Source organism: Benincasa hispida, chromosome 1 (genome assembly GCF_009727055.1).
Source record: "Benincasa hispida cultivar B227 chromosome 1, ASM972705v1, whole genome shotgun sequence".
NCBI classification, from domain to species: Eukaryota; Viridiplantae; Streptophyta; class Magnoliopsida; order Cucurbitales; family Cucurbitaceae; genus Benincasa; species Benincasa hispida.
Window position 1 is genome coordinate 91,856,172 of NC_052349.1, and position 72,089 is coordinate 91,928,260.

The 72,089-nt window shown below is 32.3% G+C and overlaps 5 protein-coding genes across 8 annotated transcripts in view; 2 read left to right on the forward strand and 3 right to left on the reverse strand.

Moving 5' to 3' along the window:
- Positions 1-11,661: 11,661 nt before the first annotated feature.
- Positions 11,662-14,543, reverse strand: LOC120088780. Its single transcript, XM_039046253.1, has 5 exons — positions 14,123-14,543; positions 13,544-13,676; positions 12,484-12,704; positions 12,167-12,340; positions 11,662-12,034 (listed from the first exon to the last, which is right to left on the reverse strand). The coding sequence occupies exons 1-5, from the start codon at positions 14,132-14,134 to the stop codon at positions 11,948-11,950; spliced, it is 627 nt and encodes a 208-aa protein (XP_038902181.1). The 5' UTR covers positions 14,135-14,543; the 3' UTR covers positions 11,662-11,947.
- A 2,630-nt stretch (positions 14,544-17,173) lies between these two features.
- On the reverse strand, positions 17,174-19,691 carry LOC120090621 (U11/U12 small nuclear ribonucleoprotein 25 kDa protein-like). Of its 2 annotated transcripts, none has more exons than XM_039048341.1 (5): positions 19,289-19,691; positions 18,717-18,816; positions 18,445-18,544; positions 18,259-18,347; positions 17,174-17,731 (listed from the first exon to the last, which is right to left on the reverse strand). In XM_039048341.1, exons 1-5 carry the CDS (start codon positions 19,494-19,496, stop codon positions 17,494-17,496), a joined length of 735 nt encoding a protein of 244 aa, XP_038904269.1. In that variant the 5' UTR covers positions 19,497-19,691; the 3' UTR covers positions 17,174-17,493. The 2 variants fall into 2 exon arrangements, with proteins under 2 accessions (XP_038904269.1, XP_038904272.1); XM_039048344.1 differs by having other exon boundaries at positions 17,560-17,720.
- Positions 19,692-28,654: 8,963 nt separating this feature from the next.
- LOC120068787 (DCN1-like protein 4) lies at positions 28,655-32,963 on the forward strand. 2 transcript variants are annotated; one of them, XM_039020511.1, is made up of 10 exons: positions 28,655-28,893; positions 29,655-29,739; positions 30,018-30,092; positions 30,202-30,238; positions 30,747-30,830; positions 30,942-31,002; positions 31,116-31,222; positions 31,682-31,747; positions 32,397-32,559; positions 32,653-32,963. In XM_039020511.1, exons 1-9 carry the CDS (start codon positions 28,812-28,814, stop codon positions 32,490-32,492), a joined length of 693 nt encoding a protein of 230 aa, XP_038876439.1. In that variant the 5' UTR covers positions 28,655-28,811; the 3' UTR covers positions 32,493-32,559; positions 32,653-32,963. The 2 variants fall into 2 exon arrangements, with proteins under 2 accessions (XP_038876439.1, XP_038876378.1); XM_039020450.1 differs by having other exon boundaries at positions 32,397-32,555.
- A 22,512-nt stretch (positions 32,964-55,475) lies between these two features.
- LOC120073160 (deSI-like protein At4g17486) lies at positions 55,476-58,605 on the reverse strand. 2 transcript variants are annotated; one of them, XM_039025828.1, is made up of 4 exons: positions 58,341-58,605; positions 57,271-57,558; positions 55,919-56,233; positions 55,476-55,830 (listed from the first exon to the last, which is right to left on the reverse strand). In XM_039025828.1, exons 1-3 carry the CDS (start codon positions 58,471-58,473, stop codon positions 55,965-55,967), a joined length of 690 nt encoding a protein of 229 aa, XP_038881756.1. In that variant the 5' UTR covers positions 58,474-58,605; the 3' UTR covers positions 55,476-55,830; positions 55,919-55,964. The 2 variants fall into 2 exon arrangements, with proteins under 2 accessions (XP_038881756.1, XP_038881748.1); XM_039025820.1 differs by having other exon boundaries at positions 55,476-56,233.
- An 11,645-nt stretch (positions 58,606-70,250) lies between these two features.
- LOC120088201 overlaps positions 70,251-72,089 on the forward strand; it is a 10,303-nt gene continuing 8,464 nt past the window's right edge. Inside the window, exons 1-3 of the mRNA XM_039045327.1 lie at positions 70,251-70,491; positions 70,854-70,903; positions 71,003-71,055. Of these exons, the coding sequence (XP_038901255.1) occupies positions 70,253-70,491; positions 70,854-70,903; positions 71,003-71,055 (342 nt within the window). The 5' untranslated portion in view covers positions 70,251-70,252. The remainder of the gene's footprint in view (positions 70,492-70,853; positions 70,904-71,002; positions 71,056-72,089) is intronic.

Below are 72,089 nucleotides of genomic sequence, written 5' to 3' on the forward strand. Positions count from 1 at the left end.
AGAACAATCTTTCTTTTATCCCTAAATCAGGTAGGCATGAACTCCGTCTTGCACCTTATGTCCCCAACTATCTATTAGGTCTTACCCCTGAAATGGGAGTTTTATTGAGCCGGCGCTGTTGAGCCAACTCTCACCTATGCAAATCTAAGAATAATCTCGAATAAATAAGAGTTCATAGTTAGCTCAGGATTAAGATCGAGTTACCTACGTCATATAGGCGAAATAATTAGTCTTATACAGTAAACAGCGTTATAAAGTAAGAGTGACTTATTTCTTGGTTCGATCTTATGCAAACTCATTACATAGGACGCCCCCACTCCTCATGTCATAACATGTACGAATTAGAATAACATCGTATGTAGCACTTTACAACTCTTTGTAACAACTACAGAGTAGGCTACATCCAATAGCGTTACCAGAACAAGGTACCCAACCTTATTCATGTACTATAGATCATTTTGACTATTTACTCGAACCTAATCCACTCTCATGTCTCCACATGAAGTTCAAGTACTCATGTAATAGTCATGGGTCTTAGTTTATTGGATTTAGACTTTCACACAATTTATAAAATCAATAATAAGTTTATTGATTATAGAAAACGTTTATCATTTTATAAACTGCGAGTTTTATGATATAAAACCCAAAAATACTCCCAATTGGACTAAAACTCTAATGGATCAATATATACAAATATATTCAATGTTGAGTTTACATGGAGAGAATAAAATGTACAAATACAATAAACTAGGGCATTACAATACCCATAAATTCTCCCACTTGCCCTAGTGATACAAAACTTGTAGTCCTAGTACTACTAGGTGACCCTCGAACACTTTAGCCGAGACGGCCTTTGTTGCTAGGTCAGCTAAATTGTCTTGGAAGCCATCTGGGTGACGATTACGTCTTCTCTATGTACAATCTCCCTAATGAGATGGTACTTTTTCTCGATATGCTTTCTTCTTTTATGGCTTCGTGATTCCTTTGAATTTGCAACTGCTCCGCTGTTGTCACAATAGAAAGTGACAGACAGGTGCATATTAGGAACTATTTCCAGATCTGTCAGGAACTTTCTGAGCCATACTGCTTCTTTTGCTACTTTACTTGCAGCTACATACTCAGCTTCCATCGTGGAGTCAGAATACAACTCTGTTTGATGCTTTTCCACCAACTGCTCCTCCGTTTAGAGTGAATATTGACCCTGAAGTTGATTTCCTCTAATCAATATCGATCTGAAAGTCAGAATCAATGTATCCAGTAAGGATCATATCCTTATCACCATACACGAGCATATAATCTCTCGTTCTTCAAAGATACTTGAAAATGTTTTTAACAGCAGTCCAATGATCATGTCCAGGATTGGACTAAAATCTGCTGACTATTCCTACGACATAGCATATACCGGGACGAGTACACAACATTGCATACACTAAACTCCCTATTGTTGATGCATATAGAATTTGATTCATCTCCTCAACCTCTTGAGGTGTCTTAGGACTCTGTTCCTTAGACAGGTGAATTCCATGTCTGAAAGGTAAAAATCATTTCTTGGAATTTTGCATTTTATACCTAGACAATATCTTGTCTATATAAGATGCTTGAGATAATGCTAATGTTATATTCTTGCGATTCCGAACTATTTGGATTCCAAGAAAATATTGTGCTTCTCCCAAATCTTTCATTTGGAATTGTGAAGCCAACCATCTCTTAACGTCGGCTAGATATTCTACCTCATTCCCAATTAGTAGAATATCATCAACATACAACACTAGAAAAATGACAATTTTGTTAACGATTTTTTTGTATACACAGGGTTCGTCAACATTTTGTTTAAAGCCATAAGATTTGATCGGAATGTCAAATCTCATATTCTAGGATCTAGAATCTTATTTCAATCCATAAATGGATCAATTAAGTTTGCAAACCTTTTGCTCTTGACCCTACTGTATAAATCCTTCTAGTTGAGATATATAGATACTCTCTTCAAGATAGCCATTCAGAAAAGTTGTCTTGACATTCATTTGCCATATTTCATAATCATAAAATGTGGCTATGGAAAAAAGTATTCTAATTGACTTTATCATGATAACTGGAGAGAAGGTTTCTTCATAATCTACCCCCTCTCTTTGCGAAACCCTTTTTGCCACATGTCTAGCTCTGTAGGTAGATCCATTTGCAACCGATGGGTTTTACCCCTTCAGGTTGATCTGCAAGATCCCAAACATAATTAAAATACATAGATTCCATTTCAAGGTCTATAGCTTTAATCCATTGGTCTTTATCCACTTCATTCATTGCTTAGTTAAAAGACAATGGATCCTTTAAACCATCATCTGGTATGATGACTTGAGTTTCAGTTAAACCCACATACCAGTCAGGCTGTTGCACAACCCTCCCACTACGACGAGGCATTCTCAACTCTTGAGATGGATCTGAAGTCCCAGTTTCATCAACAACTCTTGTTGATAGACCTGCTCTATCAACAACTCTTGTTGAAGGACCTGTTTTATCAACAACTCTTGTTGATACATTTGTCGTTATTCTGGCCATTTCTTCTATTACTAGCTTACTACGAGGTTGATGATTCTTTACATAATCTTCCTCCAGGAAGGCTACATTTGTCGATACAAATACCATATCTTCCTGAGAATCATAAAAGAAACCACCTTTTGTTTCTTTTGGGTAGCCTACAAATAGGCATACTTTTGAACGATGTTCCAACTTTTTAAGATTTTGTACCAACACATGTGTTGGACAACCCCAAATCCTGAAGTGATGTAAATTTCCTTTACATCCTATCTAGAGCTTGTAAGGTATTTTAGAAACACTTTTCGAGGGAACTATGTTCAAAATATACACCGTTGTCTCAACTGCATATTCCCAAAAAGAATTTGGTAACTAAGCGTAACTCATCATGGAACGAACCATGTCAACAAGGTTCTGTTTCTCCTTTCTGCCACACCATTTTGCTGAGGTATGCCAGGGGCTGTAAGTTAAGACCGAATTCCATGTTATATCCAATAGTTCTGGAATTCTAAGTTCATATACTCACCACCTCGATCCGATCGAAGCATTTTAAATTTTTTACCTAATTGATTTTCAACCTCAGCCTTATACTCTTTGTACTTTTAAAAAGTTTCAGACTTTTTGTGCATTAGGTAAATATACCCATACCTGTTTTAATCATCTATAAAACTGATGAAATATTCATACCCTCCTCTTCCTCTAACATTTAGAGGCCCACAAGAATCTGAGTGAATCAGCTCTAGGGGTTCTTTGGCTTTAAGACCTTTTCCAGAAAAATATCTTTTTGTCATTTTACCCTCGAGACCGAACTCACATGGTGGTAATGAACTGGCTTCCAATTTATTTAGATGACTACTCTTAACCAATCTCTAAATCCTGTTGGGGTTTATGTGGTCCAGTCAAGTGCCAAAGATAGGCATTTGGAGAAATCTTCTTTTCGTATGAGTCCTAATAGTTTTAAACATCTCTATATTCAATACGGCTTTGACCTCAGTTGGTTTAACACATACAAGTTATTTTCTACTTTTACAGAGAAAATCTGTTTACTTCCTATATTGATGAATACTTCATCATTTTCGAAATAAACTTTATAATTTTGTTCTAGCAAACAAGAGATAGATATTAGATTCCTTTTCATAGAAGGAATATAATATATATTTTTCAAATAAATGTACTTATCTCCTATAAATAACTTCATATCTCCCACTGCTTTGGCTGAAACAACCTCCCCGGTCCCTACCTTAAAGATTGTTTCACCTTCTATCAACTGTCTCCAGGAACTTGTTTTTTGTGGGATAGAACAAACATGATTAGCGGCACCTGAATCAATTATCCAGATTTTATCGTTTTTCACTAAACATGCTTCGATAACAAGTAAATCATATTTATCTTGTTGTTCGAATTATGCATTCTCATCTGCATAAATTCAAAATTTTAGATGAGCTGGGAGATAGAAGACAATCCTATGTTAAAGCTCTTTTGGTGTAATCAACAGCTAGTAATTTGTTTGTTGATTTTATTTTATTGTTAATAATATCAGAAGTGAGTATTCTAGAAGAATTCGACATGCTGATAAAATTCAAACAATTTCTAATTAGAAAATTTTAACTAAATCCAAAATCAAGTTTTAACAAAAAGTAATAATGTACCCATAACCATTATTTATTTGTAACGATATTTTAGTGAGTCAGAATATGTGCTACCGAAGGCCAGTTAGATACTTCTTCACTAAAGCAAACAATTTTGACTAAATACTATCTCTGGAATAACTATTATTCCTATTGTCTTTGGAATAACTCTTATTCCTATAGTCGTTTAGTTATCGTTTTCGGTCAAGATCTTTATTAACAATTTAGTAATTCTTGTAAGTGTGACCCGCCATTTTCATACCTTATAGGACGGTATGAATTTGCTTCCGAAATAGAAGACAATATCCAAAACGAAACTATAAGACCCTATTCATTTTACTGAAGCCTGGGTTGTTCCGAATCGTATGTTACAACCCTCCGAGGGAATAGTCGTCAATAAACAACTAGCAAAATGCCGCTTAAAGCTAACCAGCAGGCGCAACATAGGAATCTCACGGTTCAGACTAATGGAGAAGACCGTAGGATATATTGACACATATTCTTCACCCACTTACTATGAACTACTTCCTCTGTTTACCTTGATATTGACTCATACAAAACACTTTTCAGTATGGAGGTCACTCCTAGGTTGACATGAAGCGCCATATGAATTTCACGGTGCAAACTATGTGGAGACTTGGCAGTTGAAATCTATATATCGAATAATTGACTTATGTTTGAACAAGTTCCTCTTATTTACCGAAATCTAGATTAAAGCTAAAAAATACTTTCCATATGGAGGTCACTCCAAGGTGACATGAAGTACCGTTTAAATCTGGATTGTGAACTCTTGGAGACATGAGAGCTAAAAATAACGTATCGTATATGTTATTAATCTCCCACTAAAATTTTCTGATAACTCTATCATATAGAAGTTATTAAATGCCACTGAAGTGTTCTATTGGGTAGATTTATACTTAGGTTCTTTTCGGCTAATAAAACAACCCTAAGTCTATGTAGTTTATCCAAGTATAACTCTTATAATTGGATTTTAACCTACGATGTTTAGATGGTAAACTATTTTATTACCTCACATCACTCACATATGCTCATAAAACTGGTTACCAACGCTCAATAATTCAGTCATAATCCCCAGGTAGGAGGTGTTTCGTAAACTGTCAACTTAAGTATCCTCAGCCTTAGACAGGATTATATATCGGTTGAGTTTGTAACCTAAGTTTTATAAGTTTTAACTATTAAAACAGGTGGTCAACCTACGTGAGAATGCAGCTATTGTTTATGGATTTTAAATGTCTAACCCAATTTTATAACAACTTATAAAACTTTAGACATTTTAAACATTCATAACATACATACATGCATTCAATATTTAATATAACACTTATATTAAATACAAGAAACCCTAACATACATACTATATATTATAACAAATTATAACATACTTTCAATGCATGTAACATGTTTCCTATAGTGGGATTTTAAATCTAAATGGCTTACTGTATGCACATACAAGATTTATTTAATTATAACATACATTAAATGCATAAATAATTAAACACAAACTGATATGATTTTAGTTTTGGAATAAACAAGCAAACAGATGTCTAACTATTACAAACAGCTTCAAAACCGTCTTTAAACCGTTAGAACCGCTCCAAACCGAACCCAAGCATCTTGAACCGGACTGGATGAGTCTGAACCGCACCAGCCAAAAACCCTTTGAGGCTGAACCGGATTGGACCTTGAGAAAACCGGTCGAATCGACTACGAACTTCATATGGAGACATGAGAGTGGATCAGGTTCGAGTAAATAGTCAAAATGATCAATAGTACATGAATAAGATTGGGTACCTTGTTTTGGTAACACTATTGGATGTGGCCTACTCTGTAGTTATTACAAAGAGTTGTAAAGTGTTACATACGATGTGATCCTAATTCATACATGTTATGACATGAGGAGTGGGGGCATCCTATACAATGAGTTTGCATAAGATCGGACTAAGAAATAAGTAACTCTTACTTTATAACGCTATTTACTGTAAAAGACTGACTATTTCACCTAGATGACCTAGGTAACTCGATCTTAATCCTGAGCTAACTATGAACTTCTATTTATTCGGGATTATCCTTAAATTTGCATAGGTAAGGGTTGGCTCAACAGCGCCGGCTCAATAACACTCCCATTTCAGGGGTAAGACCTAATAGATAGCTGGGGACATGGGATGCAAGGCGAAGTTCACGCCTACCCGATTTAGGAATAGGAGAAAGGTTGTTCCCTCAAGTACTGAATCCAACTCTTGAACAAGGGGCCTCACCCTCTCACTGGGTTGAAAGAGTTTTGTTTAGTGATTGGATCACAAACCAGTTGGTCATTAGAGGATCAGTAGGAACTTGAGGAATAAGATGTAATCTCAGGGGTAAAACAGATATTTGACACAACCGTTATTACGAACAACCTGTGAAGGGGCAACTTGCTGATTATGGTTAAATCATGTGGACATAATATATCTACAGTGAGGGGAATGCAACTATGGGCTTTAGTGGAGTGACCCATTACTAACGAATGGGGATTAATTTGGTCTAATGAGTTTAGCCAATTAATCTTGGATCGTTGGAGCACATGATCTGTAGGTCCGCCTGCAAGGTCCCACTAGCTCATAATGGACTAGCTCTAGAATAGCGTGATAAGTCAATTTGAAAAGTTCAAATTAGAATTAAGGGAATTAGTAATTATATGAGATATAATTACGTGTTTAATTTGAGAATTAAATGAAATAGGAGAATTTATATTTAAATATGATTTAAATATATAAAGATGGAAGTGTGTAAATACTAATTTAATATTTGATATTAAATTAATTAGTTTTATCTAAAAATTAATTTATGAAATCAATTTTATTTTTCAATTTTTAAAATCAAAATAGATTTTGGAAAAATCAAGTTTTGATTTTGAGATAAAATTGAAAAATTGGAAAAATAATACACAAATGGAAAAACATGTTTTTCCATTATCCATCTTCTACTTGCTCACACAAATGTCATCACTATTGCCTTGTGTTACTCCAAGCATGAGCTGCAACTCATGCAACTCTCTTCCCTGCATGATGATCTGCAATATATTAAAGAGTTGGGAGTGAATTTCGGACATGCAATCAAGAGAGAATTTTAGAGAAAATTCGTGTTGAAGAAAGTGTTCTTCAACCAAATTGTTGTTGTGAGAAATTCTCCTTAATCCCTTGATTCAAGCTTGTTTTGAGTCCCACAACTCAATCTAAAACACCAAGAGAATAGTGGGGAAGATCTTGAGGTGGTCTGCAACAAGATTAGGAGAAGATTGCAACTGGAGATCGAGCTTTGAAGAGGTTCTACAAAGGTATGTCATGAAACTCACTTGTTTTCTACAAGAGCGTGCTTTACATTTTGCCAAAATTAATGAATTAAAGTGCTTAAACGATCCTTGTTGCTTCTACTGTTACTAATACTTTCCTACAATTTATAATATCAATAATAAGTTTATTAATTATGGAAAATGTTTATCATTTTACAAACTGCGAGTTTTATGACATAAAACCCAACAGAATGGACACCCATTAAAGAGCCAAAAAATTCTTCAATCTAACGAATTATTATGTGATGTTTGCTCTCAAGAAAAAATAATAATTATATCATCACTGGTTAAAGTGGGAACTGAATTACCTGCATTTTTAGAACGAATTCATAGTGATATATATGAGTCTATTAACCCACCAAATGAACCATTTAAAATATTTTAATGTATTAATAAATGTTTCCAATAGATGGTCATATGTGTGCTTATTATCAAGTCGAAACTCTGCATTTGCAAGATTACTTGCTCAAATAATTAAATTGAGGGCATAATTTTCTTATTAAAATATTAAAACCATTCGTCTTGATAATGTTGGTGAATTTACATCCTAAGCTTTTGATCATTATTGTATGTCAATTGAGATAAGTGTTAAACGCCTTGTAGATCATGTTCGTACACAAAATGTTTTCGCATAATCATTTATAAAACGTTTGCAATTAATTGTTAAGTCATTGCTTATGAGAGCTAAGCTTCCTACATCTTTATGGGGTCTTGCTATTTTGCATGTTGCATCACTTGTACATATTAGGCCAGTAGCTTATAGTAATCACCATCAAAATTAGCTTATGGCCATGAGCCAAATATTTCCCATATGATAATTTTTTTTTATGCGCAGTATTTGTTCCAATTACCCTACCACAATGGATGTGCAGTATACGAAACAAATTTTTCAACATTAGGGGGAGGAATTAAGAAGTTGGAAAAATAAATTACATGGAATGCATCATTGTTGTCTCATTTAGATCCCCATACAAATCCATGTGAACTTAAAATTTAGAAAATAATTCATTTGTAAAATATAGCACATCAATTACCATATGCATTTATAGATGCTAAGAAAGTAACTAAATCACATATATCAACTGCAGATGTTCCATCGAAAATTGATATCCTAACACAACAAGATGTTGCTTATGAGTCTGGGACACACCAGAATCATGGTAGACCAATAGGTTCTAAGGATAAAAAAATTCTCAAAAAGAAAATTAATCAATAATAAAAAAAATTAAAAAAACTTGATTGAGGATGTAAATATCTCTAGAAAACTCCTGCAATTACTGATAATAAGATTAGTAAAGAAGGTGAATACCTAAAGATAATAATGAGATTTCAATCAAATATGTCATGACAGGAAAAAGATGAAATCGAACTAATGTAATTATTGACAACATTTTTTTCATATAATGTTGCTTTTGATATTATATCTGAAAATGAGGATCCTGAACCTAAACTTATTTAAGAATGTCGACATAAAAAAATTGGCTTAAGTGAAAAGAAGCGATAGAGGCAGAATTAAACTCACTTTCAAAATGTCAGGTTTTTGGATCAGTAGGTCAAATACCAGAAGGTGTCAAACATGTGCGATACAAATGGGTATTTGTGAAAAAAGAAATGAAAATAATAAGGTCGTAAGATATCAAGCAAGACTAGTTGCACAAGGTTTTTCACAAAGACCTGATATTGATTATGGAGACATATTTTCCAATGATGGATGCAATACACTAAGATTTTTAGTTGGTCTAACTGTATATGAAAGTTTGGATATGCATATTATGGATGTTGTCACGACATATTTATATGGATCTCTTGATAATAACATTTATATTAAAATCCCAAAAGGATTTACGATATCTGGAACATATAAATCAAGTCCTTGGAAATTGTATTTAATGAAGTTAAAGAGATCACTATATGGATTAAAACAATTAGGACGGATGTGGTACAATCGTCTGAGTGGATATTTGTTGAAAGAAATATATTAAAATAATCTAATATCTTCATATGTTTTTATAAAGAAATCACCGTCCAGATTTACTATTATAATTGTATATGTTGATTATTTAAATATAATTGGAATTCATGGAGAGCTTTCAAAGACAATAGAATATCTTTAAAATAATTTTAAAACAAAATTTTGTCTTGGTGAGCATTTAGCAGATGGGATATTTGTTCATTAGTCAACTTATACAGAAAAATTTTGAAAAGGTTCTGTATGGACAAAGTACATCCATTGAACATTCAAATGGAAGTTTATTCACTAGATGTGAAAAAAGATATATTTCGACCTCGAGATGATAATGAAGAATTTCTTGGTCCTAAAGTACCATATCTTAGTGCATTTTATGCATTTATGTATCTTGCTAATAATACAAGACCAGATATTGCATTTTCAATAAATTTATTAGCTAGATACAGTTCTTCCCCAACGAAAAGACATTGGAATGGAGTTAAGCATATACTCCGTTATCGCCGAGGAACAATGGATATAAGTTTGTTTTGTTCAAATAAATCAAATTTTGATCTAGTTTATTATGCGGATTATGGATATTTATCTGATCCACACAAAGTTAGGTTTCAAACAGGTTATCTATTCACATGTACAGGAACTTCTATATCATGAACAGACCATAACGACCATTTCCATAAATCATGCTAAAATTCATGCAATTCAGGAGGAGGTTAGTAGCATGTGTATGGTTAAGATCAATAACTCAATATATTTGTGGAACATATGGCTTGTCTTTTAGTAAAAATCTTTCAACGATTTTATACAAATACAGTATAGCATGTATATCCCAAGTCAAAAGATGATATATTAAAGGAGATAGAACAAAACATATTTCGTCCAAGCTTTTCTATGATCATGATCTTGAAGAAAATGACGACATCACTATACAACAAATTTGTTCGAATGATAACCTGTACGCAACATTGAAGCAATGTTTTTATGAGAGGAGCAAATATATTGCATTCTTCTAGTTGGAGAAATTTCATATTTTCATAATTTACTTTTACTTTCCTATTTTTATTTTTGTTATTTATTTATGGTTTTTTTCAAAGGTATGTAATAAATCAAAATATTTATAAATATAGCAAAATTTCAATATCTATCTTAGACCACGATAGACTATTGTCTGTAAATATTCCTTAATATTCGGGTGGTCCTACTTCGTCGTTTTCCTCCTCCTCATATATATATATATATATATATATATATATTATATATATATATATATATATATATATTATCGGGACGAAACCGAGGATGGTGAATACATTCCCCTATCCTATTTAATCAACAGGTGAAAATTCTCCCCACGCTCCCTCTCTCATTCCCCATCCAATCAAGGATTACTTGCCTTGTTCGGAACCCCACCGAAAAAATGAATATCTCCACATTGAACAAATTCATAATTCTCATGTTATAACTATAACGATAACAGTAACAATATTAGGATAATTTTCCAACGTAATTGAATTAAACATCATCTACTTGCCAATCCATTTGCATTTTTTATTACATACTCAAAAGTAGACTCCCAAATATCCATACGGATATAAAATTATTCGAATAAACAACATCAAGTATAATCAAATGGGGCTCACTTTTTAAATTACCATTGATTTTTCCTAACAAGGGTGGCCTAATTTCCCTTCCATTACAATTGACCGTAATCGGAGCCTGAATAGAGGAGGAATTCCTTGGGGGCAGCTCACCAACCATCAAGCAAGCTAAATGATCCCTTGATTTTGTACTGAGTACGCTAAAAATAAAATATTCTTATAACAAGAAATAGAAATCCCAGTGCTCACATATTATATAGCATAAAAAGCGCTTATAATCGTTCCTTCTTCAGACAAGCCATTTGAACCATTGAAGTTCAAATTAAAAGACACTTCCCCCAAAAACCTATGAAAAACAATACAAGGCATACATAAGGACGCCAAAATTTTCAAGCTGTGCACAATATGACACCAAACCAATGTCCAAAGCAAATCCTGGACAACAAAACTGCATGCCATTTTGCCTTCTTTACTTCGAACAGAATAAATGAGGAAACATAATAACCCTAATTATGCTGCTCGAACTAGTCTCTGTGTTTTCATTTTAAATTGCTCTGCAAATGGGTTTATAAACAAATATGACATAATTTCATCTGCTAGAAATCATCAAGTTGAATAAAAGACTTTATTGAAAGCTATGAGGGAAACAATAGAAGTTCACAACATCGCTGTGGTTGCAGTCGAACCATTCAAGGTTCACGATATGACCAAACTCAAACTAAGCAAACACGCTGATTAGCACACAGTACCTCTATTCATAGGAAACTGAAACGGTAATGAACATGCTCCATTCCTCCCTGCTCTCCCTTTCCTCCTCTCACTCACGCTCTAATTTAGATCTTTCTGCAAGCAATAATTTAGATTTTTACATTCTTGTTTGCTAGAAGACATCAGGATGGAAGCGCCCTGGAATCGAGCTGCTTTGTTGAGCTTGCTTCAAATGCATTGTCAATGCATAATTGTTTATCTGTTACCAAACCCACAGGATTTTTTTCAACTGATCAGAAAAAGTTGCATCAACAGAACATATTTAAGAACATAAAACAGATGTGTTGGTAATGGGGAGATACTTAGAAACGTTCTACATTTATATTCTCACCTCTAAGGTTCTGAGCTGCTCCTGATATTGAGCTACCAGCTGTTTAAGGTGCTGCAACTCTAGATTTTTATCCTCAAATTCCTTCTGACGCTCATGTTGTATGGCAACTGCTCGCTTAAGAATTGTATTTTCTCGTAGAAGTACTTCAATTTGTTCCTTCAGTTGCATATTTTCCTAAGTGACAGTGAAAAGAATATAAGTTTACAAACCCAAACCAATTCTAACTGCTTAAATGCTCCAAAAATATACAGTATCCCAAAATTGTCCCCCAAGCATGTGGAATTTTTTTTGAACTGTGGGCATTAAAATTAAATTACCTTGTGAAAATTTTGTGCAGCATCAACACCAGCACGTGCACTAATTGAGTTCTCTAAAGCCTCTAATGCTCTTGCTGCACGAGTCTTAGCATCAGCTACCGTGGTAGCGTTCATCATTTCCACAACAAACAAGTCAATCCATTTTCTACCATCAAGAGAAACGCTGCTTGGTACTGAAGAATTCTCAGAAGCAGCAGCCTCTCCATCGTTAGCAAATGAACCTGAGAATTTTTTAAAAACGTGCACTGAATAATTGATCTTTACAGAAAAGAACTAAGCTAAAAACTCAAGGCTAACAACAAAAGGTTAAGAACAGTGCTTTCAGCAGAAAATGCATGATAAGTTCAACATTTATATCAAAGTTTTACAAAGATAGTGCGCTTTTTATATATATAAATATAAATAAGAAACAGAAATGTATATTCATCTAAAGAACCAGAAAGAACAGATTACAATAGATAGTGCTAAAAGGCATAGAAATAAATGTCCAAACTGGAAAAAAGAAACAAATTACAGGGGCAGTACAGCATCAAAGACAAAAGGATCAAAGAAGATTATAATTTCTCATCCAGCTTTGTATCCAGAAATTCAAAGTTAAGGTTTTTTTCCCCCCAACTGTTTATGCATATGTACCAGCCAATTCAATTTGGTAAACATAAGCCTATCGAGCCAAACTACAAACAGGAGGGTAGATAGCAAATCATTGAGTCTCTTACACGAGAAAAGAATACAACAGATTCTAATATAATAATGCATAGAACTCTGAATGAGAACTCTGTTTCTTGTTTTTCAAATATCAATCAAAACTTAAACCCTCCTCAAACGTGCACAAGGCAAGGGTATAATTAGGATTCCAAACTAGGGGCAGCCATTAGCGGGACCCATTGGATCTCTTCCATGAAATAAGCATGCATCAAATTCTTTTTTTTTTTTTTTTAACATGGAATTTAGTCTTGAATATGATGGATTCATCATCCCAATATAATAAAAATCATGAACAAACAGAAACAAAGAAACTAAATATGAAGCATCCCCTTCATTACTTAGCATTCTGTGATACCTTGATCCAAATTTGTCTCTGGTTCTGCAGTAGCAACAGGATTCTCAACAGCAGACCCCAAACACAGGTCACTCAGACTTCTGATGGCAGCATCCAAGTCGTTGCCACATTCTTCAAGGGCTCTCACAAGAAGCTGAAAGGCAAAATCAAAGCATGATAAAGAAAACCTTGGGGGAAAAACAAACCTGAAAATTTAATTTTATAATATATATGGAGCAATTATGTAACAAGACACCGAAAGAGATGCATTACAAATCAAAACTGAATAGAACCACTCCAATTTCAAGCCGCAACTAAGTCAAATTACTTGATATATCAACTTTCAGAAGCATATTCAACTATAATATACAAGAAGAAAAAGTAACAAGATTCCCTTAAGGTCTACAATTTTTGTAAAACGTTCCGCGTCGATACAGATTATAATGCCATCCTATCAAGAAATATCATATTACACAGAAGCAGGAACTAAACAAGGCAGAAAAAAAAAAAAAAAAGAACAATGAGCATCCAACGGAGTACGACAGGTTTCTCAAAATAAAACCAAAGTGATCTAAAAAGGAAAAGGAAGAGAAAAGAGACCTGATGGTCCATGTGGGAAACAAATGGTGGAGGTGATCAATATGAGAGGGGCAGCGAATCTAATAGGAGAAGTAGAAGTGGAGAGCAGCGGAGGCGCTTGGCAATGGGAGGCGAAGCGGGAGTTCTTCAAAGAAGGATCTCTTGGTACCGCACACCACAGCAGACATGGTCTCCGGGTTGTCGCTTGCAGAAGCTAATCCCTAAAACGGCCTTCGTCCCCGGAGCAAACACCAAATTCAAATCCGATGGAAATCCGAGACGACGAAGAGAAAGGGGAAAAAGGTTAGGGTTTAGAGAGATTGCTTGGGAAAGAGGAGGACGAAGAAGAAGAAGATTTTGATTTCTTTGGGGTTAGGTTTTTTCAATTCTCTGCTTTCCCCTTTCCTAAGGCAATTTAACAAACAGCAGCGTTTACATACGATTTTAAAGGATTTATATAATAATAAGAGAGAATGAAATATCAAACGGCGGGGTATGCCCTTCTTGTAATATTTATACAAACTATTTTTATTTGAGTGCGAAATAATAAACACGGTAGTAAATAAGAAAATAGATAATAAGTGAAAAATAGTAAATAATATCGTATTAAATAAGATTTTGAAATAGTATTTATTATATTTAATTGTAGATTATAAATAGTTGTAAATATCACTATTATAAAATATAGAGTTGGTTATAATAACTCACTCCACTGACTTAAAATTGTGCTTAAATACCCTTTAAGGACATTTTGCGCGTAGATGAGTTGAGTTGGGTTGATAATTATTATAAGAGGAGAGTAATTGAGAGAATTGATGTGAATAACGAGATGAGAAATGTGAATTAACACGAATAATGAGATAATAGACTTTCTTAATAATTAGTGAATCAAACGGTGGGTGGGTTTCTTTTTACTCACCCAACCCAACCCAATTTGGGAGGTTAAACGCCCCCTTAATGACAACAACAAAAAAAAAAATACCAATTTTTAGTCCAATTTGATTGGATATATCCATTTTTTTACTTCAATTTTTCAGTTTTATTTTCTATTCCTTGTTTTTTCCTTAGAAAAAAAAGTCCTTTTTGGTCTATAGGTTTTAATTAAAGTTTTCATTTGATTCTTAGGTTTCACATTTAGTCTTTAAATTTTGAATTTGGTTTTAATTTAATTCTTAAGGGGGCGTTTAGGGCAAAGAGTTGGTTATTATATTCTTTTATTATAGTTAGATTATAATAGTTTGTGTTTGGGATGTAGATTATTTTAGTTTGAATTATAATAGTATCTATTTGAGGTATAAACTATTTTAGTTTAATAATGAAATAGTAAACATTGCAGCAAATAATAAAAGAATGGTGAATGTAAAATAATAAAAAAATGTAGCAAATAGAAAATACTATAGCAAATTGGGGTTTTGAAATAGTGTTGACTATAGCTATTATAGTCTTAAGATCTTACCCCAAACACCCCCTAAATTTCAAAAAGTTTAAAATGCTCCTATCATTTATCTATACCTTATCATCTTCCTCTTCCATTTCATTTCCCTCCCATACTTCAATCTATGACATATCACTTCTCTATTTTATCTATTTTTCTTCTTTCCTCTCACTCTCCTTGTTAACTGTTTGACTTTTTGTTTATCTTATTAAAAAAAATTGTCCCATTCTATTAAGGTATATATAGATTATTAGTAGTTGGGTGTTCATTGATGGCCAAATGCGGTTTTTTTTTTTATTTGGATATTTATCGTTTTGGTGAGGTTTTAAGAGAAGATTTTTATTTTGATTGTGGGATTTTATGTTAACCTTAAGTTCTGGTTTATTTTATTGCGAGAGATTTGGTATAAGAATTTGAGAAATGAGAGTTATATATATGGGGAAAAAAAGAAAAGATAATTATCTAGTTTGTTTTAAAAATTGGTTGTGTTCAAACTCAAGAAAACTTCAAACAATTGAACATTATACCTATCAGTGAGAGCATTTCTAAACTTTTTTTTGTTTTATAAGATTGGGAATATCAATGCAAATTTAAAAGTTCATACTAACAGTAAGAATATTACCGAAACTTTTAAAATTTCAATGGTATTTTTGAAACAATTGAAGTTGGATGGATATTTTTAAAATAAAATACTAATAATTTCCATCTAAAAACAGTAATATTTTTAAAAATTCAAGGATATTTTTTTTACACAAAATACAAGATTTGGAGGCATTTTGCATATTGCAGCCTGTATAATAAAATGAAAGCATCTATCTACACAAGCATTATAATTCCCAAATTGTCCATGAAAATCCTCATTCATTTCTTCCGGAAAAGAGAGCTAAAGGGATAAATATATTGAGAGAGAGGGGGGGGGGGGGGGGGGGGGAGGGATATAGTATTAAAATTTTGAAGTGATTCTTCATTGAATGAATTTCAGTTTACAAAATATAGAGGAACTTCAAGCTTTAACAAGAATAACTTATTGTGTTGAACAAATTAAACCATCACATCAAGAAGGCTAACATATGTAAAATTCCGACCAAATTAATTTCATTTGCTAAACTATTAAGTCTAAGAAGAAATTACATGAAAAGAAACCAAAACATGACATCGTGAATTTGCCAACAAAGTCTTTCACTCAGTAGATTCAATTTGTAGTATGATAATGAAACATACATACTTCTGTCTTCTTCATTTTGAAGCCTCAGAACCAAATACACTTATTCTAAAAAAACTTATGGACTAAAATGGTAACTAGAATCTTAACATATTTAACCTTAGCACAACTCAACTGGATTACAATATAAATCATTAACACCGTTCCTAATCCCTAAACCCTATAGCTTCCACAAATGTTATTAAGAAAAATCTTTAAGACATTTTCGTTCTACAAAATCTTTGAAATATCAATCCAAGAAAACAAGTAGACAACATGAGATAATTCATCAAATTAGTTACTATAAAGCTTATTACATATTTAAATCACTGTTCACACTGTCTATTACTTTTAGAAGAAAAAAAAAAAAGACCAACTTCAATTGTTTTTTAAAACATAGTCCTCCATGAAAACAAACCAAATGCAAGAAAAAAAATATTCAAACAAATAGTAGGCAAAACAAGTATTTACTTAAAGTTTTTGTTCCAAACCAAGGAAATTTTTAAGTTCAGTGCTACCACAGAAGATGGAAAGAGAAGTGAAGTAAAAGAACTTTTTACAGAACTATCCAACAATAAATCGAGGCTGATATTTACATTCAGAGTCAATCTTCCCTCTATTTCCTTAGTCCCAGGCCTACTCGAATCTAACTACTTGTCATGTTCATAAATCAAATTGTAGAGTTTTAATCCCTGCACTTCCTAGCTAAGTTCATACCTTGCAGCTCGTGTTGTTCTTCCATGTCCATTTCCAGTGTCAAGTAATGCGAAAACCAGAGGAAGGCCTATTCCTGCCTTCTGATGCACTCTTACGAAAACCCCATATCCTGGAATATAATACCCGTCCTCTGAAGAAATTTGCTAGCTGAAATCCAGCTCTACCCATAGAAACAACCTCCTCTTGATTTGAACCGCCCCTGTGAACTTGATAATTCTCGAGATCATCTTGACCAGCTGGTTGATTCTCTTCAACAGATTTTGATTCTGGCGAGAGACTTTTATGGAAAGTATAAGTTTACTATCTTATAGAACAGTGCAAGAATATACCATCGACTGTTCATTGCAGAAAGAACATGTTGAGAAATTTTCCTTCATATTGAACTATGTTGTCCTGTTACTAAATAAATGTTAAGTCTAGACTAATCTAATAGTGAGAAATGCAACAGAGATGATAACTCCCCTTCTGACACTGTATAATAAAAACAATGGAAATTTCATTCTGGGATTTTTTTTTTTTTTTTTTTTTTTTTAATTTTTTTTTTGGAATAATCTAGAAAGTAATATATATGTTGACTCCCCTCTCCAAACCTAGGGGAGGCTCGCAAAATCATACAGTTTGCATAATTTGTAGACTGCCACTTGCTCAATGGGACTTCAAACAAGGCATCAAATTGAAGAATTGTGTTCAGAAAAGAGAATGGTATTTGCCCGTGCAATATTTATGCATGTTCTAGTGCAGCCATTAAAAAAACAACTTAGAAATCACCATATGCTACAGCAGCCATAAGAAATAACAACTTACGACAGCATTGTTTTGCAAGAAACACTTTGGTTCTTCCCATCTCTCTTCACCGGTAAACAATTGATAGACATATGCCTAAGAAACTGAAGCTGCATATGACAACAGGGAAAAACATTAAAAGCTAGAAAGCAGAGCCAGCATTTGATTCAATGAACAAGCAAGAGAGACATCACAAAATTCGCACACCTGATCACCATCTTTAATCCCAAAAACTCTAATGCATGTCTTGTCATCAATAAGCTTTTCGCCTTCATAACATAAGCAGAAATGTCCCCAGATAAGTGACCTAACAGCATATACATCCAGTAACAGTTAATGTGGTGGAAAATAGACAAATCAACACTCATGTAAAACCCAATAAAATTACAAAACTAAAGGAACAAAAACAAAATCATCAGCGATAAAATTAGTCATAAGTCTCATAACATGGTTAATAATACTAGTATACTACCAAGTACCATGTAATCTTGCAATGTTCACTCCCCCCGGGTGAATCAAAAACTTCCTCTATCGCTCGTTTAAGATCTGCGACTGTAGCATTGCGTGATACACGAATACCTGGAAAGCCAAACCATGTTTAATTTGTGGTTAAGACTGCAATTATATTCCTGCAATATAAAGAACAAGTAGGTTCAAATTAAATATTTGGTTATTTTCACACTACCACACATGATCTCCACATCTATAATTAAAGCAGGAGAAAAATGCCACAAAATAAAGAATCGCGACATGTAAACATATTGTTGTTGCATTTTCCTTAACCATAGTCGCCACAAGCCACAACACTTCAATTAACTACTCTTTTTAAAACGGCTTTTCCCGCTACAGTGTTCTCAAGAAAGCACTCCATTACATTCTCTAAAGCACTTGCCAGTTTCCATCCATCTTTAATCTTTCATCTTTCATCTTCCATTTTCCATCTCAACCACCAGCAAACCGACAGAAACTTCATTGAAGACAGATTCTCTTCTCACGTCTTACAAGAAGTAAAAGAAGAAAAAGAAAATGTAAAAAACGGGGAAGGAATCACCAAATACAGAACCGTCGAGCTTCAAGACGAAGAGATCGATGAGATCCTGTCGAGGAAGCAAACGATAAGGCCTCCGGCTGAGAGCGCGAAAATCAGCATCAATGTCGAGCGTAGGCGGCGGAGCCAAACACCGGTAATCAACGAAGCGGCTGAAACGCCATAAGTTACCGATCTTAGTCCTCTCTGAGTGAGTAGAAATGGTTGGCATTGTAGGAGTGTGAAGCAGAGGATTTAGGGTTTGGAATTTGGAATGGGAAAGAAGAGAGGGAACAAAAAAAAGGAGGAATTTAGGGGAAGTTTGTTTTGTTGGTTTGGTTCTTCTGACTACTGAGCTTTGAAATGGAGAGGAGAGGACCGTTACGAATTACATGGAAGGAGGTATATTTATCTATGGACTCGCGCTAAGAATTCTACTTTTCAAATCTGTTCATGGTAACCAAGGTTTAAAATATTCACGTGAAGCCAAACATCTACATCTTCATTTTACAAAATGTCCATAAAATGTAGATATAAATATATATAAAAAAAATAATAAATTAGTAACCTTTCATGATTTTTAAATAAGTTAACATGTATATTATTTATATTAGCATATTTTGTTACTTATTTTTATGGTTTGTGGATTTTTCTATGATATAATAGAAATATCGATTCATCCGTTATGTTAATGTTGAATTCATGAAAATGTAAAATCAGCGATGAAAATATTGACATGTTGACTAAAGTTTAATATTATGATTGTAACTTGTAATTTTAACCCTCTGAATTTTGAGCATGGTATCAACTCAAATCCTGAACCAATGGTTGTATCAATTCAAACTCTTAACTTTTGTGAGTGTATCAACTAACACTTTTTTTCATACTTAGTTTAAAAAATATTATGTGAAACATATAATTGTTTCAATTAGACTTTGAAATAGTTATAAGTGAATCAATTTAGACTCTTTATTAGAATTACATTTGAAAATCATGCATTAAATTTTTATATATGTGTACTTCTTCAAATATTGGATTGATCAAATGTATTATTGGAATTTATGCATGAACAATTTTCAAAGGAAATCTTAATTGTGAATTTGAATTGATTCACTCATTAAAGTTATGAATTTAATTGATAAAATTATAAGTCTCACACGATATTTATCCAAATGGAACATAAATCATGGCGTAGATTGATACACTTATTGTTGGGTTTTATGTCCTAAAACATGTGGTATGTAAACAATAGAACTTATCCTGAAAATTCAATAAAGGTGTTATTGAATAGATCTATTGCTTGATAGAAATAGAAATCCAATAAACTTGAAAGTCCTTTAACTATTGAATGAGTACTTGAATTTTATGTGGAGATATAAAGGTGGATTAGGTTCGAGTAAATAGTCAAAATGATCTACAGCATATGAATAAGGTTAGGTACCTTATTTTGGTAACACTATTGGATACAGTCTGCCCTGTAGTTGTTACAAGGAGTTGTAAAGTGCTACAAACAAAGTGATCCTAATTCGTTCATGTTTGACATAAAGAGTGGGGGTGTCGTTGTGCAAAAGGGTTTATACAAGATCGGACCACAAAATTAGTCACTCTTACTTTATAATGTTGTTTACTGTTTAAGACCGACTATTTCAAAGCGATGACCTAGGTAACTTTACCTTAATCCTGAGCTAACTATGAACTCTTGTTTATTCGGGATTACCCTTAGATTTGCATAGGTGAGGGTTAGCTTAACAACGCCGACTCAATAAGACTCTCATTTTCAGGGATAAGAGTGGATAGATAGCTGGGGACATAAGGTGCAATATGGAATTCACTCCTACCCCCTTTAGGGATAGCAGAGAGGTCGTTCGTGCTAATTTTAGGTCTTGAATAAGGGGTCTCACCCTCTCATTGGCCCGAGAGGGACTCAGTTTTATTGATTGGATCACAAAACAATTGTTCATTAGGGGATCAGTGGACTTAAGGAACAACAGGTAATTTCGGGGGTAAAACAGAGATTCGATCCAGCCGTTATTATGAACAACCTGTGAAGGGTTGACTTACTAATCATGGTTATATCAAGTGGACATAATATATTTACAGGGGAGTTCAACTATGGGCTTTAGTGGAGTGACTTATTAGTTAACGAATGAGGGTTAGATTGGTCTAATGAGTTTAGCCGATTAATCTCGGATCGTTGGAGCTCATGATCTGTAGGTCCACGAGGTCCCCCTACTAGCTCGAAAATGGATTAGCTGTAGTGTGATAAGTTAATTTGAAAGGTTCAAATTAGAATCAAATGGAATTGGAGAAAATATATTTAAATATGATTTAAATATATGAAGATGAATTTGCGTAAAAATTAATTTAATATTGGATATTAAATTAATTAAAATTATTTAAATTGTTTAAATAATTATTTATTAACTCTATTAGAAAATTAATTTGTAAAATTAATAAATTTTGATTTTAGAAATAAAATATGATATTAAAATCAAAATTAAATTTTGGAAATTTAAATTGGTTTTTCATCTTCATCTTCAAAAGTAGCTCACAATGAAACCCATTTCTTTAATCTTCATTAACTCGAGCTGCATCTCATGCAACAAATCTTTTTACATGATAGTCTGCAATATATTGAAGAGATTGGAGTGAAGTTGTGTTGATGCAACCGAATGAATTTTTCTAAAAAATTCGTATTGAAAAAGGTGTTCTTCAAATGGATTGTTGCAGTGAGCTTTCTCCAAATTCCCTTTGATTCCAGCTTATTTTGAGTCTCATAACTCAATCTAGAGAATAATAGGGAAGATCTTGTGGTGGTATGCACAAAGATTTGGAGGAATTAGCAGTTGGAAATCAAGATTTCAAAGGTTCTTCAAAGGTATGTTCTTGAAACCCATTAAACTAAGCATGTTTCTTTTCTGCCAAAATTAATGAATTAGAGTGCTTATTGATCCTGTTCGCTTCAGCTGCGTGCTGGTGCCTCTCCAACACTTATGATTTATATTGATACAATTATTAGTTCAAATGTTAAATTGTTACCATCTCCAAAGTTTAGTAGTGTAAATTGGTACTATTAACTATTTAAAAAATAATTTCATTTATTGGTTAATTGGTCAATTTATTCATGAAATGAGTTGGATTGATATTAGTTGCAAAATAATTCTATTAGATATAATAAGTACCTTGTGTGATAATTGAGAAATCATATGGCTCAAATCTTTAGTATTCTTCTGTTTATTGTCTATGTTTACTATTTAGGTCTAATATCGTCAACCATTGTTACTAAAAAATGAGAGAGAAACCTCATTGAGAATGAATCAATATTTTCTTTACATCTTTAAAAAAAATCATAAATGATAAAAAAAAAAATAATAAAATGACACTACTATAAATATAATGTGAAAAAAAAAAAGGTAAACTAAACACGTAAAATGTCTTTTTTTAACTAATTTAAATACTTTTAATTTTTTTAAAAAAATATCTATTGACATCGATGTTTTATCGATATTCCCATCTATACTTTCGTATAATTAAGACATTAACCTTTTTTAAAGCAGACATTTACATTTTATTGGCATTAACATCTTAAAAGAATATTTATTATTATTATTACTGTTAACCTTCATGTTACCTAAGTTTTAGATATTGTAAAACTTTCAAATTAATTTTTTTTTAAAATAAATTAAATTTTATAAATGAGAGGAAGATACATTTATATTAGTCTTAGCCAAGAACGTAAGCCATAAGAGGAAGTTGAATCAACAAATAAGGAAGCCAAGATTATACTAACATTTTAAATTAGAAAATCTTGACATGGTACAATGGATATATATATGTATAATATAATATAATATAATAATAAAAAAATATAACTAAATTAAAAATAACTAAAATTATAATGGTATGGAAATATGAATAGAAATAAAAAAATACAATTTTATGGAAATAGGAAATAAATAAGATTTTATTTTTATTCTCATGAATGTGCATCCTTTTAAGATCCACCATGATAGAAAAGTCGGCATCCGCAGCGGAAATAAGAATCAATTTTACTCTAATTGCCCAAATTAAATATGCAACCCAAAAGAATTAATTAGGGTTATTTTGAAATAATCCTTTGAAGCTCCCGAAACTCGTCTATCTCTGCTCGAACACGAACCGGACAACCACTAGAGCTGACCTACTATCTTCTGGACTCAGAACTGGGTTGTGGGACCCGATGGATGAAGAACTCGAGAGAGAGAAAAAGAGATGGAAATAGTATAGTGAAATGGGTTTGGTTTTTTTTTTTCCAGCTCGATTTTAAAAACTAATTTTGCAAATTTCCAAAAGTCTTTAATCCAAAAACACAAGCCCATAGAAAAGGGCCATGCGAAATTGCATAAAAAAAACTTCACAAAATCCCAACACCTAGAATCCACCATCTAATTGGGCTTAATGTCTACACTATAAGCCAACACCTATCTCACTATTTTTTTAATTGAATTATCCAACAAAAGTTTGGATTTTCCCTCTAACTTTAGTCAAAGGGCAAAATAGTCATTTAGTCAAAGTTTTTGACTTTTTATGATTTTTTCTGTGTTGATTAATTTTGACCTCCCAAGCATGAATCCGCATTCATTTTCTCAAAATTCAAATCACATTTGAATATAAGGTCGGTCAAAGTTTGACTTTTCAAAGTCAAAAGTCAACTCTTTGACTTTTTACGTCTTTGACCATTTCCATTATTTTCGAGCTTCTGAATATGAACGTATTCATATTCTTGATATTTAAATCACATTTAAATATTAAAGTTGTATCTCTAAACTAAAAAATCGACCACTATATCACATATACTTGTCAGTTTCTCTCTCTTCACATAGTTTGAACAATTCGAATTATTCTATCATACTGTTCTAAGTTTATTCCATATAAGCTAGTAGGGGAACCTAATGAACCTATAGATCATAGGCTCCAACGATCCGAGATTAGCTGTCTAAACTCTTTAGACAGAGCTAATCAACATTCGTTAACTAACGGGTCATTCCACTATAGTCCTGTAGTTGCACTCTCCTCACTATAGATATATTTGTGTCCATTTGATATAACCATGATTAGTAAGTTAATCCTTCACAGGTTGTTCGTAATCTCAGCTGGGTCATAAAAACCGTTTAACCCCCGAGACTACATCTTATTCCTTAAGTTCCACTGATCCTCTAATGAACAATTGATTTAAGGTCCAACCTATAAACCGAACCCCTCTCGGGTCAATTAGAGGGTGGGGCCCTTTGTTCAAGACCTGGATTCAGTAATAAAGGGAATAACCTATCTACTATCCCTATAACGGGTAGGAGTGAATTTCATCTTGCACCTATGTTCCCAGCTATCCACCTGGTCTTACCCCTGAAATGGGAGGCTTATTGGGCCAGCGATAATGAGTTGACCTCACCTATGTAGATCTAAGGATAATTCCGAGTGAACAGGAGTTCATAGTTAGCTCAGGATTAAGATTAAGTTACCTAGATCATCAATTAATGAAATAGTTAGTTTTATACATTAAACGACATTTAGAACGTAAAAGTGACTATTTCATGATTCAGTCTTATGTAAACTCTTTACTAGGATGTCTTCATATGAACGGTTTAGGATCACATCGTTTGTACTAACTACAAAATGGGCCGCATCCATAGTGTCCCCAGAATAAGGCGTCCAACCTTATTCATATACTATAAACCATTTTGGCTATATATATTTGAACTTGATCCACAGTTATGTCAATATATAAAGTTCAAACTTAAACTTAATAGCCTCGGAACCTTAGTTTGTTGGATTCATGAATATAGAATTTAAATTTACTAAAGATTTTCAATAATAGCTCTATTGAACAAGAATATGATATTACAAACTACGAGTAGGACATAAAATCCAACACACCAAATGTCATTATTTATAGGCAAAGTGACAAGTAGGACTTAGACTTACATGGACACTAAACATGAATTATTACAAGACAAATAGACAACATGAAAAATGACATTTGGCTTTTAGGACACTAAGCATTGACCATTTATTTTTATGATATTTATAATACTCCCCCATAGATGTCCATATATATATGAAATATGTCTCGTTAAAACCTTACTAGGAAAAACCTAATGAAAAAAAAAAACCTAAGTGAAGGAAAAAAGTACATATTTCATGTAATACATACTCCTAAAATAATACAATATATTTACTCTCCTCACGAAAACATCACTTACGATCTCTAAGTAGCCGCATTTTAATGTTATGCACCAATTTTTCAAAAGTTGCAGTTGGTAATGCCTTTATAAATAAGTCTGTTAGGTTATCATTCAAACAAATTTGTTGTACAGCGATGTCACCATTTTATTCAAGATCATGAGTGTAGAAAAGCTTCGGTGAAATATGTTTTGATCTATCTCCTTTAATATATCATCTGATTTGGGCTATGCAAGCTGTGTTGTCTTCATATAATATTGTTGAAAGATTTTAATTAGAAGACAAGCTACAGATGGGAAATATTTGGCTCATGGCCATAAGCTAATTGTAATGACGAATACTTATGATAAACTATTGGCCTAATGTGTACATGTGACGTTGCATGCAAAATAGCATGTCCCCATACAAATATATGAAGCTTAGTTCTTATAAGCAATGGTCTAGCACTTAATTGCAAACGTTTTATGAATGATTATGCTAAACCATTTTGTGTATGAACATGAGTTATAAGATGTTCGACACTTATCTCAATTGACATACAATAATTATCAAAAACGTGGGATGTAAATTCACCAGCATTATCAAGATAAACGATCTTAATTGTATAATCAGAAAATTATCCTCTTAACTTAATTATTTGAGCAAGTAATCTTGCAAATGCAATATTTTGACTTTGATTATAATCACACGTGTAACCATGATGAGTATATTAATACCATAAAATATTTAAATGGTCTACTTAGTGGGTTAATAGGTCTACATCTATCATCATGAATTCGTTATAAAAATGTAAGGGATTCAATTCCCAATTTAGATAGTGATGGTCTATTTATCAATTTTCATTGAGAGTAAGCATCACATGATAATGCATTATATTGAAGAATTTTTTGGCTCTTCAATGGGTGTCCATTTGAATTCTCAATAATTCTTCTCATCATTATACACCCCTGGATAACCTAATATGTCATGCCAAATTGTAAATATAATCTAGAAGATAAGGCATGCAACTCTTTCGATATACGTTTTTTATACGAGGCAATAAATATGATACAAATCTACTCCATATTATTCTTTCTATCAGTCTTAATATGATAATCATTGTAACGTATATCTTTAAAACTAAGTAGATTTCTCTTTGATTGACTAGATAACAATGCATTATCAATTGTAAATTTTGTTCCTTTAGGCAAAATAATACTTGCTCTTCCAAAACCTTCAATTAGATTTGCAGAACCTGATATCGTATTGACTCTTGCTTCCACCATTGTCAGTTTGGAGAAATATTTTTTACTTGTAAGTATTGTATATGTAGTTGCACTATCGGTCAGATATAGATCTTCTTTACTCATTTTTTAGTCACTCAATACATGAAAATTATCTAGGTTTCTTCATTAAAAGAAAATAATTACAATAAGAAAAAACACCACCTATAATATACAAAATTTAATATCAACCAAGGAAAAAAAATGAAAATAAAATAAACAGATAACATTAATACTAAATATTCTCAAAATCAAAAGAAACGCTTGTTACGCCATCAATTGTGCCAATTTTCTCTTAAGGAGATTTGAAAAAATGTGTCATATCCAAATCTATTATATTGGATGAGTAAAATATCTCATTATCTTGGTATGCAAAATTTGCTTCCACATTTTCCTCTTTTTCCTTCACGGAGGCTTGATAGAGATCAACTAAGTGTTTTGACGTACGACAGATATGTGACCACTGCCCAGTCATTCTACATCGGAAGCATTTATTTTCAACACTTTTTGAACTCTTATATTGTGGAGTTTTTCCTTTGTGATCATCATTTTGTGTGGTTCTTTTGAAATTTGAATGTCAAAAGGACCACCACGAAAGTAATAGTTATTTCTTCCTCTACGTTGGTCATGACCTCAACCTTGACCACGGTTATTAACATTCACAATATTTACTTCAAGGAATGGTGTTGGTCCAGTTGGTCAAGATTCATGATTTTTTCATTAATAACTTATTATTTTGTTCAGCCACGAGAAGACATGAAATTAGTTTAGAATACTGTTTAAAACCTTTCTTTCGATGTTGCTACTGCATGAGTATATTTGAAATGTAGAAAAATGTCCTCTAACATATTGGATTAAAATTTTGGAGTCTTAAATGCGTCCATTAACGACGAGCTTTAGGAAGAAAAATTATTTTCCAATGATCACATTTTTATGGCACCTAGGTGTATTTTGGCATCAAACACTAATGACAAATAATTATTACCATTAATACCAAATGTTACAAATTCTAATTTTATAATATTTTCATAGTAACAATATTACAAAATATTATATTTATATTAGAAGAGAGAAAAATCAACCTACCTTTAGAACCTACATTTAGCAAGGAAAATGATAAGAGCTTGTGCTGATAACGTTTATGAACTTAAGGAGCACAACAGAAACACGAATGTCAATAAAATATAACATTAAAATACAATAAATTAAATATGAAATAAATAAAAAAACAAAAGTAAATAAAATAAAAACATGGATTTCTCCACTTTCTCATTTTTTTTTTTGGATTTTGTCCAATGTGTATATTCCAAGACCCACAAAATACACTTTGAAACCTAGTTTTGGCACATATACATCTTTTAAAACCTGTTTTATATATGGTACACAGAAAAATTAATTTTCTCAAATGCAAGGGGTGTTTTTTTTAGAATATCGGAATAAAAGTGTTTATTTTCTTTCTTTTTTTTTTTTTTAAAAAAATGTGTTTCGTGAGATTTTCTACTTTTAACTTCTATGAGGACACATTTTTATCTTTGTCTTAACTTTGCTATTTTTTTGAAAAGTTTTATTGTATTGAAATATATATTTTTTAAAATAGAAATAATATTCAAGAAGAAATCTACATTAAAAATTAGAATGAAAAAACAGTCGGCGATCTCTCTAATTGAAACCAAATTAAATCAAAATTTTATTTTAATTTTTCTTAGAAAAAAAATCCCATAAAAGATTAAAAGTATCAATGATTTATTATTTTAGGAATATTTTCCTTTTTCTTTAGTTGAATTTATTATTTTTGGAATACTTGAAAGAGATAGAAATCAGGAAGGAAGATAAAATGTAGTGATCAAAATAAAAATAAAAAATTTTAAAGTTGTAATTGTAAACCTACATTATATATATAATTTGAGAAAATCAATGAAAAGGAAATTAGAAAGACGAAAGGCTAAAGTTCTGCTATTCTCCAATTTGCTGCGACAAAAAATCAATCTTCTTCTTTGCGTTCTCTTCTTATCTCCTCCATCGCAATCCAATTGCTCAAGAACAAGAAGAACAATAAGAAGAAGAAGATGCGGCGCTCTGCTACAAGAAAAACCGGTCAACCCAATTCAACTTCCGTTAATTCTTCCGCCGTCGATCTCTTTCGCTCCGGTATTTGATCTTTCTTTTTCTTTTTCTCCACAATTTGAATCCATCTACTTGTACTTCTCGCCATGGAAATCGATGATCGTGTTTTGTATATATCGTGGTTAATTCTTTGCTCTGTGGTCATGGACATGGTTTATCTTTGATTAATTACTCCCATGATGCCTTTTTCTGAGGAGATTTTTGTGTTTTCGATGTTATGTGCGCATCTTGTTATGTTGATGATTTAGTTAGTCTTTACATGGAGTGAGATTTTAGTAGGATGAATAACTCTAGTATTTAAGCTAAAATTGTGTTTACAGCTATGAAATTTGGGAATTTCAAGGTTATATTACAGATTGTTTTGTACATGTACTTGAGTACCTGTTAGAGCTAATCCAAGATGACGTGGAGTGAGTTAAAGGTTTCATTGGAAAGTGAGAGTTGTTGAGTTGGAAATTGAAAGCAGGAGAATCTGAACATCCAAACTACTTTTATTCATTGTTATGAGATTTTTTTTCCACATTTAATTGAGTAATGAACTTTGTTGGGTGGTCTACTGGCTGTTCTTAAGCAAAATTATGTGGTTGATGGCTTTCTCAGTTATATCGTTATAATTATCATGCCCATGTTGAAGTGTACTTTTTTTGTTCTTATGAGGTGATTTATTTGAAAGTATTTGATTTTTTTAGATTTCTTCTACCATTGGAAGTACTTTTTTTTAGATTTTTTAGCTGAAAAATAGAGGTTCTCAATTCTTATGAACTAAAGATTCTCAATTTATTCAGCCTCAAGTAGAGCAAGCTCAAAAGAGTTGGAACGAATTGATAGCCTATTTTACTCATATGCCAATGCCTCTTCTGGTTTGATCGAGTAAGTCAACTTTGGTCAATCAATTGAAATATCTCGTTTTTCAGCTTTGCTATTTAACTTTGCGTTGTACCATATACATGCATACATACATATATATATATATATATATTTAATTCAGTATTATACTGTTTGAATTCCTAGCAACGTTCAAATAACAAGCTTCCATCCATGTTCTTTTAATGATCAAGGAGGCTGTTCTCCTTATCTTTAAGGAGACTTCTGAATACTTGTATGAATAAGTTCTGTGTCGTATGTAGTACTGACTACTTCTTCAACAGTCCAGAAGGAATTGAAAGTCTTTGTTCAGACATGGAAGTGAATCACACTGATGTTAGGATCTTGATGCTTGCTTGGTAAGTTGTACTTGGAATCTATTAAAAGCTCTTTGTTTTTTTTGTTTTTTTGTTTTTTTTTTGGGTTTATGTGATCTCATTGCCTGGGAACTAATGTTGCACATACCAGGAAAATGAAATCTGAAAAGCAAGGATATTTTAACCTGGTAAGAATATTTACAATCTTCTGGGTCTTAGAATATTATAAATTATACATCATATCTTCTTTCTAGTATTGCTGACCTTTTATTTACCACAACATGCATCACATCATTTAATCCTATTTTCTAACCAGTATAGTAATCTATGAAGACTATATTTAATTTTATCCAAGAGATGAGTCTTTGTTAACTCCTTTGGAGCGGGGTTCTAGCACCCTTTCTTGGGTAGTTTCATACTATCAAGGAAATTGTTTCTTACCAGTACCAGCTTATAAGGAAAATCGAAATCCTGTCATTTATATTCTCAGCTTTAATTTAGAAAATTTGGTTGCCAAGATCTATGTGTTGTTTATACATTTTATGTTACTTTCTTGTCTATTTTTCTCGTAGTTTCTTCATGTTGATTTCCCATCTTATTATTTATTCTAATTGCATTGTGAAGACAAGATGAAGCATTTAGTCCCTCCTTAGTAAATTCATTTGATGGAACGTTAACCTGTTGCATATTTGATAGGAAGAATGGCGCACAGGCCTCAAATCCCTGAGGGCTGACACTGTTAGTAAATTAAAGAAGGCGCTACCAGATCTCGAGAAAGAGGTACAATACTTGTCTTGTTAGAGTTTCCAAACAATTTAGTAGATATCGTTAGTGCATTGCTTAATTTTGCGCATAAAATTTTTAATTACCGATTCCTCATATTTTGAGAAGGTAAGGAGGCCGTCAAACTTTGTGGACTTCTATTCTTATGCATTTCGGTATTGTTTAACAGGTAATCAAATAATGTTTATTGTACTTTTACTCTTGAAGTTTGCTTTATTTTCTTCTACCCTGTATTGTAATTGGATTTTTACATTCTCTTTATTCCGTTAATATTTTTCTCAGAGGAGAAGCAAAAGAGTATTGACATAGAGAGTATATGCGAGTTATTGGATCTTGTTTTAGGGTCTCAGTTTCATCCCCAAGTCGATGCTTTTGTTGAATACTTGAAGGTGAGTGCCGCCTCGTGTTTTTTCGTCTTCTAATTTGCCACATTTATCCACAGGCATGGTTTATTTGGCTCTGCAGTTAACTCCAGCCCTGTATTAAACTACTTCTAGGTGTTTAATAGTAGCACCAGCACTTAGACTAAGAGAGTTACATTCTTGAGTGCAGCCTCTCTCTAGCTTACTGAAGGGTGCACACTGCCCAGTGTTGATAATTGGACTTAACCATATTATTACTGGTAGTCATAGCTGTAGCCACCTAGTTAACCTGCTTTCTCATGAGAACCTTAGGAGTTAGGACAGGTTGGTGATTCTGTGAAAGATGTGTTCCAGAGTAACGAATTTTCTTGCGTAGGATTTTAATTTTTTGCATTATTGACCGATTAATCCCATATTTGCTGTCTTCCCCCTCATCATCAAGAAGGTAGAATGAAAATTTCTTATTTGCTCATATTATGTATGCAGATACAAAGTGACTATAAGGTTATTAACATGGATCAATGGATGGGCTTCTTTCGATTTTGCAATGAGGTACTTTCTTTCTCTCCCAATGCACATTAACATGACACGTTTCATTACATTTGCTTGCATCTATCTCACTACCGGTGGAATACAGTTAGAAAAATTGAGAGGAAAATAGTTTTGGAATATACCATGAACATGCTTTGAATTTTACAAGTCATTGCCAATTCAATGATCTTCTCATCCGTTGAATTGAATAAAACAAATATGATCTTATGATTGATAACTATGTGATTTTTTAAAATTAAGCTTATAAACGTTAATTTTATCAAAAGTTCTATATATTGTTACCCTTTTTCTACCAATGTTTTTCAAAATCCAAATTTAACTAGGCATCTTTTTTTAAGAAGGATGGAAACCATAATTGAAAATTTGGGAGGAAACGAGCTTAAATTTCAAGAACAGAAAAGTAAAATGAATAAATTTCAAGAACCTGTAGATATGGAAAATAAATAAATTTCTAATTGAAAAAAATCTAAGAAAAAAAAAAGATCCACCTTATACCATAACTCCCCTAGTATAGAAAATCAGTGAAGGGGAAGTGTGATATGATGCAACAATAACTTCTCTATCCACCTCAAATTAGTGTGTTTGTATCATCAGCATATGGCATTAATGTCCTCAATTCAGCTTGTGACACTTGATGATCATTACGCAGATAAGTTTTTCCGACCTGAGCAATTACGACTCGGAGCTTGCTTGGCCATTGATCCTCGACAATTTTGTTGAATGGTTGCAAGCAAAACAGAATTAAAAAAAAAACCTGATGTGTTCCATCATGCAATGTATTTTGATGATATACGCCACAGTTGTTGAAGCAAGTACCCTATGTTCTCTTACCGCTTCAGATTCAATATATATATATATTTCTTCGTCCTTTCTAACCAGCTTTATGAACATTTTTGTTTCTGCAGGCTCACCATCGATTACACGTTTGCATAGCAGCAGTATTTTCAACTATATCTTCTTTCCCCCCCCCCCTTTTTTTACTCTTTTTTAACTTCTCTTTGAAATCAGTGGTCATTCCCATTATGTTCAAATTATCATTTCAAACATTCATGGATTATTCTTCTGCTAATTTATTGAAGTTTCTTCCTGTATTTTTGTGGCCTCCATTCTTCATCATGTTACTTTAGCTATTCAATTGATATTGACTCACTATTTTGACAGACTTTTTATCCATGAAATGAAACAGCAGCTCAAGCTGAAATTTGCCCGACAGCAAGAATTTGGGAATACTTTTATTGGCTTTTTTGAATTCTTGTCCCCAGGAAAAAAAAAAAAAGGAACAAAAATGAGTTATTATTGAGAAATGAGAATTATTATTGAGAAATGAGAATGACTAAAGTTACAGAAGTTCAAATGCGTTTGTAACCTTCTATTGTTGTATGAAAAACAAAATTGATTTATTACTTTTTTAGTATAATTACCATAGGATGGGATTGAACTTCTAACCTCTACAGAGAAAGTTCATGCTAATTATTACGGAGTTAAGCTCACTTTGATAACAAAATTGATATGATAATGTTTTCTTAACCTTACAATAATTATCAAATCATAATATTATGTTCAGTAAATTATAATTCTCTAAGGTTTTACCTTTTGTGTTTATTTGGTTTTTGAGTTTTAACTTTATTACTTCGTTTTTTAATTTTTTATGAGCAAATTGCAAAAGAAATCCGTAAAGTTTTGTGGTAGTTGTAATTATACTCTCAAATTTTCAGTTGTAAAAATTGAGTCATCAAAACTTATATGTGTCAATAGTCGACTCTCCAATTTATATAAGTGTAGAAATTGTAACTATTGTATAAGTTTGAAGATTGATTTTTTATCATTTGAGGGTCTAAGTTCTACGATTAATATATGTTTGATGGTCCATTTTTAACAATTATATAAGTTTGAGGGTTCAATTTTTATAATTGAAAGTTTGAGAGTGTAATTGTAACTACTACGATATTTTAGGGGTGTTTTTGCAATTTGTCCTTTAAAATTTTTTTTGTTAAAGTATCATTTTGGTTGATGTATTTTGGGAGATACACTTTTATTGTACGTTAGGCTCCCAATAATTTCAAATGTAGTTGCTAGGTTATTGTTGTTTTTTTAAAAAAAGATGATTATTATATGTTAGCATTTTCAATCATCATGGGTTGGCCTAATGGTAGTGAGAACACAAAAAAAGATCAAATGACTATAAGTTCAATTCATGGTTGCCACCTATTTAGGGTTTAATATCCTATGAATTTTCTTGACATTCAAGTGTTGTAGGTTCAGGTGAGTTGTCTCGTGAGATAAATCAATAAATATATAAAAGAACCTAAAGCCTATTTGATAGAGAATCTAGATTTTGTTTTATGTTTTCATATTCACTAAAATCATAAATATGTGTTTATTAGACAACTCGAATTCTGTTTCTAAAAACTATTCTCGGATTCTATAATCCAAACAGTGCAAATTCTGAAAAATAAAACTTTTATGTTTTCATTGTAATCAGAATTTGAATTTTAAATTGTAAAATGCAGAATTATATTAAATAAAGATAGGAATATTTAGAAATACAATATGTCATATTATAAATTCAATTACTTTTTAAAAATATAATGTATATTATGTAATGTATTATAAATTATACAATATTATCAAATAATAATTATATAAATATTTATAATATAAGTCATATAAATAAATTAATAATAGTTTATTGTAAACTAAATATTATTGGGTAAATACAATTAAACTAGTTTTATGATATATGATTATATAGTATCAAACACATTGCTTTTGTTGATCATTGTTAGCTTCAAAAAAAAAAAAAAAAAAAAAAAAAAAAATACACACACATTTCAAACTATTGTTTAAATTAAAAATCTAATTTTTGAATCATATATATGAAACATGAAATACAATTCTATTTTCATAGAATCATTTATTTTCAAATTCTCTATCAAACAGGTCGTACTATAATAATATTAGTTAATAACATAGTATTATATGTATTACATATTTTGCAATATTTGACTTTTGGTTTGCTAAATTTGCAATCAACTCTACATACAATTATCTTTATTTTAGAGAAAAAAAAAACTTTACAATTATCTTAAATTGAGCAAATGATAATATTTTTTATGTAAGAGTTAACATTCAACATACAGAAGCGATTATGATTCTAAGCTCTCTAACTACATCAATTTTAGTGGATCAGCATGCATGTTCATGATTATTTTAAGAATTTAGAATTAGAGTGAACAACCTGAAAAATCTCTTTAATATTTCAATCTACTACGAATTTTTTCTTGCAAATTTATTGTAGACAACCACAAAGACTTCTCCACTATTTTCTTGATCTTATATTAAGTAGTGGAACTTGAGATGGATTGAAGGTCAGACTTGGAGTTAGAGAGTTTTAAGTTTTCTAGAAAAATTTTACAGAAAACTCAACTAAAATCCCTCTTGCTATTTGATTTGCATAAACCTTTTAAATAAATTAAACATAACTATTTATATAGAAAATCTTGTCCACTTTGGAGTTGCAATTAGGTGTACATCTTAGTGGGTTTGTCCCATTTTTCTTTTCAAAATCATTTGTTAATTTAAAATTAATTTAAATTAAAACTAATTCTGAAATCTACTTATTTATAACAATTAAATTATTTTAATATAAATTAAATTAATTTAATAAAAAAATTAATTTTACAATTTGAATTTAATAAGTTCATTATAATATAATTAATTTAAAAAGAATAAATAAACAATTAATTAAACAATTTAATTCATTAATAATTTAATATCAAATATTAAATTAATAATACACCTAATTCGAACATGAATCCTTATTCATGTATTAATATTCAAATCAGATTTAAATATTTTCAACTCCCAGATCCATTTAAAACGGTAATCATTTCGAATATAATAGTCCATAGCCTAAATCAAATTTGAACATTTCAAATTCTCTTAATATGCTATTCTAAGGTTTAATCCACTTACAAGTTAATAGAGGGACATAATAAACCTACAGATCATGAACTCCAACGATATGAGATTAGTTGGTTAAACTAAACCAAATCAATCAATATTTGTTAATTGCCCAGACACTCCACTATAGCTCAGTAGTTACACTCTCCTCATTGTAGATATATTTCTGTCCACTTGTTTTAACTATAATCAATAAGTCGATCATTCACAAGTTGTTCGTATTTACAGCTAGGCCAAAATTACGTTTTACCCTTGTAATACATTTTGTACCTTAAGTCTCCACTGATCCTCTAATGAATAATTGGTTTATGGTCCTACCAATAAACCGAGTCCATTTCAGCTATAGAGAGGGCGAGGCTCCTTTGTTCTAGACCAGGAGTCAGTGCTTAAGGGAATAACCTATATGCTAACCTTAAGATGGGTAAGAGCAAATTCATCTTGCAGTACTATGTCCCCAACTCTCTATCTGGTCTTACCCCTAAAATGGGAGGCCTATTGAGCGATGGTATTGAATCAATTGAAAGAAATTTTCAAAAAAGATCCTTTGAGCGGAAGCAAAGAACAACCTAAATTCCATTTTTCATTGAATATAAGTTTTACAGTAAATAAGAACAAGATATGCATTTTCTTAAAATTACAGCATGCTTTAAATAAAATACGTAGGTTTCAGAAATCCTTACCTTTGAAGAACCCTTTCTTCAAGAACTCCCTCGTACAAGCCACGAACAGAACTTCTCCATGTGAATTTCCTTCTTCAAGAACGGACACCACCACTTGAGAACCCTCTGTACTCTCTTGGGATAAAGGATTCAAGCAAAAGTTGTGGGCTTTGCTTGAATCCTTGGAAGAGGGAAAGAGATGGAGAGGAGGAGAGGGAAGAGAAAAACTTTTATTCTCTGTAAACTTTTTTTTAGAGAACTTTTCTCCCAAAGCCAGTTGAGGAAGAAGATGAAAAAAATCTCCAACTACCTTATTCACAACCCACGTAAAAACATTGAGAGAATAAGGGGAGGGAGTTGTAACTCATTCCCTTTAATTAATTTCAATTAAATTGATATTGAACAATATATATATACTATATGTTAGATCAAATATAACATATAGCTTATAATTTATATTGCATCAAATACAACATAAACTATATATTTTATTTTCTTTCAATAATACATGACATTTAATATAAATCTCATTTATATTAAATTCACTTATATGAATCTCATCCATATAATTGATATTTGGATCATATCCAAATATTTAATTTCTCTCAATATAAATCATATTTATATTTAATTACATGAGTCACATTTATATAATTGGTATTTGAATCATATTCAAATTTCTCTCATATTACCTTAATTATAATGTATCAAACACATTATATTAATTATATCACATATATAATCAATTCAATTAATTATATCATATATAATTAATTCCCTAAATTAATTTGAACACTTTAAATTAATCCAAGATTAATTCTCAATTAAACCCTTTTGAGCTATAGAGAGGACCTTATGGACCTATAGATTGAAGTTCCAATGGTACTCGAATAATTAATTAAACTCTTTAATTAAATTACTCATCATCCGTTAACTACCGGCCACTCCATTAAAAATTGACAGTTGCACTCTTCGCACTACAAATAAATTTCTATATCCATTGAATATAACCAATCAAAAGTGCGATGACTCTTCACAAATTGCTGGTAAGTACAGTTGGGCCAAAATACCGTTTTTCCCATATAGTTACATCTAACTTCTTAAGTACCATTGATCCCTCTAATGACTAATAAGTCATAGTCCAATTATGACCAAGTCCCTCTCGGGCCAGGAGAGGGTGTGGCCAATATGTTCAAGACCCCGAATCAGCCCTTAAGAGAGCAATCTATCTACTTGCTCCTGCTTCGAGAAAGAAGTGAATTCTGTCTTATGTAGTTGTGTTCCTAGCTCCCCAGTCAGACGAATCCCCAAAATGGTAGGCTTGTTGAGTTGGCAAGCTGGCCACTCTCACCCATACAAATCAAAGGATCGCCTTCATGAGCAGGAGTTCACAACTCACTCAGGATTCACGTCATATCACCTATGATCATCCTAGTGAAATGTAAGTCTCTATTATTAACGGTGTTATATAAAGAGACTAATCATTTCGTGGTTTGATCTTATACAAACTCTTTGTATAAAATACCTCCACTCACATGTCTCCACATGAATGATCAGGATCAGATCATTTGTAACACTTATAAAGCAGGCCATATCCGTAGCACTAGGATAAGGTACCCAGTCTTATCCATCTACTACATGCCGTTTAGGCTATTATTTAAATAAGATCCATTTGCATGCCTCTACATAGTTGTTTAAATTACATGACATAACCTCATATCTTAGTTTATTGAATTAATTATATGCTGATAAAATAACACTTATTTTATTAACAACAATATGTTTATACAAAGTTTACAAACTACGAGATTACAAGAAGATTTAGGACACCAATTCCAACAACTCCCACTTACGCAAATTAAAGGATAATTTTGAATAAATAGGAGTTCATAGTTAGCTTAATATTGAGATTGAGTTACCTTAGGTCATCAAATTGAAATAGTCAGTTTTGATAGTAAACGGTCGTTATAAAAAAAGTGACTATTTCGTGGTCAGGTCTTATGCAAACATCTTTTGCATAGGATGCCTCCACTCGCATGTCTCCACATAAATGACTTTAGGATCATATCATTTGTATCAATATAAAAAGCGGGTCATATCAATATAAAAAGCGGGTCGTATCCATAGTATCCCCAGGATAAGGTACCCAATCTTATATATATATACTTATTGACCATTTTGGCTATATACTAAAACTTGATCCTTTTTTATGCTTTTTACATAAAGTTTAAGTATTCATGTTATAACCATGAGTTCATTAGTTTATTGGATTTAGGAATTTACAAAGGCAATTTACAAATTCATTAACAACTTTATTGAAAAAACCTCAATAACATCTTTATTGTGAATAAAATATGTTTAATGTTTACAACCTACGATTTTAGGACATTTTCCAACAAACTCCCACTTGGACTAAAACTCTAGTGGGTTTAAAGGTATACAAATATACAATGTTGAGTATGAGAGAATAAATACAATAAACTATGGCATATATTTATCCATTAATTCTCCCACTTGCCCTAGATTTAATAAGCTCGTAATCCTAGTTCGACTAGGACCCTCGAACACTTTAGCCGTGAAGGCCTTTATAAATGGATCAGCTAAATTGTCTTTTAAGGTTATCTGCGTGATGATCACGTCTCCTCGGTTACTATCTCCCTAATGAGATAGTACTTACGCTCGATGTGCTTTCCGCGTTTATGGCTTCTTGGTTCTTTTGAGTTGGCAACTACTCTACTATTATCACAATAGAGGGTGATTGACAGATGCATATTTAGAACCACTTCCAAATCTGTCAATAACTTTCTAAGCCATACTGCTTCTTTGGCTGCTTCACATGCAATTATATATTCTGCTTCCATGGTGGAGTCAGCAACACAACTCTGCTTTATACTCCTTCATGCTATAATTCTTTCGTTCAGAGTGAATATTGATCTGAAAGTAGATTTCCTAGAATCCACGGTATGAAAATCAGAACTAGTGTATCTAGTAGTAATCAAATCCTTAATGCCATACACGAGCATATAGTCCCTTGTTCTCTGAAGATACTTGAGGATGTTCTTGACGAAAGTCCACTGACTATATCCAGGATTGGACTGAAACCTGCTGACTATTCCAATCGCAAAGCATATGTCTGGACGTGTACACAACATGACATACATCAAACTCCCGACTGCTGATGCATAAGGAATTCTTTTCATATCTTCAACTTCGTGAGGTGTCTTAGGACATTGTTCCTTAAACGGAGGAATTTCATGTCTAAAAGGTAACAAACCTCTTTTGCAATTTTACATTTTATATCTAGACAACATTTTGTCTATATAATATGCTTGAGATAGTGCTAACGTTTTGTTCTTGCGATTCCGAACTATTTGGATTTCAAAAATATACTATGCATCTCCTAAATCTTTCATTTGAAGTTGTGACACTAGCTATCTCTTGACGTCAGTAAGGAATTCTACCTCATTTCCAATGAGTAAGATATCATCAACATATAGTACTAGAAAAACTACAGTTCTGTTGATAATTTTCTTGTAAACATAAGGTTTGTCAACATTCTGTTCAAAGCCATAAGATTTAATCACAGTGTCAAATCTTATATTCCAAGATCGGGATGCTTGCTTTAACCCATAAATGGATCTATTAAGCTTACAAACCTTTTGCTCTTAACCCTGTTTAATGAACTCTTCTGGTTGAGACATGTAGATACTTTCTTCAAGATAGCCATTCAGAAAGGTTTTCTTGACATCTATTTGTTATATTTCATAATCATAAAAGGTGACAATTGGTAAAAGTATTCTAATAAACTTGATCATGACAAAAGAAGATAAGGTTTCTTTATAGTCTACCCCTTTTCTCTGGGTAAATGCTTTTGCCACGAGTCTAGCTTTGTAGGTTTGTACCTTACCAATTTGGTCTCATTTTCTTTTGTAGATCCACTTACAACCAATAGGTTTTACCCCATTTGGTTGATCTACAAGTTCCCAAGCTGAATTGAAATACATAGACTCCGTTTTAAGGTCCATGACTTGTATTCATTGGTCTCTATCTACATACTCCATTGCCTGTTTAAAGGTTAATAGATCGTTCAAGCTGTCATTAGGTATGACGACATGAGTTTCTGTTATTAGTGGATCCTCCAAGCCATCATTAGTTATGACGACCTGAGTTTCTTAAACCCATGTATCGATCAGGCTGTTGAACAACTCTCCCACTATATCAAGGCATTCTCAATTATTGAGAAGGATGTGACGGACTAATTTCATCAACAACTTTTGTTGAAGGACCAGCCTGATCAACAACTTTTGTTGATTTATCTGTAGTTTCTCTGAACATCTCATTTAATATCAGTTTACTGCGAAGTTGATGATTTCTTGTATGGTCTTCCTTTAAGAATGTAACGTTTATCAATACAAACACTTTTTCATCTTGAGGATCATAAAACAGACCACATTTTGTTTCTTTGGAGTATCCAAAAAATAGGTATACCTTAAAACATCATTCCAATTTCTTTGGTTTTTGCACCAACACATCTATTGGGCATCTCCAAATTCTGAAGTGATGTAAACTACCTTTACGTCCTCTCCAAAACTTGTACGGGATTTTTGAAACACTTTTCAAGGGAACCATGTTTAAAGTATGTACCGTAGTCTGTACTGCATATGTCACACCCCCTCCCGAGCCTACCTCTAGAACCTGAAAGAAGGCGTGAGAATAACAAATACCACTCTTTCATGACATCCATTGTCCATTTGAACCTCATTCCCTCATTACAACATTAATCCAAGGAAAAAAAAACTCTTTGGCTAAACTTATTTTATTACAAACAATGTAACATTTTTACAACTCCCAAACTTAACTACAAAGTTTACAACTTAAAACTGGAAGTGTGGCTGTGGCGTGATAGACCTTAACCTTAGCAGCACCCTAGAACTCCTCATTTTTCGCTACCTGGGAAGAAAAACATGAAGGAAAAGAATGAGTTTCAAGAAGCTAGTGAGTGGTAACAACATAACAAGTCTCTTTCAACTTATAGTAAATAAAAGCATATCACATTACGAGGTCAACAATAAACCTCAACCTTAAATGAGTCTGTTCTCAACCCTACCTACACACACAATAAATAGTTAAACTAAAACTCAACATATCCGCTCTATCCTCTATGTACACCTAGTTCTCCTCTTATGGGCTCAGAAGCTAGGCATGTTGGCACTCTGACCATCCCATATGAGGTTCTTCCCACAGGCTCAGGAACTAGGCCTCATGGCCCCCTGACCATCCCGTGAGATTCTACTCCAGGCTCAGGAATAAGGTCTGTTGACCCCCTGACCATCCCGACCACATATTCTCATTCTAATTTCGGCTACTCATTCACAACATAAACATAAACATGAAAGATATGCTTAAGACCTTAAAGGAAATACCATTCACCTTGATTGGTAGGAACCTTTCTTTCTTTCTAAGTTCCTTGTTTTCCTTTGGCTTCCTTTTGAACCCTAAATTCCAGATTCATTTCGAAGCTCAGATTCCTCATTCCATACCATATTTTGAGACACTTCTTTCTACAAACATGTTCTAAATTGTCTCAGGAGGCTTACCTTAAAATCTCAGCTCAGGACTTCTCGTGATTCGGCTAGAATCTTTAAATCATCAAGACTGACCCAAGCTTACCCGAGAGCTTGACCCTTCTGTCTTCTCTTCACTCTCCAGCCTGATTCCTTTGAGCTTCTTCTCTGGAAGCCTTGCCTAAAAAATTAGACACTCAGAGCTTTCAAGAGGCTTTGGAATCACTTAAAATGCACGAGTGGTATGGAAGCACTTCTCGTTTGAACTTGGGTTATAGTCTGTTCCCAACGCCTGGACAACACCTGCACCTTCTGCCTTCTTGATCTACGCATGGCCTTGCTATCAATGTGCTCTTCATGATCAATGCAAACATGCCCTTGTGGCTTGCCAACGCCCATAGCCGTGTGCACAAGACCAACGCACTCACCACCTAACATCGCAAGTCTTGTGTGCCGCAAGCCTTATCAATGCATAGACACTACACTATGCGCACATTATGGCTTAGCCCATCACATATCTTCATCGTGTAGCTTTTGCACGCACCACATGCCCATCATGGCTTGGCCCATCGCATAGTTCTAGCATGCATCGAGTAGCCGGTGCCTTGCACTCATTGTCAAACACTAGACAACACGCGCGTTTAATCTTATCGTTTAGCTTTGCGCTCATCGTTTAGTGCTTATGCTTATTGTCTAGCATCTATGCTCATCGTCTGGCGCTATCCTGCAGCCTTACAGGCAGCTATGCGATTGCCTCGCGCATGCTCCAATGCCCAGTGCCCACGCTTCGCGCGCAACCGAACGCATCTTTGCTCTCGCCTGGTCCATCCTCGTTACTCGATGGCCCTTCCTCGCTACTTGGTCCATCCTCTTGTCATCCTAATTCATGAGCAGCCCTTGTCACGCCAACACTTGAGCAGTGCCTCATGCAACGCTCGGCCAACATGCGTCTATAATGGTTTGACCCATCACTTGGTGTCTTGGTCGCACACCTTATATCAATGCATGGTTCTTCATGCATCCTCCACTTTAGTCAACATGACACCTTCTAATGTCAATACCAATGCATAGCCAACTTTCACCATGCGCCCATGCCTCACAAGCCTCAACGCATGGTTTTCCTAGGCTTCAACACTTAGCCAACTTTCCACCTGTTAAGCTCTAACTCAAAGCTACTCAAATGTTTACTCTAATACTTAGAATTTTTCTTCTCTTCAACATAAGATTTAACTTATACTTGGTTTATTTCCTTAATTACTTGCTTAAGTGGAGAAGATAGAATTTGGGTTTCATAACATATCCCCCAAAAAATTGAGGTAATTGGGCGTAACTCATCATTAAACGAACCATGTCTAACATGGTTCTATTTCTCCTTTCTGCTACACTATTTTGTTGTAGTATACCAGGTGCAGTAAGTTGACATTGAATTCCATGTTCTATTAAATAGTCCTACAATTTTTAATTCATAAACTCACCACCTCGATCTGATTGAAGTGTTTTGATCTTTTTACCTAATAAGTTCTTAACCTCTGCCTTGTACTTTTTGAACTTTTAAGGGGTTTCAAACTTATGATGCATCAGGTAAACATAACCATATCGTGAATATGTTGGTTTCTAAAAACATGCAGCGGAAGAAAACATAATCATTAAGCATTCTAATTCCTCAATTATGACATCAAATTAAGCATGTTCATAGGGTATTAAGAGGATTTCATTACATACCTTTGATGATCTTCTTCAAACTCGAAATTCAGTTGCAATCTTCTCTAATTCTTGTTGTGGACCACCACTAAATCTTCCCAACTATCCTCTAGGAGCCTTAGATTAAGTTGTGGGACTAAAAAAAAACTTGAATTTTGGGAAATCAGAAGGAGAAAGTGACTGGTTTTCACACTTGAAGAACTCTTCTTCTAGCTTCAAATCTCAACAAATTCTCTGAGTTTGCATGGCCATTTCCAGTTGATACTTGTGTGTTTTTATGTAGGGGTGTCATGCAATTACATTGTACCAAACTATAACACCTCCTACTTGAAGATTTCAAGTGGAATTTTAGTTGAAGCATGACTAAGATGCTTCATTTTGAAAGTGGAAAAATCCCACTTTTTGGGATTTTCCTTTTAATTTGGAAACCTTTTTCAAAATTAAATACTGTTTTCAACATTAATTCTTTTAATTAAAATTGAAATTATATTAATTTTACAATAATTAATTTTGTAATAAAATTAATAATTAATTAATCAATTTTATTTAATTTAATATCAAATATTAAATTAAACATCAATTCAACTTATCATGAATCTCTATTCATGAATTTAATATTTAAATCATATTTAAATATTATCCGATTCTTCATTTTCATTTTATTCCAAAAAATTAAACGTATAATTATATCACATATAATTACTAATTCCCTTAATTCAAATTTGAACGATTCAAATTAACTTATTACACTATTCTAAGGTTAATTCCATTTGTGAGCTAGTATGAGGACTTAATGGACCTACAGATCATGGACTCCAACGATCCGAGATTAATTGGCTAAACTTTTTACACTGAATTAACCCTCATTCGTTAACTACTGGGTCACTCCTCTAAAGTCCAGTAGTTGCACTCCCCCTCATAGCAGATATATTGTGTCCACTCGATATAACCATAATTAGTAAGTTAACCCTTCACAAGTTGTTCATAATAACAACTAGATCAAATGATTATTTTGCCCCTGAGATTACCTCTTATTTCTTAATCCCAATGGTTCTCTAATGAACAATTTGGTTTATAATCCGATCATCAAACCGAGTCCCTCTCAGACCAATGAGAGGGTGAGACCCCTTGTTCAAGACTTGGAGTCAGCACTTAAAGGAACAACCTCTCTACTATCCTTGAAAGCGGGTAGGAGTGAATTCTATCTTGCATCTTATGTCCCTAGCTATCTACTCAATCTTACTCATGAAATGGGAGGCTTATTGAGCTAGCGCTGTTGAGTCAACCCTCACCTATAAAAATCTAAGGATAATCCCGAATAAATAGAAGTTTATAGTTAGCTCAGGATTAAAGTCAAGTGACCTAGATCATCACTATGAAATGGTCAGTTTTAAACTGTAAACAACGCTATAAAGTAAGAGTGAATTATTTCTTGGTTCGGTCTTGTGCAAACTCATTGCACAGGACGCCCCCACTCCTCATGTCACTACATAAACGAATCATGATCACCTTGTTTGTAGCACTTTACAACTTCTTGTAACAACTAAAGAGTAGGCCACATCCGATAGTGTTACCAGAATAAGGCACCTAACCTTATTCGTATACTATAGATTATTTTGACTATTTACTCAAACCTGATCCACTCTTGTGTCTCTATATAAAGTTCAAGTATTCATATAATAATAATGGATCTTAGTTTATTGGATCTAGTCTTTACAAGTGCAATTTACAAATTTAATAACAATTTTATTGAAGAAATGTTGAATAACATCTTAATAGAAAAAAAAATGTTTAACTTTACAAACTGCGAGTTTTAGGACATACAACCCAATAGAATAGTCATCAATAAAACTCATGAAATATTCAGATCCTCTTTGAGCTTTAACATTCATCGGACCATAAAGATCTGAATGTACGAGCTTTAGAGGTTCTTTGGCTTTTAGATATTTTTCTGTAAAAGATCTTTTAGTCATTTTTTTCCTCAAGACATGATTTAGCGGAGGTAGAGAATTGTCTTTTAACTGACTTAAAAGTCCATTCTTTACTAATCTCTTAATTCTATTGAGATTTATGTGTCAAAAATAAGCGTTAGGAGAAATTTTTCGTTTCTTATTTTTCATTTCAGTTGTTTTAAACATCTTTATATTTAAAATAACTTTTGCCTTAGTTGGTTTTAACACACATAAGTCATTTTCAAGTTTAGTGGAACATATTTGAATACCTCTTGAACTAATGAACACTTCATTGACATCAAAAGTAACTCTATACATATGTTCTAATAAACATGAGATAAAAATTAAGTTTCTTTTCATGTTTGGTAAATAATATATATTTTCTAACAAAATGTAAGTATCTCCAAAAATTAACTTGAGATCTCCCATTGCACGAGTCGAAATGACTTCACATGTTCCCACCTTGAAAGCAATTTTGTTCTCTGTCGGCTGTTTCTAAGAACTAGTTTCTTAAATGAAAGTGAAAATATGGTTAACCACGCCTAAATCTAATATCCAGAGCAAATGAGAACTTTCCACTTCAGATGTTTCAATTACAAGTAAATCAAATTTACCTTGGTTTGCCTTTTCTGCCTTCTTTTCAGCAAGATATTTAGGGCAATTCATTGTCCGATGCTCATTTTCATTGCAATGGAAACATTTTCCTTTTGCAGCCTTTGTCTTGCTTTTCTTTGTAAGAGTCTTTTTTTTTTCCTTTTTCCTTCTTCTTCATTTGGATACTTTTATCCTTAGAAGATTCAGACTTCTTATCATAAAGTTTTGTCCCAGTTGTCGATTCATTCTGAAATTTTCTTTGGGTAACAACATTTACTTCCTTCCCAACCCTTATTTTTCATTAGGGATTGGTAAGTCTCAAGCTCATTCAAAAGAATAGTCAGATTATATTCTATTTTATTCATCACAACATTTGTTCTAAATGTTAGGAAACTCTTTGAAGAGATTCCATGATGAAAGTGACTTGGCTCTTTCCATCTATGACAGCACCGTTCGCTTTTGCAATATTGAAGTTGATCGTCATGTCCAGGACATTTTCCCTAACAGAGGTCCCTTCTTTCATTCAGGAATTGTAAACGTATATAATAGCATCGTATCAAATGGATGAGGATGGTTGTCCAAACATCGCCTGTAATGACTCCATGATCTCCCTAACGATGACCATACTTTCATGCTTATTAGTTAACACATTGGATATGCTAGCTAAGATATAGGTTCAAGCTTTTTCATTAACCCTAATCCACCTTCCATATGCATCCCAAACATTTCGATTTGCAGTTGAGTGGGGAATTGAAGGACATTCCTCTGTTAAAATGAACCTCAAATCATTTACGACCAGTATTGTATTGATGTTTGATTTCCAGTTTGAATAACCCTCGCCGTTAAATTTATTAGAAGTTACAATATGGATAATCGAATTCAACATGCTAAAACATAAACAAATTCTATAAAAAAAAACGTATCTAATTCCAAATTCATTTTAGCAAAAATAATAATGTACCTAAATTTTATTATTTATTTGTAACGATACTTTAGTGAATCAGAATAGATGCTACTAAGGAGTAGTCAAATATTCATTCATTGACGCAAGACATTCTTGACTAAATACTAATTTCAGAATAACTCTTTATTCCATTAGTTATTTAGTTACCGTTTTCGGTCAAAAACTAACACTTACTATCTCTTATAAGTATGACCCTCCATTTCAGATTTCATAGAATAGTATCAACAAGAACCTGATTTGGAAGACAATGTTGAAGATGAAACTAAGAAACCCTATTCAGTTTTGAAGTTTGAGTTGTTCTAAATCCTATGTTACAGCCCTCCGAGGGGATAGTCGTTGAAAAACGACTAGCGAATGCTGCCTAAAACAACAACATGTGCTACATAAGAATCTCACGATTCAAACTAATGGAAAAGACTGTAGGATATATTAACACATTTTCTTCACCCACTTACTATGAACTACTTCCCCTATTCACCTTGTTATTGACCCATACAAACACTTTTCGAATAGAGTAGTCACGGTAAAAGCAACACGAATCCGAGTATGGATCTCACGTTGTGAACTCTTAGGGATGTGAGAGCTAAAATAATATATCATATGTATCATTAATCTCCCACTGAAGTGGTCTATTTGTTTGAGTATATTCTTTACTTAGGTATATTCTAGAAAAAGAAACACCCTTAGTCCAGGTGGTTATCTAAGTATAATGATTATATTTGGATTTAAACTGCGATGTTTAAGTGATAAAAATATTTTATTACACCATACTGCTTACACATACTCATAAAATCAGCTATAATCCCCAGGTAGCAATTTTTCCATAAACCGTCAACTTAAGTATCTCCAGCCTTACATAGGATTATAGTCCGGTTGAATTTGTAACCAAATTTTTACAAGATAACGATATATTTTAACTATTAAACAAGTGGTTATTTAGTGAGCATGCATCTTATCTTTGTTATAGATTTTAAATGTCTAATTCATTTTATAACACTTTATAAAACTATTAGGGTGGTCATTCAAACCGCAAAAATCGAACCATTTCTAAAAACCGAATCAAATCGAAAACTCAGTGAAACCGAAAAATACGGTTCGATCTAGTTTGAAGAAATTTTGAAACCGAATTAATTCGGTTCGGCTCGGTTTCACTTTCGAAAATTGAATTTGAAACCGAACCGAACCGGCTTTAACTATATATTTATATATTTAAAAAAAGAGTAAAACCAAATTTAAAACCGAACCGCTTTTAATTTAAAGAACAAAACTGAATTTAAAACCAGATCGAACCGAACCGTTTTTTAATTAAAAAGAATATAACATGGATTTTTTAAAAATGCCAAAACCGAATTTGAAACCAAACCGAACCGCATATATACGGTTCGATTCGATTTTACATTTTAAAAAATTCGGTTCAGTTCGGTTTGACCATCAAATCGAACTGTTTCCACCCCTAAAAACTATAGATATGCTATAACATACATCAAGCATTCCACAATTTAATATAACAACTTATATTAAATACATGAAACCTTAAATCATGCATATTATATATTATATTATAACATACTTTCAATGCATGATACATGCTTCCTATAGTGGGATTTTAAATCTACATTACATACTTTATACGCATACAAGATTTAATTTAATTAAACAAACATTCAAAATGCACAAATAATTAAACACACTGAAATGGATTGGTTTTGGCATCCTAAGCAAGCAAAAATCTAAAAAAAACTTAATACAGGTATTTAACTGCCCGAACCGACCCAAACCGACTCCAAATCACCCGAACTGGACCTCGAAGGAAGAAATTTGAACTGAACTGATCTGAAACAGGTTGAACTGAACCTCCAAGACCTGAATCGGTCGAACTAGTTCAGTTGAACCGTCGGTCCGTTTGCGCATGCGTGTTCTAGGCTGGGATGAACAACATTACTACGCTTTATCCCAGATTGCAATGCCATGGGTTCTTTCATTATTTTCTGGGTTGGCTAAAGAACAACGTTTGCTTTGCAACACTGTTAGGCAGTAACTTCACCTTCATGTTTCTGCTGCTAAGGATGCTTCGATTGATCTTCTTCAATTACAGCCTAGTTGCAACTCTATTGACTCTAACAAATTTACAAACTCTTAATCACACAGTAAGGCCTATAATCAAAGAGCCAATCAAGATTGAAGAGAAATCTAATGCCAAAATAATAATTTATCCATTTCAACACTCATTTTTTGCAACTCATGAAAAACACCTACCAAACTAAAATTAACGTGAATTGAGTACTTAAAACATGCTCTAATACCAATTGTAGGAGTTTACATTCAACATATAGAAGCTATTAGGATCCGAAGCACTCTAATTATATCAATTTTAGTAGATTAGCATGCAGGTTCATGATTATTTCCAAAGTTTAGGGTTAGAGTGAACAACCTTTGAAGAATCTCTTTGATATTCCAATCTACCACGAATTTCTTCTTGTAAATTTGTTATAGACAACCACAAGAACTTCTCTACTATTCTCTTGGGCTTAGATTGAGTGGTGGAACTCAAATTGAGATGGATTGAAGGTCAGATTTGGAGTTGGAGAGTTTTAAGTTATCTGGAAAAGTTTTACAGAAAACTCAACTAAAATTGTCACACCCCCCTCTCTAGCCTTAGCCCAAGACTTAGAATAGAGCATGAAGACATACTAGTACCATTCTAAAACAATATTTTAATTTAACATTTCCCCCTTCATCTATTAAAAGCCTTAACATGTTTACAATAACTATCTAAATTTCATACATGTAGCTAAATTTTCCTATACTTTTCTATTACATGATCCGGGCCATGCCTTGAGAAATTACCAAGTCTTGGTGTGTTGGTGGTTGTTGATTCCTCTCTGAGTGCTCCGCTTTGCAACCTGAAGGGGGGGGGAAGAAGTAGAAGAAAACATTTGGAAAAGCATAAGCTAATAAGCCCAGTGAGTGGTGCCTTTTTATATAACAATAGCTTTACTAATAAAACATATTTTTGGGAAGTCAATCACATAATCACAATTTCATTATAATCTATGCATGATCACGTGTAATCCTATTCAATTGTTATCCTCCAATCACATGCTATACTTGGCATGTTCACATCATGTATATATTAACAATCATAACAACTTTTCATGGAAACTTTCCTATATCCCGTTTTCCCGCCAATGTGCACATCGACTATTTTTTCGCTAGCTATGCTTAGGTAACTTGACTATATTTCCTGTCGATCGTCATTGACTATCATTTCCAGCCGACCGAAGTCGACTATATTTTCCCGTCAAGTACCACTCTTAAGCATGCTAACTATGTATTTCGGGTATAATCTTAGTTTCCATAGTAATTACACAGACAATATCATGGCAAGTAACATAACATTATAATCATGCATCTTGTACATACCTATGCATTTATTCATATAGCAATGCATAAATCTTAATAACCACTCACCATAAGCAAGATTTTCTACTGAAACTACTTTGAGAGTATCTTCCTGAGATTTCCTCCATATCAATGAAAATCTCTCAATTAATACTTGTTATATCAATAAATAATACTAAAATAGCCAAAATACCTTTATATAATAAAAGTACCAGCTTACCCCACTCCAAACTCAGCCAAAATCTTAAAATCAGCCCCTTTAGAGATTATTTTAACTGTGTGAGCGCAAGGAGTCTGGCAAACAGTTGGGGCGTTCGGCAGTGTGCAGAGTGTGTGTGCTGCGTCACACGGTAGGCTGCTGTGTTGGGCTGGAGTGCGTGGTCGATGCGTTACTGCTCATGCGTACAAGCCCTTTACGATGGATGGACGCAGCGTTGGTTAGGTGCAAGGCGCGCGCTGCGTTGGCTGGCTGGGCATATGCGTCTGGGCTAGCTTCAGAGTTTCATCAACGTAACTTCAGCTCCTTCGGACCCTGATTATTTTGGCAGCCTCAATACTCAAACTTAATACTCTAAATAAGCTCTCGACACTGAGATTTTGGTGATGGCATGAATGAATTGTTCTCGCCCAACTCCTCTATTTATAGCCATCCCAAGTTCACCTCCTTGTGACAACTCAACCCACATTTGTCCCTTTTTAAGGTTGCCAACACTAAGCCTATTCCAGCAAAGCCATGATTTGTTTTCACCTTAATTTGCCAGCCAAATTTCTTATTTTGCATGCAACCTCCTTCATTCACCTCCTGCTTAGGGTGATAAGACTACTTTTGCATGTAACCTCCTTCTTCCACCTCCTACTTAGAGTGATGGGATTACTTTGTATGAACCTCCTTTCGCCACCTCATTCACTTTATACTTAAAAATGTTTATCTATATAATTTGTTAGGCTTATGGACGTATCTCTTGAATATTTTCATCTCCTCTTGGGGTTCTTTTCCCATCGATTAACCTTCCTTTTGTCCATGCGTCCATACATCTATTCACTTAACGCACAAGGAGACTATAACCATCGCATGACATTGACGCATAGCCTTTTCCATGGATGCATGCCTTCGGCCAACGACGCATACTTCTTTTGCCGCAAGTCCCTTTGCCGCATGCCTTGGTTTGCATCGATGCCTAAGCGCTTGGCCGCATTGAATTACCATGGCCGCATCATAGACGTATGCCATCGATGTATGCACATGTGGCATAGGCGCTAGCCATCGCTCCTAGGGCTCGCTCGGCCACATGGGCACTTGACAGGGCGTTCGATGCACGGTTGCTCGGCAGTGCGCTTCGACGCATAGGCTGACCGCTTGGGCTGGGTGCCTAGCATGCTCACTCGACGCATAGGCAGGGGCGCTTGGCATGGCCGCTTGACGCATGCCTCCAGCGCATGCCTTGGCCACGTCCTTGCCTATCCTTGTGTCCACATACCTTGTGCATGTCCTTGCGTTAGCTGCTCATGCGTACAAGCCCACAGCCACTGCCCACACCTTCTTGCATCCAAAGATTAGTGCAACATGAAGCCAGCCTCCCACGCACTCTTAGGCCTTGCGTTCAATGTGCTTAGACCCTCCACATGTGTTGGTCGTATTCCCAAATACTTGCCACCTTTTGATCCTTTTTATTTTTATATAACTTAGTACTAATGCTTTCACTATTTCAGCTTGCCCCAATATCTTTATTACTTAGGATTTTTCCTTCTCCAAATAACCTTCCACCTTAGATTTAGTATTAGGGTCTTACAAAAATCTCTCTTGCTATTTGATATACATGAACCTTTTAAATAAATTTAACATAACTATTTATATAAAATATCATGCAAATCAAATTACACTACAAGGAAACAGTTGGAGTTGCATTTAGGTGTCCATCTTAGTGGGCTTATCCCATTTTTTCGTAATCATTTGTTAATTTAAAACTAATTTAAATTAAAACCAATTTTGAATTTTACTTATTTTAAAAATTAAATTAATTTAATTTAATTAAAAAAAATTAATTTTACAATTTGAATTTCATAAATTCAATTTACAATAAAATTAATTTAAAAAGAATAAGTGAATAATTTAATTAAATATCAAATATTAAATTAATAATACACCTAACTAGAACATGAATCCATATCCATGTAATTATATTTAAATCAGATTAAAATATTTTCAACTCTCCAAATCCATTTAAAATGATAATTATGAGTTAGCAGAAGGACCTAATAATCCATACCCTAAATCAAATTTGAACATTTAAAATTCTCTCGACATGCTATTCTAAGGTTTAATCCCTTTAGGAGCTAGTAGAGAGACTTAATGGACCTACAGATCATGAGCTCCAACAATCTGAGATTGACTGGCTAAACTCTTTAAATTGAATCAATCAATATTCGTTTCGTTAACTACTGAGACACTCTGTTATAGCTTGGTAGTTGCAATCTCCTCACTATAGATATATTTTTTTCCACTTGTTTTAACCATAATCAGTAAATCCATCCTTCACAGGTTGTTTATATTTACAGCTAGGTCAAAATTACCATTTTACCCCTGAATACATCTTGCTTCTTAAACTTCCATTGATCCTCTAATGAATAGTTGGTTTATGGTCCTACCAATAAACTGAGTCACTCTCAGCCATAGAGAGGGCGAGCCTTCTTTGTTCAAGACCAGGAGTTAGTGCTTAAGGAAACAACCTATCTGCTAACCCTAAGATGGAAGTAAATTCCGTCTTGCAGTACTATGTCTCCAGCTACCTGTCTGGTCTTACCCCTAAAATATGAGGCTTGTTGAGTGGAAATATTGAGTCATTCTCACCTATGCAGATTAAAGGATAATCCCGAATAAACAGGAGTTCATAGTTAGTTCAGGATTGAGATTGGGTTACCTTAAGTTATCGAATTGAAATAGTCAATTTTGACAGTAAACGATTTTATAAAGAAAAGTGACTATTTCGTGGTTTGGTCTTATGCAAACATCTTTTGCATAGGATGCCTCCACTCATATGTCTTCACATGAACGACTTTGGGATCACATCGTTTGTATCAATATATAAAGTGGGTTGCATCCATAGTGTTCTCAGGATAAGGTACCCAACTTTATCTATATACTTATAGACCATTTTGGCTATATACTAAAACTTGATCCTCTTTGTGTCTTTACATAAAATTTAAGTATTCATGTTATAACCATGGGTTCGTTAGCTTATTGGATTTAGGAATTTATAAATGCAATTTACAAATTCTATAACAACTTTATTGAAAAAATCTCAATAACATCTTTATTATGAATAAAATATGTTTAATGTTGACAAACTATAAATTTTAGGACATTTTCCAACCGCTTATAGTTTATAAAAATATTTGAAAATATATATTTAAGTAGAGCAAAAGTGTAAAACACATCTATCATCATACAACAATTATAAAAGAAACTCCAAGTTAGAAAGACAAAAGTCACTACAAAAGTGAGATCTTTTATGAATCAAATACTAAATTAAAAATCAAACATTAATTTAAAATGAAGGAAAATAATATTTACAAGCAAAACCTATCAATGAGTCAAAGCAAAAGGTTTATCACATGGAGTAAATGTTTTTAGTTTGAAAGTGAATGAATGGTATGGTAGGTTGCCTCAAATGTCCACACACACAAATAAATAAATAAAAAAAATAATACTAATTAATTTCTCAAACTTTTTGACCCTTAGGCTTAAAGCATTCAAAAAGAGCAAAAGTAGAAACACCAATGTCACAAAAGTGGAACACAAATGCATAATAAAGGGCACAACTTTCCTTGCAAATTTGCACCTTATTTTAGGTTATTTTTGCTTTTTTTCCCCCCCTTTTAAAGAACACTTGCCCATTCCGAGGCTAATATTAAGGGTTATTTTACATGATTTGAGGTAATTTTCAAAAAGGTTATTTCTAAAGGATAATTATTTTATTATATGGTAGTAAACTAAATCTCCTTATTTTATTTTAGTTTTTTTTAACGATCTTTTGTTGTATAACATCTAGGCATCCAAAATTTTCAAAATAAATAAATAAAAATTTCAAGGGAAAAAAAAAACCAACCTATATGTTTGGTAACATAAAATCCGCAATTAACATCAGCAATTAGTTGATATTAATTTCGTGACTACTAAATTTTCAGGTTGAATGGGATGTTTTTAGCTAGATTTAAATGCATTTTAAAAAATAAGTTAAAAGGCTTTCTACCCATATAGTCTAAATAAATAGACACATACAATTGTATAAACTATTATTTTTAATATGAATAACCCAATTGATTATTATTTTACACAAAAAGTTAGCCAATTTTATTTTTTCAGCCCTCTTTCCCATTCATTTTTTTAAAAAAAACAAATATTTTAAAGTTTCTCAAAAAAAATCCAAAAATTATTTCTCGCATAAACAAAAGTAAGAAACGCCAAACTTCAAAGAAAAAACAAAGTACATTTGATATATATAACATAACATATTCAATATATATTTGAACATTCTAGAAATAAACTAGAGTATATTTGATAGGTGCGTAAACAAAACAATGTACAAAGACTATTTTCAAATATAACAAATTGTCACTGTCAGTGACAGATAAAGATAGACACTGATAAACTATTACTATCTATCACTGATAGACATAAATAGCTTCAGTGTCTATTATTGATAAACTTTGGAATTTTGCTATATTTGAAAAATATATCCAACAATTTTATCATTTGAAACCATTACTTTTTATATAATATACCATCTAGCATATTAAATCATACCTATAATGTATAATTATATATTTTAATATATTATAAGTATATTCGACATACATTTGAGAGGTCAATAACGAGATGTTCAATCTAAAAAAGAAATTATCCGCTCTAAAGAGCATTCCAGGGTCATATTTGTCACACTAAGAAAATGAATTTACTCCATTCAGAAATTTCATCCAAATTTGGATTCAAATCCACATCTCACCTGGGAATTAAAAACCCAGGTCCCAGCCTAGAACCGCTTTAATGGCAGATCAACCAAATCCAAGAAAATGGAGACATTTAATGGTGGGATTAAAAAAAAGAAAGAAAAAAACATTGCAGAGACAAACAACCCACTTTACCTAATAATAAATAATTTACATAATCACTGATATATCCCCAAAAATACCTTTTAAAAAAAAATAAAGAAAGAAAGAGAGACAAAGAAGGGTAATTAATAACTAATTAGTTAAATTGTAAATTTAGTCCTTATGATTCGAGAAAATTAGAATTTAATCTCAACGGAAATCCTCATTGATAGGAACTATTTATGAGGATCAAATCATAAAAACTAAATTCTAACTTTCTTCAAATTATAGGGATCAAATTTACAATTTAATCAAACTAATAATAGTGTTCTAAGAAGTTGGAATGGGAATCAATGGTGAAGTTGGAAGACGAGGACGTCTTGTTCGGCTTCTGCCTCGACGGAGAGTAATTGGAGAAGATGAAGAAGAAGAAGAAGAATTAGAAGCTGAAATTTCAGGTGTTTGGATTCTTGGCATTACTTCATTTTTCTTCTCTTCTTCTTTTTCTTGTTTTTCTTCACTTGTTTTCTTTTGCACTCTGTTTTGACCGAATTTTGTGGAGTTTAAGGTTGCTGGTAACACACAGTTGCAAATCCATCCTGCATTTCATGATAGAAAGATTCAATGCAATCTGTAGATGATATATAGTTGAATTAATCTTCACCCATTAGATTCCATTTGATAATCGTTTGGTTTTTTATTTTTTATTTTTGAAACTTAAGTCTATTTCATTCACATTTCTTGCCATGATTTGCATCTCTTTTAAGTACAATGATTGAATTTTTAGCAAAATTTTAAAAACAAAAATAACTTTAATTTCAAACAATCCATCACAGAAAAAAAAAAGAAAAAGAAAAAAGAGTTTAAATTTAACTTTATCCTTGCATTCTATTGCTTAAGAACCTACATTATATTAGCCATTTTTCATAATCATTTTGGCGTTTCATTATTATCCATGTTTCTAACGTCAAAGTCAAAGTATAAAAAAAAAAAATGGTTTTATAATATGGTTGACAGTCAAATAAAAACCTATGTAAGTAAATTGCAAACAAATATGATTTTAAAAATCCAAAAACCAAATAGTTATCGTGAGATCGCAAACTTTCCAACATAAATTCAGTAAGTTAAATGTATAAAAAATATGAAAAATATTTCTAGTAAGAATTTATTAAATAATTTATTAAAGATTTTAATATTATTTTGTTCCCTATATTTTGAAGTTTGTCTAATTTTAATTCTTGTATTTTTAATAAAACTTAAATTTAGGTCCATCTCCTTGTTTGTTCACTTTTTTATCAATTAATATTTTCACTATAAATTTAAAATACATGATTATATTTCTTTACATGAAAATTTCAGTCATTTTTAATTAAAAAAATATATAAAGACTAAAATTCCATTAACCAAAAACAGTATTTTAACCTTCACTAAATTAGTAAAAAGATTAAAATACTTTTTCTTTTAATATAAAGATGTAGGGACTAAAAATAAAATATTTAAAAGTAGAGATATATAAAAGCACTAAAGTTCATCATCAGCATTCAAAGAGAAATAAACAGGGGAAAAAACAGCAAGAAGTAGAAAAGGAGATGTAAATTTAGATCAAAACATAATTGAAGGTGGGATTTTAGCTTACCAATTCTAGCAAGGCGATTGACCCAACTTGGGATGGGATTTCCAGTGAGTTTGATGCAAACATGGTTGCAAAAATGGTTGCAATTTTTAGTGATTAAGTTATAAGCATTTCCTCTGTAATCTTTACCAAGTTCCTCCATTAACGACCTCACTTCTGCTTCACTCAAATCTGTTTTCCCAATCAAAATTGATTTTCTGAACTTGAATCCATCACATTGCTTTGGTTCTCCTTCAAATATCCCTGTACTTGGATATTCATGAGCCCCAAATGCAAATTCAATTCCATGAACTGCATCAGAATCCCATACATTTACTCAGTTTCGGATTCATAATGGAGGTTATTCAGACAAACACCAGAAATTTTTTTCCAAGTTCATTCATTTTCCCTTCATTTTCTCAACACCCAAACACCAGGAAAGATTTTCCGAAGTAAATTATAGTTCAAGAACAAAGCTAAAAAATCCTTGAAGTTCATCCAATTTTCCTCCATTTTCTTACCATCCAAACAGAATTCTTCAAAATGTAGGTCCAGAAAATAGCTGGAAAGTTTGTTTGAGAGCAAATTATACTTCAAGAACAAACAAATTAAGTGAACTAAAAGCAAAAACCTAGAAGTTCGTCTAATTTTCCATCATTTTCTCACCATCCAAACAGAATCCGTCAAAATGGAGGTCAAGAATACAGCTGGAAAGTTTGTCCAAGAGCAAATTATACTTCAAGAACAAACAAATTAAGTGAACTAAAAGCAAAAACCTAGAAATTCATGTAATTTTCCATCATTTTCTCACCAGCCAAACAGAAGCTGAATTCTACAAGAGTGAAATCACACTTCACGAGAACAACAAACAAGGATACATTAAGCAAAAACTTAGAAGTACATTCAATCCCCTCCCCCCTCCCCCCTCCCCCACATTTTCTCACTTAACCAAACAGAAACATAACTAATCAAAAGTAGATTCATCACTCAACAATTACCAAATCCAGATTAAGCATCTGAAATGCAGATCTAAACAGCAGATTCCAGGAGAATTAGCAGGAGAAGAAGAAGAAGAAGAAGAAATTAGAAGAAACCTTGAAGACCAGAATGATAAACTCCGAGGCCGAACCAATATGCGTAGCCATTAATGGGAGTCAGATCGTACACATTGAGGTACACTGGAGCCGATCCAGAATCGCCATTGCTGGAGATTCTTCTGCACAACATTTCGATCTCACTTCCACTCGCTTACTGAAACTAATAACTCCATTGCTAAATAATCTTCCAACCAATAGAAAATGATCATCGGAAACATAAATTAAAAAAAGGGAAAAAAAAAAGGCAAACGAAAAAAGAAAAAAAAAAAAAAAAGAATTAATGAGTAATCATAACTTTCTTGATTATTAACAAAATTTATAGTTTTTTAAAGTGGGAATCTTCTAATTCAAGTGGGTGCCACCAGTTGTTGTAAAGCTTGAACTCTATTTTAAAAATAAATTGAGGATTTTGTCCTTTTTTCTTTTTCTTTTTCTTTTTTCAATTTTTTTTCTCTCCTTTATTTTTTTAAAATTAAAATATCATTATCGTCTTTTTTACTTTGGACTTAATTACATTTTAATTTTAGTTTAGGTAATTTCAATAAATCTTAAACAATCATCTCGTATTTTTTAATAAATCTTAAATTTAATATATTTAATTTTTTTTAATCAAAATTAATTAAATAATAATAACAAATTTTATGCAAGTGAATTTATACGAATATATTTTCACAGTATCAGAGTGGTAATAGAAACTATATTCCTTTTGAAAAAAAAAAATCAACAAAAACTAGTTGCATAAGCATTTGATTTTTTGTTTTTTAATTTTGAATATTAAGCCTGTTTGCTTCCATTTCTTATAGTGATTTGTATCTTTTTTAAGTACAATATTTAATTCTTAGTCAAACTCCAAAAGCAAAAATAAGTTTTTAAAAGTCTTTTTTTTTTTAATTTGGCTAGGTTTTTTAAACAACCGGTAAAAAGTAGATAACAAAAAAAATGGATGTGTAAATAACATATATAGGCTTAATTTAAAACAAAAAAAAAAAACTCAAATGGTTACCAAATGGGGTCTAAGAGATTGAATTCAGACATTTAAAAGTATGAAGATCACAACACAACAAAATTCAAAATACAAAGACCAAAATCATATTTTAATCATTTCTTATTTATTTGAAATCTTACACTATTGAGACATTACTGAGTTGATAATCCTTTCATTTTTTTATTTTTGAAAACGAAGTGTACAAACATTATTCTTATTATTGTTTTCTAATATGATGAAATGAGCCAAAATATTTATAAATATAATAAAATGTCATTGTTTATTAGATACATTACTATAATCTATCACTGGTAGTCATGTCTACCACTAATAGATTTTGACATTTTATTATATTTAATAATATTTTTGGAGTTTTGATATTTAAAACAATTTTCCTTATCCTTGTCTATAAATCTTTTTCTTTGAAAACCAAATTGTCACAATTAAAAAATTATTACGGTCGTTGATGTTTTGGTTTACTATGAATTCTAAATAATGTGAAATACGTAGTTAGTAATTTTAGGATAAACAAACACAATTTTAATGTAGTTGTTATCCAATGAAGTCTGAAATCTGATTATACTTTTGAATATTATATTTTATGTATTAAAAAAAAAACTCAAATTCTATTCCATAAAAATATAAGTCATTCACTTATAAATGAATAATATTAGACACTAGTTAGGTAAGAAATCTTATATTGATTATCTAAGATATCATCTGAATTTCATTGTATTTAATAGATAAATAGAATTCACTAAGACTCCATTTGATAATTATTTGTTTTTTGTTTTTATTTTGAAAAATTAAACATATATCATTCATATTTCTTACAATGATTTACATCTTTCTTAGGTACAATGGTTAAATTCTTAACCAAATTCCAAAAACAACTTTCTCTTCTTAGTTCTCAAAGTTTAGCTTGGTTTTTAAACCATTAGTATAAAGTAGATAATAAAGGAATAAATTCAGTGGTGGAAGTAGTATCTGTAGACTTAATTTTTAAAAAACAATAATAAAAAAATAAAATGATTATCAAACGAGATCTAAATATTTGAACGACTAAAAATGCATCATATAAAAAGTGTGCAAGAAGTATTATTCTTTTTGAATACAATAGTAAACTAGTAGCATATTATATAACTTTATGAAATGTGAACCAATGTTAAAATATAAAGTTATTGTGAACTTTAAAAATTTTCTATGTTCATCTTTTAAATTTTCAAACTTTAAATGATTTATTTAAATTTTAGACTTTATTTTCATTTAGACCATGAAATCTATTTTTTATTATGTTGTAAGCATGTTGAATATATATATACATATATGTATGTTATGTTGATTTTATCAATATTTCATTAATGTACGATATTAATAATAACTATGGAGTAAATATAAGTTTTGACTACAAATTTACTGCATTTAGTCAAAGTAAATTTAGCTTAATTGACATGAATTCCTCTTAAAATTAAATGCTTCATCTGCAATTATCTGTATTTGGAAAATAATAGAATATTTTTAAAATGAAAGAGTTAAAGAAATACCATTTATCTAAATAGAAACAATTAGTAAAAGCAAACCAAGGTTAAAAACTATATATACACACTATGATATTTCATCTTTAGTTCAGAGGACAATTCAAATCAAGTTCAACTTAATTTGTTAATTTTACAAATTAATCATATTATTATATTTTTCTTGCCATGCTTGTGTACACATAAGCATTTGACTAATGAAATTACGAACTATTTCCTTTTATATGCCAAATTTAAGGAAATTGTTACATTTACATGTATAGAATAAATCACATATCCATTCTCAAAAGTTAACAATCAAATTGTCAATCTAACATAGTTCAATTGATTTAAAATAATATATTTTCGATGAAAATGTTAAAAAATTTGAATCTCACATCTTACATATTATTGAAAATAACAATAAACTTGAAAAATTAAAACAAAAAATAAATGATAAACAAGTGAAATTCAGTAAGAAAAAAAAGGGGTTAAAGGTAAGAGCATTTCCTTTTCCTAAATAAAGACAGAAAGAATTAGATACATTTTGGCCTTTTTCTTTCTCATTTTTCTATCATATGTAAACTTTTTTTCAATTGAATCTTTTACATTTCAAAATAATTTTAATCTCATTCAAACCTTTTGTTTTTGTTTTTGTTTTTTTTTCTTTTTTCAATTTTATTTAAGGGCAATCCAATTAAATTAAAGTAAATAGTGAATTAAAAACAAAATTTATTCAATATCACATTATTATATTTGAAAGGTGTGACATCCTACAACGATGTCCATTTTGAAAGTTGAATATTGACTTTATCTCGAGTCCTGCCACTAAGATGAGTGGATTGCAATGAATGCTTCAAAATCATTTGAGTCGTGTATGTCTTGCTAATTTGAAGTTCATTCCTCATTGTAATGAAGTGAAGATTCTTGAAACAGTAGTCATATATGTTTTGGACATTAAAGTATTTCATCACTTAATCTATCAAATATCTTGGTCGAATGTATAATTGTTTAGAGGTTGTTAATCTGCTGAATGATAATGCGGTCGACATTTCTAAAGTATTTTTCTTTTATCGATGAAACTAAGTGAAATGAAAATTATTATCTCCTTCTCTCATGTTCTCCACAACCAAAATAGGTTGGCACATTATGGATCACATCAAACTTTGGAGAAGCAAGAGTCTTCTCTTCTTCAAACTTTTGATCGTAGGTCACCCTATTTGTGTCTAGGGATGCAATAACGTAGTTTGTTTAGGTTTGTTGCTTGTTTGCTTTTCCAATAAGATATTTTATTCGAGATGAGAATGATTGAGACAATATTTAATATCTATGATATAATAATTTGAGTAATTTTTTTTGGATTGAAAATGAAATCGTATTGACTTAAATGTTTTTGGTTATAGTAGGTAGAATTTCAAATTACGGACCTTTTGATTACTAGAATATATTGAATATTTGGAGAACTTATTAATAATACGACAGATTGCAAATTGATTAAGATAATACTTAAAAGATTAAAGCTTAAAAATGCTTTGATGATTATGAAAAAGATTTGATTAGATGGCAGCTTGTTGGGTTAATAAAGTGAATGGCCAATTTATTAAAAGTAAATATAGTTTTAAATTAATAGATAAATATATATATACGTGAAAAGTTAGCACAAAGTGGAACGTGCATTGTATTTAGAATTAATGTGATTAAAATTGGATATTTAATTATTTGAAAAAGAGAGAGAATATAATGATTAACATTTTAGTATGGGTCACTGTAGTGGGGTCAATCACAAGGATTTTTTTTTCTTTTCCTTTCAAAGTTGATTTAAGATTTTATAGATATTCGAGAATAATAGATGTCTGAAAATAGGTTGTCTGAGAAATACTATCATAATTTTATGAACAAAAATTATATTTGTATTTAATTTATGAAAGTAAGCATTAAAATGTTTTATAATTGTAATAGATTACTAAATTATCTAATAAACAACATTCAATATATCGATTAAAAATTAATTAATTATGAATCAATAATAATTTTAATTATATATATTTGAAAAATGAGTATTTATAATTAAAAATTAACTAATTAATATATTTAATGAATGTCATACTAATTATTATCTAATACTTAATCGTTTCTAAATATGATATGTTAATAATAAATGAAGTAATACAAATTAATAACAATAAATAATTAATTGATCAATAATGATTACATGTTCATAACGAATGATCAAATTAAACTTAATCTTAACAAATAATTAGTTGGTTATCAAAAAAAATAAAGAAATAAATTATTATTATTATTATTGAAATATGAATTTTTGTACTAATTAAATTTAACTAATCCTAGTTTATTAGTTAAATATATTTAAGAAATTATTGGCTAATAAATTATTAATTTATGTAAAAAATTAATTGCATCTATTTAATAAAATTTTATATAAAAATAAGTTAAGTAAATATTTCAATAGATTATTATCAATTTATTAAAATAAATATTTATATATTTTTTTATTAAATTAAAATTAATTACTTAACTAATACTACAAGAAATCACACTTCTCTCGACGCTTCAAATCGTCGGAAAATAGTGGAAAATGCATCGGGAGATCCTCTCCTGACGACAAACGGATCGTCGGGAGTTTGGTCAGAAAAATCCCTCAGGAGAGGAACTCCCGACGCATGGAAGAGCGCATCAGGAGTTGTTCCTAAAACTCCTAACGCATAGAAGAGTGCGTCTGGAGTTCCTCTCTCGACACGCTCGGTGCGCTCTTCTATGTGTCGAGAGTTTTAGAACTCCTAATGGCCTGTTTTATTCGTCGGAAGTTAGAAAAACTCTCGACGCTCTAAAATATGTGTGATAAGTTCCTTCATTGGTTGAATATTGACTTTTAATTTTTTTTTTAATTTATAATTTGTAATTTTTTGAAATTTGATCTGAATAACCTGTAAAGCATCATTACAACTCAAATAGATTCCCATAATAAATAGAACAAATAAAACGAAGTTCATACTATAACAAATAAATGAAAAATTACAAGATCCTATAATAAAACAAAGTCGATACTAAATAAAAGAAATTTGTTTTCAGAAATACATGGAAGAAATTAAATGAAAACAACGTCGATAAATACAGAAAATAAAACAACGTCTGTAACATAGCATTTTGAACAATCGTCCAACCTCATCTCTGAATATTATCCCCTACAATAAAACAAAAACATTCAAATGTCATAATCTTTTATAAACAAGAATAATTATAATCGAACTAACACATCCCCCACAACACGTTAAAACTCAAAAACATCCATAAACACACAAAACTCCTAGTTGAACGACAAAACGAGTATAATAAAACTTTACCCACCCCCACGATATTCCCTACGCTCATAAACATAAAATAACACAAAAAAACCTACAAGTTCAACTCCAAAACAATTATAACCGAACTCTACCCACCCCTACAACATATTCAAACTTCATAAACAAGAACGAACACACATAAAACTCAAACTTTCTCCTCAAAACAATCTAAACCAAACTCGACCCACCCCCCACAACACATTCAAATTTCATAAACACACAAAAACTCCAAGTTCAACGATAAAATGAGCAAAATGAGTATAATCAAACTCTATCCACCCCCCCCCCCACGATAAACATGAAACTTCTCATATACATCAAAAAACACACAGAAGATCTCGTGTTGCCTAGATATATCTCTTGCTCCTGGAATTCTTCATCAGCCTCATGTTGCCTATTAGGAGTTGACATCGTATCTATACAAAAAAAAGAAAGACAAAAGACAAAAGACAAAACAGTATAAAATTAATATGAAATACGTGTAAACAGAGAAAGATAATTGAGTAGATATATGATTACTCATCATCGTCATCTAAATTAAATTATTCATCAGCACTTGAGCTGTTATTGTGTGATAATTATTCTTCATCATCGTTTATGAAGTCATCATCACCATGTCGAATAACTAGTCTTTTTACAACTACAGGATCAATGTCAACTCTACATAAAGTAACCCCCTCAATGGTTTCATCCACTCGAACTCCACCGAAAATTTCTAGTAAATCTAGTTGTGCATTTTCAACATCATCCACTTCTGGTACATCCCATATTTGCTTATTTTGGACTACTTGAACAACTTTTCAATTGCTACCATATTTTATGTCATCAATGTAAAAGACTTGTTGTGCTTAGATAGCAAAGATGAAAGGCTCATTGACATATTAAAACCGTGATATATTGATCGATTTGTATCCTAAATCCATATGTGCCCTATTACTTTTGTTGTTATCTGTGTCAAACCATCTACACTTGAACAAAAAAACACGTCTTCTGTTTGCATATTGGAAATCTAATACTTTGTCTACAACACCGGAAAAATTGTTATTCACACTTTCGTTCCCAATGATCTAAATCATGCATTTTCACAATAACATATCAAACGGTTTGTTACTCCAGCCGTTGAGAACTTTGATGTGCATCAACTTCACTAAAAAGTTCAATGATGAAAATTGCGAACAACTAGGGTATAGTTCATTACATATTTCAGTCATTAAATCCTCAAATAAGTTCATGGTATCTCTTTCTTGATCATTAGAGGAAATTTCATTCTCAGTCTTTTCTTCATTTGCATATTTGTTTTAAGTTGGAATTTGTAGATCATTTATAAGATTCAACATCTCATTTTCTTCGACAATATTACCCTATAGTCTATACTATCTACTTCAACATTGTGTATTGAATGAGTTGTATGACTTTCAAAACCTCTAGATAAGTTTACTGGCTTTCCATGTTATACCCATTCACAGTATGAGGGAGATATTCCATATGTTGATAGATGTCGTTCCACGATATCTAACTTTTCCCAAATTGAATTCATACAATTCTTGCATGGACATCTTATTCGTTCGGAATCATTAACATGAAACTTTGCCATATCTAAAAACTAGGATACTCTTTCTCTATAGTCCACTGATAACTTATTCCTTAGTTTAATCTATTCTTTATTCATCCTTAAAAATAAATCTTTTATGACCAATTTGTAATCCAAAACAATAACCTGTATAGAGGACAAAGTACAAAGCCTTTATTAAGCATGAATTTTGATTAATTTAATAAACAATTTCAAATTTGTTCGAATAATTTAAAATTTTAAATAACCTCTAATAGGTGATTTGACTTGTGTATACACAACATCCGTGGAGTATAATTTATAAAGAACTAAAGACTAAACTAAGTCCAAAATTAAGTAATAACTAAAAGGGGTCCTTTTTTTGCCCATAATGTTATTGATTTGGTTTGAAAACCAAAGTGTTTTTAGGGGTATAGAGTTGAATTTTTCTTAGTTAAGTTAGTTGAATTAATAGAGGTGAACACTATGTGATGTATCGTTTTACTTATACATGTGTTGAACATCTCACAAACTAAATAACATACATCAATTACTCCTTTCATTATCAGTTTGAATATCCACTTCTTCGTATTTATCTTTTGAGAAGAATCCCTTTAAACTTTCCTAACAAATGAACACACGATTGTCATATCCTATAAGAGAGAACAAACAAGTCTTTCACAATTACTGCCTTGAATAGTTGATTTAGATTAGCTAGGCTGAACTGTTTTATACAATTATTAGAACTCAAGAAAATTTTAAGCTTTAGAAAGAAAACTCAAGAAAATCATCAACTTCTAAAACCAGCATGCTCATCATTAGAAACCATGAGATAACTTTTAAGAAGAGTGATGATTAAATATTCATAGAATTTTCAAAAGAAGTTTTAGTCATATACACAAACATCATGGTAATTTGAAATATATTTTTAATTAGTTTTAGTCAAGCAAGTCAATAAATCCTTAACCTTAAGAATTAAATGAAAAAAAAAGACTCAATCCAACAAATTGTAGAAATTGTAACATCCACAATCCACAATTCACAAAAACATCCACAATCCACCAAATTGCAGAAATTGTAACGTAATGAAATAGGTCAATCTCAATTAGGGCAACAAGGAAGGAAAAAAAATCCTATGCTAGAAACATTAGATTTAATTTAAAGAACAACAAGAGAGATAGATGCTAAATGATAATAAATCAAAGCAAGAGTAATCGAATTTCACAGTAAGGGCATTGGTTCTTCGGGAATTCGAACTACAAACGCCAATATAAAAGTGATGGAAAATGAAACAATGACTTGAGTTCGCAAAATAAGAGAAAGGAAACAAAAGGAATGTGGGTGAACCTGTTGAAAGCTTGTGAAGGACACGGGAACAACGAAAAAATCGGAGCGGCAAAAGAAACGGGAGTGACAAACGGTATACGACATATAAACTGAACGACGAAAGAAACGGGAGCTTGCGAAGGCATGCAAACGACAAACGACACGCGAACAACAGGCGAATGGCGAATGGTAGACGAACGACGGTGGCAGGCGAGTGGCGAACGAATCGAGAGGGGAGCATTGGCTAGGGTTTTTCAAACTGGGGTTATTGAGGAAACAGAAAGGCTGCCCGATCTGGGTGTTATACCAGATTTGATCTCTCGATGGCTATCGACGACCGTCGGCAGATCCGTCAGGACTTCCTAAGGTAATGTCTCATCGTTGGGAGATAGAACCTATCTCCCGACGATCCCTTACAGCGTCAGGAGTTCCTAAGGTACTCCGACGGTCCCTTACGTCGTTGGGAAAGACCCTATCTCCCGACGGTGGATTTAAGCGTCGGAGAAGCTTCTTTTTCTTGTAGTATAAGTAACTATATTTAAAGTGAAATTATATATAAAATAAATATAGATGAAGAAGGGAAAAAAGAAAACCCGCAGTTTTGGAAGGGAACAGAGAACCCATGTTTGTGGAAAATGAGAATGTTGAATAGCTTATTCTCAGACAAATGTTGAAAATCGTGAAACAAATATGAGATTTGGATGCCTATGTCAATTTTAGGGTTGACAAAAATCCTCACGGGTCAGGTCCCTATAGGTTCCTACCCCGGTCGGGGCGGGGATGAAGGTCACAACCGGGGATAAAAAACGGGTTCCCAACCAGGAACGGGCGAGGACGGGGATGGTATCCCACCCTATCCCTATCCCAACCCGAATATTTTTTTTAAATATTTTTAATACTTTTTAAAAAAATTTATTTCATAATATAATTATTTTAAACTTTTTATTAAATCTAAAATTTTTTAATTATTAATCTAAATAAATATATAATAATAATAATAATAATAAGTTATTATATTAAATAAATAATTAATAAAAAATAATAATATAAATGAGGAATTTTTTCCCGTAGGGACCCGATCCCCAAACAAGGATTTCCTGACCCCGACTCGACTCCTTAAAATGGGGAGTGAGACAGGGACGGGGATTATAAATTCCCATGGGGACAAGAACGGGGAGTGCATCCCTGATTCCGCCCCACCCCGCCCCGTCGCCAACCCTAATCAATTTCCATGCAGAAAACCCTCTAACCAAATGATCCCTTAATAAGTAATTGTGATAAGTAACATGTGTAGAATTAATAATTAAGTGTATAACGATATTTTAATTAAATATAACAAAATTTATTAGTGATAGAATCTATCAGTGATAAAGTCTATCACGGATAGACTCTGAGAGCTAGATCTAATTAATAAAACAACAAATATTAAGATTAAGCCAAACAATTGATTTCCATCGTCTAATCAATTATTTGAGCGAGAATTATCTAGATTAGCAAGTAATGCTTATCAAATGGAATCCAAATTTGACTTCACAAACTTACTTAACCCTTGCTTCTAGGTGATTACTACCTAACGATTACAAATTAGGGCCAATCAAAACAATCAATCAAACTAACATAGTCAATTTGTCAGATTATCCCATGCAAAATAGATTGTAGATTAAATTCAAGATAAAGTCTCATATAATTCAGAACAATCTCAGTCAAACCAAGTCTCAAGAATGAAAATGGAATAGAAATAAACTACGAAACCCAAGCTAACTACTTACCTCTTAGCCACAGATCACCCTCTAAAATCAATATTCAAGTTATAATATGCTCAAAGTGGCAAGAAATTGCAATAATCAGTTCAGGAGAGAAGGAAAATCAAGTCAGAAATAGCAAAATGGTGTTATGCCCTAAGCTTCGAACAGAAAAATCAATTTGTATCCAGCGTCACAGCGTTGCAACGTTGTGAATGGGTGTACGACGCTGCGCAAGTCATCTAGCACGCCTCCGTATCAAGTTCGTAGTGTTGCAATGTTGCCTTGTTTCTTCACGAAATAGGCAGCTTCTGTCCCTTAGTGTTGCGCAACGCTCCTTTCGAGCGTTACAATGCTCCAACTGGGAAGATTTGCAATTCTCTTGGCCTTCTTTCTCTTTTTGTGCAATTTAGCTCCTATATTAGCCATTTTATCGTCTTTTCGCCCCAAACGCTTCATTCGACCCATTGTACACTCAAGACCTATAAAGATATCAATTAAATACATTAAATAGCTTAACGATCCAAGTAAAGGGAGATAACACATTTTTGGTGCTATCAATGCATTTGAACACTATACTTGTTGTCATGTTCTTTTTTTTTCAAACTTTTAATTTTCTATTAATTTGTTTATGGTTTTTAAGGAAGAATGACGTTGCCAGGTCACAGGGATGCAAGAGAATACTGGGCTTTTGGATTCTGATTCCTGGGCCTTTATTATTTTTATTAATATTAATAGTTAATTTATTAACAAATTAAAAATTGAAGGTATATATTACAATTAATAAATTAAAATTATTAAAAGAAATAAGAAAATCGTAAACGTTGGGGATTTGGGAAGATCAAGAGACCTAACATTAAATCGTTGGCATTAATAGAAACTAAGCATGCAAATTATATTTTTTCCGAAGACATGCAAATTACTCATTTGTTTCTTCATATCTCACTTATATTCTAAAGTTCTCAATCACGGTAATCGCTTCTCGAGTCTTAGAACATTTTCTTCTATTTATAGTATTGAAATTTTACAAAAATAATGTCAAATAAAGTCATGGTTCTTCAAAAAGAAAAAAGAGAACTATATAAAAATGTGACAACAATGACAAATGGTAAATGTAACTATGAATCATTTTATTTTCACGTTGTTAATATAAAGTTTGAACATTTACCGTAGTTAAACCCATAATGACTGTGAAATGTTTAATTAGTCGTACATAATAAAATTCTATATCAACTTTTATAAACAAATCATATTTTCAACTAGTTAAGTATAAAAGTTGGACAAAGAAAAAGGAAAATAAAGAGTGGTGGGCCGGAGGCCCAAATATTGACACCTTAATGGGCCTGACAAATGAAGACTATTTGAGCCCATAAGAATTAGTGGCCTATATATTCCTTCCACCTTTCCCCACGCCCATCTTATTCGAGGACAATGTTGCGCGCCAGAGCCAGTTGGAATCGATTTTCAAAGCGATTGAAGCCATTCGAAACCAGCTCATTTTGCTCCAAATCCCACATTCAGATCAACAAGAACAGCAAGATCAATGGCGACAACAAGGTTGAGTCGGATCTGAGCAGCTACAACGAGGCGTACAAGCAGCTGGATAACTTGGATTTCATGACCGCCTCCAAGATCCTCTTCACCAAACCTTCCAATAAAAAGAAATTTGGGTATCACTTTCTATTCTCTATATTCGTCTTCCATGGTTGTTTGATCCGTTCTGCACTTCGAGTAGCTTTTGGCTCTTTAAGTTCTTCGAGGCATTAAATCAAACATGTTGTGTGCACATCTGTAGTATGTAATTGAACTAGGTGGGCCTCGTTGTATGCTTGTGCATATTTCAATAGATTAGTGAATTTTGAATTATCAATAGTAATGCATCGCATTGTTTGTTTACAAAGCTTAATTATAAGATTCACGTGATGATTTGTCCTATTAGAATTAAGAGTTTGTTCAAATTCCATGTCTTTCTGCTGATTTTATCTTCTTGTTATCAACATACATGTATTCAACATCTTTCTTTCATGCTCAGGATTGATTTCCATCTTGTGCAACTCTTCTTTGCTTGTATGCCGTCTTTGGGTGAATACCTTTACCTTTCTCTCTGTTAATTCTGTGTTTGGTTAGAGACATTATATGTGTCTTAATTATTTGCCTAAATGCACCTATTTCCTGAAACAGCTGTTTATCTAGTCGCCCAGTATGCTCGTTATGAAATGAGGAAGATGGAAGCGGTAACTAAATTTCAGGGCTTCCTTTTAAAGTTTCTTATGTTGACATTCTGCCGTTTACTGCTTCATGTTTTCTTTAGTCATTCTTTTCTGAAGACATTTTGTCCCCCTTGATTTCGTAGTAGTTTGACGTTTTCACATAACACTGTTTTCTTAGTTTGCTATGTCTTCCATTTTGTGGCACTCTAGAAAAATTCTTAGGTGTATCCTGTGTTACACCTATCTTTGTGCAGCCCTACCAAGCGTTGAATTATAATTTGCCACATGATAAACTTTTCTTTATATATATGTGTGTGTGTGTATGAAGATGAGTACAACCTTTGGTCTTCCCTGTAAATTGTAATCTAAGATGAAAACGACTTGGGTGCATCCCGGACTGTATCCACCTTTGTGTAGCCTACCCAAGTGCTCAATTATAAGTTACCACGTGACAAATTATTTTTTAGAAAAAATATTTTTTTAATACTTTTTTCTCTTTGCAAGTGAAGGGATGCATGGAGATGGTGCAACGTGGTTGCACCCAAATATTACTCTTCCAAGTTTATCATGTTTGCTTGACAAAATTAGGAAACGATAAAAAATTTCTTTTATTGATAATTTTTCAATAAAGTACCAAGCTTTAAATTATTTGACTAAAACATTTATGCAGTACTCTGCACAATATAAAGTTCATAGTTGTTAACTAGGTGTTCCCATATATATTTGTAGTTATTGATGCAAAACATTACATCGAGGATCGTAATTATTTTTGTTGAAATACGTTAAATTAGCCCTAAGGGCATTTTTGTCTTTTTACTATATTTGCTAAATTAGGGTTTCACATTATTCTATTTATATCTGAAGTTGGGTCTATTGTAAATATGACATAAAAATAATAAGTTCTTTTCTACCGTGGTTTTTCTTCCCTGAATTAGGGTTTTCCACGTAAACTCCTTGTGTCGTCTTCTTTCCCTATTTCAATAATTTTATTGTCACAATAGTTCCAGAGTCTGGAGCCCGTTCTTCGTATCTAAAGTGTAGGTTTTTGTTTGTGTTCC

Excerpts from the sequence above, each read along its gene's own strand:
- LOC120088780 (XM_039046253.1), bottom strand. Across the intron at positions 12,705-13,543 it reads AGAGACAAATTTGGATCAAG|GTTCATTTGCTAACGATGGA; the intron begins GTATCACAGAAT and ends AAAAATTCTCAG. Across the intron at positions 12,341-12,483 it reads CTGCACAAAATTTTCACAAG|GAAAATATGCAACTGAAGGA; the intron begins GTAATTTAATTT and ends ACTGTCACTTAG.
- LOC120090621 (XM_039048341.1), bottom strand. The coding sequence starts at position 19,496 with ATGCCAACCATTTCTACTCACTCAGAGAGGACTAAGATCGGTAACTTA. Across the intron at positions 18,545-18,716 it reads GAACATTGCAAGATTACATG|GTCACTTATCTGGGGACATT; the intron begins GTACTTGGTAGT and ends ATATGCTGTTAG. Across the intron at positions 18,348-18,444 it reads GGATTAAAGATGGTGATCAG|CTTCAGTTTCTTAGGCATAT; the intron begins GTGTGCGAATTT and ends TGTCATATGCAG.
- LOC120068787 (XM_039020511.1), top strand. The coding sequence starts at position 28,812 with ATGCGGCGCTCTGCTACAAGAAAAACCGGTCAACCCAATTCAACTTCC. Across the intron at positions 29,740-30,017 it reads GCCTCTTCTGGTTTGATCGA|TCCAGAAGGAATTGAAAGTC; the intron begins GTAAGTCAACTT and ends CTTCTTCAACAG. Across the intron at positions 30,093-30,201 it reads AGGATCTTGATGCTTGCTTG|GAAAATGAAATCTGAAAAGC; the intron begins GTAAGTTGTACT and ends TGCACATACCAG.
- LOC120073160 (XM_039025828.1), bottom strand. The coding sequence starts at position 58,473 with ATGTTGTGCAGAAGAATCTCCAGCAATGGCGATTCTGGATCGGCTCCA. Across the intron at positions 57,559-58,340 it reads TTATCATTCTGGTCTTCAAG|TTCATGGAATTGAATTTGCA; the intron begins GTTTCTTCTAAT and ends ATTCTGATGCAG. Across the intron at positions 56,234-57,270 it reads CAATCGCCTTGCTAGAATTG|GATGGATTTGCAACTGTGTG; the intron begins GTAAGCTAAAAT and ends CATGAAATGCAG.